This window comes from Bombina bombina, chromosome 4 (genome assembly GCF_027579735.1).
Source record: "Bombina bombina isolate aBomBom1 chromosome 4, aBomBom1.pri, whole genome shotgun sequence".
NCBI lineage: Eukaryota > Metazoa > Chordata > Amphibia > Anura > Bombinatoridae > Bombina > Bombina bombina.
In genome coordinates, this window is record NC_069502.1 from 1,122,079,096 (window position 1) to 1,122,151,184 (window position 72,089).

Genomic DNA, 72,089 nt, shown 5'->3' on the forward strand with positions numbered 1-72,089 from the left:
CCCACATACCCCTAATCTAACCCAAACCCCCCTTAAATAAACCTAACACTAAGCCCCTGAAGATCTTCCTACCTTGTCTTCACCATCCAGGTATCACCGATCCGTCCTGGCTCCAAGATCTTCATCCAACCCAAGCGGGGGTTGGCGATCCATAATCCGGTCCAGAAGAGGCTCCAAAGTCTTCCTCCTATCCGGCAAGAAGAGGACATCCGGACCGGCAAACATCTTCTCCAAGCGGCATCTTCGATCTTCTTCCATCCGGAGCGAAGCGGCAGGATCCTGAAGACATCCAGCGCGGAACATCCATCCGGACCGACGACTGAACGACGAATGACTGTTCCTTTAAGGGACGTCATCCAAGATGGCGTCCCTCGAATTCCGATTGGCTGATAGGATTCTATCAGCCAATCGGAATTAAGGTAGGAATTTTCTGATTGGCTGATGGAATCAGCCAATCAGAATCAAGTTCAATCCGATTGGCTGATCCAATCAGCCAATCAGATTGAGCTCGCATTCTATTGGCTGTTCCGATCATTATTTTTTGTACTTTAGCTAGTTTATTTAATTGTATTTATTTGTAGGAATTGTGTTTAATTAATTTATTGATAGTGTAGTGTTAGGTTAATTGTAGGTAATTGTAGGTAGTTTATTTAATTATTTTATTGATAGGGTAGTGTTAGGTTTAATTATAACTTAGGTTAGGATTTATTTTACAGGTAAATTTGTTATTATTTTAACTAGGTAACTATTAAATAGTTCTTAACTATTTAATAGCTATTGTACCTGGTTAAAATAAATACAAAGTTACCTGTAAAATAAATATTAATCCTAAAATAGCTATAATATAATTATAATTTATATTGTAGCTATATTAGGATTTATTTTACAGGTAAGTATTTAGCTTTAAATAGAAATAAGTTATTTAATAAGAGTTAATTTATTTCGTTAGATAAATATTATATTTAACTTAGGGGGGTGTTAGTGTTAGGGTTAGACTTAGCTTTAGGGGTTAATCCATTTATTAGAATAGCGGTGAGCTCCGATCGGAAGATTAGGGGTTAATAATTGAAGTTAGGTGTCGGCGATGTTAGGGAGGGCAGATTAGGGGTTAATACTATTTATGATAGGGTTAGTGAGGCGGATTAGGGGTTAATAACTTTATTATAGTAGCGCTCAGGTCCGCTCGGCAGATTAGGGGTTAATAAGTGTAGGCAGGTGTCGGCGACGTTGTGGGGGGCAGGTTAGGGGTTAATAAATATAATATAGGGGTCGGCGGTGTTAGGGGTAGCAGATTAGGGGTACATAGGGATAACGTAGGTGGCGGCGGTTTACGGAGCGGCAGATTAGGGGTTTAAAAAAATATGCAGGGGTCAGCGATAGCGGGGGCGGCAGATTAGGGGTTAATAAGTGTAAGGTTAGGGGTGTTTAGACTCGGGGTTCATGTTAGAGTGTTAGGTGCAGACATAGGAAGTGTTTCCCCATAGGAAACAATGGGGCTGCGTTAGGAGCTGAACGCTGCTTTTTTGCAGGTGTTAGGTTTTTTTTCAGCTCAAACAGCCCCATTGTTTCCTATGGGGGAATCGTGCACGAGCACGTTTTTGAGGCCGGCCGCGTCCGTAAGCAACTCTGGTATCGAGAGTTGTATTTGCGGTAAAAATGCTCTACGCTCCTTTTTTGGAGCCTAACGCAGCATTTGTTTGAACTCTCGATACCAGAGTTAAATTTATGGTGCGGCCAGAAAAAAGCCCGCGGAGCGTTAACAGCCCTTTTACCGCCGAACTCCAAATCTAGGCCTGTGTATGTTACGTCACTATATTCTACTTTTGCCGGTCTGTAGTTTGATATAAACGGCGACTCAGGCTCGCCACAAATACACTGCGGAATGTTTACATGTTCTTTGCTTTTTTTGCAAGTTATAGGGCCATAAATACAAGTAGTACTTTTCTATTTCCAAACCATTTTTTTTTTCAAAATTAGCGCTAGTTACATTAGAACACTGATATCTTTTAGGAATCCCTGAATATACATTGACATGTATATATTTTTTTTTAGTAGACATCCCAAAGTATTGATCTAGGCCCATTTTGGTATATTTCATGCCACCATTTCACTGCCAAATGCGATCAAATACGAAAAATAGTTCACTATTTCACAAATTTTTTTCACAAACTTTCGGTTTCTCACTGAAATTATTTACAAACAGCTTGTTCAATTATGGCATAAATGGTTGTAAATTTTTCTCTGGGATCCCCTTTGTTCAGAAATAGCAGACATATATGGCTTTGGTGTTGCTTTTTGGTAATTAGAAGGCCGCTAAATGCCACTGAGCACCACACGTGTATCATGCCCAGCAGTGAAGGGGTTAATTAGGAAGCATGTAGGGAGCTTTTTGTGGTAATTTTAGCTTTAGTTTAGTGTAGTAGACAACCCCAAGTATTGATCTAGGCCCATTTTGGTATATTTCATGCCACCTTTTTACCACCAAATGCGATAAAATAAAAAAAAACGTAAAATTGTTCAAAATTTTAGGTTTCTCACTGAAATCATTTACAAACAGCTTGTGCAATTATGGCACAAATGGTTGTAAATGCTTCTCTGGGATCTCCTTTGTTCAGAAATAGCAGACATATATGGCTTTGGCGTTGCTTTTTGGTACTTAAAAGGCCGCTAAATGCCGCTGCGCATCACACGTGTATTATGGCTAGCAGTGAAGGGGTTAATTAGGTAGCTTGTAGGGAGCTTGCAGGGTTAATTTTAGCTTTAGTGTAGAGCTCAGCCTCCCACCTGAAACATCAGACCCCCTGATCCCTCCCAAACAGCTCTCTTCCCTCCCCCACCCCACAATTGTCCCCGCCATCTTAAGTACTGGCAGCAACTCTGCCAGTACTAAAATAAAAGGTATATTTAGGCTTTTTTTTTAAGCATATATACATATGCTGCTGTGTAGGACCCCCCTTAGCCCCCAACCTGACTGATCCCCCACCAAACAGCTCTCTAACCCTCCCCCTCTGCCTTAATGGGCGCCATCTTGGGTACTGGCAGCTGTCTGCCAGTACCCAGTTTAGTATAAAATAGTTGCTTTTTTTATTTTTTCCCCTTTTCTGTAGTGTAGCTCCCCCCACCAAAGACCAACCCCCCACCCCCTCCAGGATAGCTTCAATTTATTTTATTTTTAACTTATAACACCCCTTTCCCCACTTTTATAACAATATATTTTCTGTAGTGTAGCGGTTACCACCCGCTCCCGCCTCATGCATGCGCCCGCCTGCCGCCTCCATCGGCCCCGCCCCTGATCCCGCCCCCCTCTACATTACCCGGCCCATCGATGGCCGCCCACCTGCCTCCCAAGTCGGCTCCAACCCACCACCGATACAGGCCATCGATGTCCGGTACAGAGAGGGCCACAGAGTGGCTCTCTCTGCATCGGTTGTCCAAGGGGTGTTATTGTAGGATGCCTAGATATCGAGGCATCACTGCAATAACCGGAAAGCGGCTGGAATCGAGCAGGAACGCTTCCAGCAGCTTTAAACCCCTAATGTCGTACAGGGTACGTCGCTGGTCTTTTAAGAACAGGTTGTGTGTGATGTACCCTGTACGACTTGCGTCGTTAAGGGGTTAAACATAAACAAAGTTAAAGTATTAGCTAAAGCTTCTACTACAAGCCAGCAGCAGTAAGAAAAAATATATATGCATATTTTTAATGGGCTTGTAAAAACAACAAAAGCTAAGCTTTCTTACTTATAGGGGTATATTTATTAAAGTGCAGATGGACATGATACAATGTAGCGTATCATGTCCACCGCACATCGATAAACGTCAACAGCATATGTTGTCAGGATTTATCATTGCACCAGCAGTTCTTGTGAACTGCTGGTGCAATGCTGCCCCCTGCATATTTGCGGCCAATCCGCCGCTAGCAGGGGGTGTCAATCAACCCGATCATATTCGATCAGGTTGATTTCTGTCCACCACCTCAGAGCAGGCGGACAAGTTATGGAGCAGTGGTCTTTAGTGAAAGTGAAAAGCTTGATAAATTGACTACCATATTGACTGACACAGGAATCAATCAACTGGCAAGGGCATTGCTGGAATAGTGAAAAACTAACATTTTGAAAACTTTCCTATCTGCAAAAAAAAGTCTTGACTGAAAAGCCTTTGGGTTTCATATCCCTTTAAGAAGATGAACACATGGAAAATCATATTTATGCAATATTAATATTTAATAAAGTGTTATTTTATATTCCAATGTTCTTCACATAGGGTAAAATGTGCTAAAGATCTATAAATAGATATTTATATACAGGTGGCCCTCGTTTTACAACGGTTCAATTTACACCGTTTCAGAATAACAACCTTTTTTTCCAGTCATGTGACTGCTATTGAAAAGCATTGAGAAGCAGTGCATTTATTAAAATAGCCAGTAGGTGGATCTGTCCGCTTGTTTTTCAGCAAAGCCAAGCAAACTGAAATTAATCAGTTTAACCAGACATGAGCTATCGAGCAGATTTCAAAGGAACAAGATCTTCCTGTCTATAAATCAGTCCAGATTGGAATGCATAGAAAGAACTGTTTGCAGAAAAATGCAAGTGAAGTCTGTGTTGTGTGATTATTTTATTAGGTTTATAATGCTGTTTATTAAATGATTTTGTTCATTTAACTTAGTTTAATTATATATTCTGTGTTGTGTGATTATTTTATTAGGTTTATAATGCTGTTTAGCATTTAAAGTCTTCATTTCAAAGCTTTAAAAATAATATATTAGGTGTTAATTATGACAATTTTGAGAGGGGCCTGGAACCAAACTACCTCACTTTCCATTGACTTACATTATAAACTGGGTTTCAATTTACAACAGTTTCGATTTACAACCATTCCTTCTGGAACCTAACCCCGGCGTAAACTGAAGGCTACCTGTATATATATATATATATATATGTATACACACAGTATATATATATCTGTATATATCTATACCTCCATTGACTTCTATGGGGGAATATGTTAATGTGATTGCGATATTCGAAGTTCGGGTTTTTGCACACACCGGGTTAGCGCTTGTGTGAAAACTTTTTACTTACCTCTTGCAATACGAGCGCTAAAAGATGCGCTCAAAAACGTTACTTCTAGGGGAGTAATCACGTGAGCGGGAGCATTAAATACCGCTCTACTTGTAATTTGGCCCTAAATTTATTTGATAAGCATAGTAAGGAGGTAATTCCGCCTCCCTCTTGCCGCCATGTTAAAATCTAGCTTTCACTACATTCCAGTGCGTTTGTACATGTGTAGTAACTCTCCTTCAGATACTTGTAGTGTAGCCTAGGTTCCATAATGGCAGCACCCACGCTTAAAGTAAAACTCATGAAATGTGATATTTAGTGTCCCTTTAAGTGTAGTTCTTTTCAAACCATTTATCTATAGTCTTAGAAGTAGAAATCCAGTTTGTGTGCTTATAATTTGTAATGGAAGAACTCATCTTTACTTGAAAGGAGCATCTCCTAACTCAAGATGACAGCAGCTGCTATGTCACATTAAACAGACATGTACACACTACATCTTGACATAATTCAAGAGGTTATTGCTATTGCCTTTCAGAAACTGAACTTTGGTCTGTGCGATTGCGTTCTACTTAAGGGGACACGTTTAAAAAGAAAAAGTATTTGTTATGCATTTTAACTGAAAATAAAATACATTCTGAATAATTATAAAAGCGTATTGAACTGAAAAGTGCTTTCGTTTGTGCTTTGTTGCTACTTTCTTATAGTAACTAAAACATTTGATCAATTGAGAATTATTTTCCTTTTTGTTTTTCGTGTACCAATATAATGCCAGAATTTTTTAATTGCCCTGCTTAAAGGTACACCACACAGCATGCCCGGTCGCGCTAGACCAGAGCGGGAGCGAACTACATTTAGTCCAATAGCCAGCAAGCCCGCAAAGTGCTATGGATATCCAAGACTCGCTCAGTAGATCCTGGAGCGGAGTCCAACTTTAGACAAAATCTGCAAATACTTTTCATTTTTGAAGTTACCGCTAAAATAATGTTATATAATTCCGCACTGTGTGCAGAATTATATAACATTATTCTGAACGTTTACTGTCCCTTTAAGCAGGTAACTTCACCCTGGGCAGCAACTACAAATGTATTTGTCAATATAATTATGGTGATTAGTACAATGAGGGTGGTGCTGTTATGATTAAGATTAAACTGTATAGGGGTAGGTAGGATTTTAATAGGGGTTCCAGAGAATTTAGTGTTTATACTCTGGCCTTGATATTCAAAACATCGGCAGACCGTCAAGAAACTGCCTGCTTGGGTTCACCAGCCTCGCGGTCTGTCAATATATTAAAAAAAGGAGTCTGACCTGCGAAGTGCCAATAAGTGGCAATGAGTGTCCTGTAGGATATAATAGGGATGGCGAATTCTGCAAAACTCCATTGAAATTGCCAATCGTCGGGAATATTAGCGGAGGGCTGTATTTGAAGTGTTCCTACACAGCATAGTCAGTGCATTCGCTGAAACAAAAAGAGGTTTCTGTTTAGGAACTTTTCAAATAATACATACTTAACCTAACTGCAACTAAACCTACACTACCTGCCTTACACTGAAAAATCACAACACTGAAAAGGGGGCAAAACAAATATGGCTGAAACCCTACATTTAATGTGCAGGGTTGTCCTTGGAATACATCACACTACTGACAATGCATCCCAATTAAAATACTTACTCACCTGGAAAGCCCAGCTAGCTCTCACAGAATGCCTACATCTATGTCATGTCTTCGCCATACCTGACTAATAAAGTAAAAAAAAACAAAAAAAACCTTCCTATTAAAACTATAGGAGCTATGTTGTAACATTTATATACAATGCTTACATTATTTGCATTTTCTTGTACAATGCATATTAATAATTAAAACCTAGATTACGAGTTTTATGTTACGATTTTAACGCTAAAAAAAGGCTAATTTCAGCGTAAAAACAGTAACGCATCCATTACGAGATGTGTCAGTATAGCTATACGGCAAGCATTTTAGCCTGTAACGCAACGTCAATCCCACACTCCAAAAAATGAAGTTTTTGTGTGGGATTTCCATAGCAACGATATTACAAGTTGTGCAGTGAGGCGTTACAGCCTATACCGACACAAGCCATTCCACCATCTGAAAGCAGTAGTTATGAGTTTTGCGCCACAAAAAGTTTCACAAAACTCATAACTAAAGTGTTACAAAGTACACTAACACCCATAAACTACCTATTAACCCCTAAACCGCCACCCTCCCGCAACGCAAACACTATTTAAAAAGTATTAACCCCTAATCTGCCACCCACCCACATCTCCGCCACTATAATAAAGTTATTAACCCCTATTCCACCGCTCCCCGACACAGCCACCACTAACTAAACCTATTAACCCCTGAACCGCTAGCCCCCCATTTCGCCACTACTAAATAAACCTATTAACCCCTAAACCTCCAGCCCCCCCACATCGCCACTAATAAACCTATTAACCCCTAAACCTATCACCCCCTAACTTTAAATTAAAATTACAATATCCCTATCTTAAAATAAATACAAACTTACCTGTGAAATAAAAAAAACAAGGTTTAAACTAACAATTAACCTCACATAATTATTATACTAAACTATTATACTAAAACTAAAATAACTACCAATTAAAAAAACTAAATTACACATTAAATAATATAATGTAAAGTTAGGGGGTTGTTGGGTTTAGGGGTTAATAGTTTAATTTTGTTTATTGCAATGTGGGGGCTGGCGGTTTAGGGGTTAAGGGGTTAATAGGTTTATTTAGTGGCGGTGATGTGGGAGGCCAGAGGTTTTGGGGTTAATACATTTATTATAGTGGCGGCATTGTGGAGAGCGGCGGAATAGGGGTTAATAACTTTTATTAGTGGCAGTGATGTCGGCGAGTAGCAGAATAGGGGTTAATAACTGTTATTAGTGGTGGCGATGTTGGGAGCAGCAGATTAGGGGTTAATAACTTTATTTAGGTGTCGGCGATGTCAGGGGCGGCGGATTATGGGTGTTTAGATTTAGGGTTTATGTTAGGGTGTTAAAACGTAACTTTCTTTCCCCATAGACATCAATGGAGTTGCGTTACAGCAAACGCAATTCCGCACTTCAGGCGTTAGTTGGGGAAGCACGAGCACGCCAAAGCAGCCCTTAGATTTTGTGCGGTATGGAGCTTAACGCAACCAAATCGCACGCAGAAGGAGGCTTTTCAGAAACTTGTAATGGCAACGCTATGGAGGGTGAAATAACGCAACTTTTGTTGCATTCGTTTCTCACCCTCTATAGCGCAAAACTCGTATTATAGGCATTTGTATTGTATAGTTTTTAAACATCGTTTTTTGCGTGCCTTTTTTATTTTTTAAACATAAATATATCATTTACAATATATAATTATGATATAAAAGACAGTACTTTTTGATAACATAAGTATATGTTTAAAATAATAGAGAAAAAAAACACTAAAAAAAGCAGTTTAAATTCTATACAATTATAAAAATAATATGCATTATACAGGAAAATGCATATCCTTTAAACATTGAATATAAATGTAAGGCTACTCTAAACTATTAATACCTTACCTGCCCTCACCCCCAGCGCAACCTAACCCTGCTACACTATTAGCCCCTAATCTGCCATAACCTATTACGTTAACCAAACCTTAACATATTAATCCTTAAATGGCCAATATCCCACTGAAAGAAACCCCCTAACCTATTAACCCCTAAACTGACAATACCAAACTGCAAGAAACCCCCAAACCTATTAACGCCTAAGCAGTCAATACTCCCCAGTCTTCCATTCGTCCCCCTCACAAATACGTACTAGGTTATATATTGATTCTTGTTTGTGATGTTATTTAGAGCACATTAATTGACAGGGAGAGAGCCCACAATCTTTTTTTCCCAAGAAGATTCCCACTCCAGCAGTTGAGGGGGAGGGCCTGATGACCCCCTTGGTCAGGTTTTCCAAAATGTACTGCTTCAGGTGTTATAGCTCGGTGTCGGCGAGAGGGAAGATCTACCCATATGGTATAAGTGGTTCAGGGGGAAGTTCAATCGGACAGTCATACAAGTGCCTTGGTGATAATTTGTCTGTGCTTGTCTTACTGAAAACATCTTGGAAGTTGCTATATTTGCTGGGAAGTGTAACAGGAAGAATGGTAGTAATGGACAGGGAGTGTACAGAACCAGGGCGAAGGCCGGTGGTGTGGCAGAATGAGGAGGTAAAGATGAGGGTGCCTTTGGTCCAGTCAATGATGGGATTGTGAGTATGGCACTAAGGGAGTCCCATAATGAAAGGGAACATAGTTGATGGACCGATATCTAAACAGAGCAACTCTATGTGAAGAATCCTAATGCGGACATAATCAGGATTTGTCTCATGGCTCATAGGTCCTGTCTTTATGGGATTGCCGTCCACAACATATAACAGTATAGGATGGGGTTTCTTCCTGATAGGGATGTGGAGTGTAGAGGCCAGTTTTTGGTCCACTGGTGCCGGAATCAACAAGCTTCTCATTTTCCCACTTTAGAGTTAAAGAAAAAGGACAGGTATAAGTAAACAGACAGAACTGAATTGTTTCACAGTATGTGTGAAGGGGTCTCCTTACCGGGCGTGGAGCTAGGGCGGACAGGCTAGGATCGGAGGAGGTGATTGGGTGCCCCACAGTACAGGCAGAGACCCTGGGATTGACGTCTCTTCTTCTCTTCATCAGATGAACCAGACCTATCTGCATCAGTTCCTCAGGTGTAGGACTTGGAACATAGGAAAGCAGATGTTCTTGAAGGTTCTGGGTGTCAGACTAGTATCAGAGTTTGTTGCTTTTCCATTTTCCTTTCTTGGAAGTATCAATCAAGCTGAGTGACCAACAGGACCAGCTCCTCCAAAGAGGTGGAAAAAACCAACATGACCTAACTCATCCTTCAGGACCTCAGAGAGGCCTAGGCAGAACTGGTCAATAAGGCCTGTCTTGTTATAACTGGTATCAGGTGCTAACTCACGGAAATCAGTAATGTACTGCTCTACCGGACGTCGTCCTTGAGGTAGGGAGCGAAGGACAAAGTGGGCTGTAGCTGGACTAACAGGGTCATCATACATACTTATCTTAACAGCTATGAAGAAATCCCAGGACTACAATTGAGGACTGCTGAAATGGAGCAACTGGTGGGGCTATTTCTGAGGTTGGCCCGTCAGGAGGGCAATTGCTGTTCTCACTTTAATGTAATCTGTGGGATAGGTATGTGGCCTCAGGTTAAAAAGCAGTTCACAGGACATAATGAACGTTCTGAAGTCAGACTTCCTCCATGTGAACTTCTCTGGTAGTGGAATAGTGGGCTCTGGAGTTGTAGAGGGCAATGACAGTTGCACTTGGAGTGGAAGTGAGGGCGGAATAGGATCTGCTTCCGCTCTTTGTTGTTCACGTTGGAAGAGAGATGTCTGGCTAACTTGTAGCTCCTGAACTGATTGTGCTAGGGCAGCCAACTGCTGGGCCAAGGCCATCAGCAACTAAGCTGTTCCAGCGGGTTCCATGGTTAGTGGCTTGGTTATTAATGTCACGACCTACCAGGGTCTGGTTGTGGAGGGGAATTCAGGTGCAGCAGAACAGAGAAAACAAGCCAGGAGAAGACTAATACAGGGCAGAGCAGAAGTCCTGGTCAGGAGGTTTGTAAGTAAGGGCAAGAACTGAGAATACAGGATAAAGATGAACATCAGGAATAAAGACAGAGCAAGAATAAACAAGCAACTGTTGGGGCGTGCACTGGGGTAATATAGGGCATGTAGGTGGGACTTCCACAAAGAACATAAATCATGCTCCTGAGAATCAGCCCCATCATGGACTCTTCACAGACCTAGCTCCACCCCTCATCCCACCTCTTTCAGTATTTGGCAGGTCATTTTGCATGGCGGTCGCCCTTTCAGACAGATGGCAATGCAGCAGCAAGGGCCCGGCCTGTGTTAGAAGCAGAGGAGGTGGTGGTTGTATGGAACGGGGCAACCTCTAGGACGCCATGGGTGCCCTTGGACAGGTAAGTTCCATGAGGCACTATGACATGTACATATAAACAAATACAGACATGCAATTACACACACACACACACACACACACACACACACACACACACACATATATATATATATATATATATATATATACTGTACATACAAACACACACTTCTGAGCCCTTCCCAGTCTAAACCCTTGACAATTTTTAACTTATTTAATGCACACATACATACACATGCATACACAGACACACACAAACACTTTTTATTTTTAAATAATCACTTCTTTTGCACGAATAATGTGAAGTTTACACCTTGAGACAATCATTTTTATTTTTCATACACAGATGTGTGATTTACTATGGATTTTGGTATTTGAACTAATTTTGTGTTGTGTCCTTTCATTCTTGAACAGATTTCAATTAGTAGTGTGGGAGACAGCACCTGTATATTTCTTTCCTGTGGCAAGGAGCAGGACTAGCCAAGTCCCAATATATAATTCAAATAAATGGATTACCAGCCTCCAGGAGATAATTTAAAAGACCTTTATTTCTTTTTCACAGGGTCCATAAAGCAATATGACAACGTTTCAAACCACACACTAGTTCTTAGTCATGACTAAGAACCAGTCTGTGGTTTGAAACGTTGTCGTATTGCTTTATGGACCCTGTGAAAAAGAAATAAAGGTCTTTTAAATTATCTCCTAGAGGCTGGTAATCCATTTATTTGAATTCTTGAACAGATGTCATCTGTTAAGCACATACTATGCATATATGACCTTTCCTGATTTTTTTTTTTTTTTTTTAAAGGTAAACCAGATCAGGACATATGGTACTCAACACTATTCCATATATCATTGATATCCAATTAATACAGTTTGATGATAAATCACATGAAAAAGATTCACTCTGGAAGATCTCTTGAATGAGTGAGTCTCGAACCTGGCTACCCCGTGGGATGTCATCACACGCATCATAAGGTTCAGGAGCCTACATATGTAAATGTGTGCCCTGCCTACTGAAGACATACTAAACAACAGCTATGAATAGAGCTTTAATCAACCTAGGCCAGTTTGTGACTTTATCAAGTGCCTTTAGGTGTTGAATTTGATAAGTGCAAAATGGTCTTGGAAAACCTTTTGAAAAGTATCAAAAAAATGGATTACGATCCCAGAGAAACTTTTGGCTCCATTTTAAAACTAGGGCTTTTATAAGCAAGCTAAAAGGTGCTATTGTGATTAAGCTAAAAAGAAAATTGACCTCAATGTAACAAGTGCTGCAGAATACTAGTGTACAAAGTACTGAAAATGTCCGATTGTGTCAACATCAAAAGGTGATTTTTGGCATCTGGTAACATGGCGATAATTATCAAACAATAGATTGTGATTCACCCTTGTATTAGGTAATATTAAGTATACATTCAGATTCTTCAAAATCAGAAATGCCAGGGGATAGATACTTTGTCCATTAAAAGGGATATGGAACCCAAAATGTTTATTTCAGGATTCACATAACAACTTTCTAATTTACTTTAGTTATTAAATTTTCTTTGTTCTCTTTGTATATGAGTACTAGATGCCAGCACTATTTCCTGCCATAAAGTGCTCTACCTAGGTATCTCTTCAACAAAGAATACCTAATTTGATAATAGGAGTAAATAGGAAACTTTTCTTAAAAAATGTATGCTCTATCTGAATCACAAATATATATATTGTTTTTATATCCCTTTAAAGCTTCTGAAGTGTATACTACAACACTGCTGTCCATCAGTATGGAGGGCGGACTAATCACAATACTTCTACTGTATTAAATAAGTACATATAGAATTTGCTGCTTTTAAAGGGTCATTAAACCCAAAATATTTATTTTATACCGTTTCAATCCAAATTATTCAACCCCCCAATTGCAAATCAGGTTTATTTCCAAAATGTACTGACTATTAGCTGTTTGCAATGAACAAATCAAACAAAAGCAATTGAAATAGCTCAAGACAATGGGTCTATTTATGAAAGGCCTGTCAGACATTGCGGATCATGTCCAACAGACCTCGCTGAATGCGGAAAGCAATACGCTCTCCGCATTCAGCATTGCACCAGCAGCTCTTGTGAACTGCTAGTGCAACACTGCCCCCTGCAGATTCACAGCCAATTGGCCGCTAGCAGGGGAGCGTCAATCAACCCCATCGTATTCGATCGGGTTGAATTGCAGCAATGTCTGTCCGCCGCCTCAGAGCAGGTGGACAGATTATGGAGCAGCGGTCTTTAGACAAGGGCCCTCAAGCACCATACGGATCTTGATAAATGAGCCCCAAAGAATGCTTCAAGTGGTCTCCCCAAATTTAACATAAAATGCAACTTTTAATTGATTCTGCAGTCTCAAAAAGATTCAACCCCCTGAATAGAATCCCTCACAACAGCACAAATATGCAAAACAGGTGTTGTCTCAAGCACATCTGATGCAACTAATCAAGAGCGCTAGAACACTTGAAATACCTAAACTGGCTAGGGGTTTGTTGAGTGTCACGTTTGACTGCATGTTAGAAATATGGCTTAGTCAAAAGAATGGTCCAAAAAGAGGAGGACAAATTCCACCAAGGCTTGGTTGCAGAAGAAGGATTCTACAGTGGCCATCACAGTCTCAGGTGGGATTTGAATATTACTGAACTGGAAGCCATTGCTCATGAGGAATGGGCTAAGATTTCTCAGGAACGCTGCCAGATGCTGGTGTGTGGCTATGCATCTCGTTTGCCGCAGGTCATAATAGCAAAAGGGTTCTCTACTAGGTACTAAAGATGCTTGCCATGAAGGGGTTGAATAATTTAGAGAGCATTCATTGTGTTGAGCTATTTCAATTGTTTTTGTTTGATTTGTTCATTGCAAACAGCTGACAAGTCTGTACATTTTGACAATAAACCTGATTTGCAATGGGGGTTGAATAATTTTGATTACAACTGTAATTCAGATAGAGCATGCGGAATCTGTTGGCGCTCTACAAATAACCGATAATAATAATAATAATAGAGCATGTCATTTTAAACAATTTTCCATTTTACTTCTGTTATCAAATTTCCATAATTCTCTTGGTATTTTTTCGTAAAGGAAGCAGCTATGCACTACTGGGAGCTAGCTAAACACATAAGATGAGCCAATGACAAGCGGTATATGTGTGCAGCTACCAAACAACAACTAGTTCCCAGTAGTGCATTTCTGCTTTTGAGTCTACCTAGGTATGACTTTCATTAAAGGATACCAAAAGAATGAAGAAATTTAGATAATAGATAAATGGTAGAAGTAAATTAGAATGCTGTTTAAAATTGCAGGCTCTATCTGAATCAGGAAAGTTGAATTTTGACTAAACTTTCCCTTTAAAAAATGTATGAAACCCAATATTTTTCTTTCATGATTCAGATAGAGTATACAAATTTTAACCACATTCCAAATCATTTCTAATATATAATTTGCATATTTTTCTTTGTATCTTTGTTGAAAAACCATACCTTGGTATGCTAAGGAGCTGAAAGCTAGTTCATGATTGGTGGCTGCAGACATATGCCTCTTGTCGTTGGCTTATTGATGTGGTCAGCTAGCTCCCAGTAGTGCATTGCTGCTCCTTCAACGAAGAATACTAAGAGAATGTAGCCAAATTGATAATAGAAAAACAATTTTAAATGTTGTTTAAAATTGTATGCTCTGAGAATTATGAAAGAAAAGTCTTGGGTTTCATGTCCCTTTAAGGTAAGAACAATATTCAATATTATTTTTAAAGGGTGTGAGAAAAATGGGATTTTAAAGTCACTTCTATGAAAATAACTGCACAATATAGTTCTAAACAAATCATTCTGGACTACCAGCAATGATTCAGCAAGGTGATAAATATATGATTTAAGTAAAATGTACAAATATGAAGGTTGCAAATCAATTTACAATTCACAGGGTCTTTCTACGATGCCAAAAGAATCTTCTTGCACCAAAGTAGAGCCAGTGCTAACAATATTATATGCCATGCATAGTTTGTTTTTATTTCCTTTCATGCTTTTTTGTTAAACTATACAATCTAACTGATAATATATTTTAAAAATACAATAGCTAAGAAGGCTAATAAAAGAAGCACTAAGAAGCAAGAAATGCAAAAAAAAAAAACCACAAGCTTTGCTGTACCTTAGCCTTGTGAACCTTTTTTTTTCTACTCCTCTTTTGTGAAATAGTATTTCTATTATACAGTGGTGTCTTGCATATAAATTACAGGTTCTCAAAGACATCTCAACCTTGACATGATTTTCCTTTTTGGAAACTTAATTCCTTTTTGCAAGCCACTTGTCCGGCACGCTCCTTCCTGAAGCACAATTATAAGAATAATAATTAACAGGATCTCATTAATTTGGGATCAAACAAACACCCCTTAATGAAGGAGAAAACAGCCAATGTGATCACTTAAAGAGAGGCGTATCCTTTTCTTACATCTCGTGGCACCTAGTCCAGTGAAACCATTAAGCACCCAGCTGGCCGTTAAAGGCCTATGTAACATTGAGTCAAGGACAGTTAATGGATTGCAGAACAAAAACAAGAGTGCTCCAAGCATGTCAGTCAAGTTTAACCTGGGGCGACAACATCAAAATGCAGGTTGGAGTTTTGACATTCCTGCAGGCTCTGTACGCCTCGCCAGTGAATTTTTAAAGTCAATATCCCCTTCTGCTTCTGAACACTTTTTGTCTGATGAGCGAAAGTAATGTATATCTGATTGAACTGTGACTAAAGTATTACTTAAAAGGCAGATTAGCAATACTGATATATATATTTTTTTTTTTTTACATTTCCCTTTCTGTGATAGTAATTAAAAAAGTTATCATAGGTTATAATGTGTTGTGTCTTTGGATTTAAGAATTAGAAGATGACATTAATACGACCGCGGAATATATTAAGATTTGATTTATTACATCTAAGATTTTATTGAGAGGAACAAAGAAATGCTAATGAGAAATGTTTCTAATGAATTTATATTCAATTTGATTGTTTAGATTATTAACATTTTTATAAATACTATAAAAAAGGCAAAATACATAAAATAGGATTCTTAAAAAGAAAACTCAAAATCAATTATGTTGGATGAATTTAACTGTTTAATATAATATAAACCACCAGACGTATCTAGTATAAGAAGAGAGAGATAAATGAAATTTTTAGGCAAAAAAAAAGATTTGTTATGTTAAATACATTAGTCTGCTAAGACCACTAATCAAAATGAAGTGTTCACTGTATATCATAGGCTGATGTGTGAAAACACTCACAGAGATTATTTTTTTTATTATTATTGTTTGTTCTTTATTGACCAAATATAATAAATGACATTACAAACAATATCATTTTACATTGTGCAAAGAGATAGAAAAAAATATTTTACCAACGGAATTTGGCCTGAATTTGTATAACTGTATATAAAATAACAACAATAATATGTTTACAAAGTATGAATATTAATCCACAAAAAAGACATCAACAGAGATTAATTTTTAGCTGTAAAAAAGTAAAAGTTAACTGAAAACTATTCCCAATGACACAAATATTCACAATGACTCTGCTTACAGGGTAAAGCTTTTGTACGCAACTCATGTGAATTTTATGATTACAAGTGTATTATTAGTTACACATTCCTGGGCTATTTGAAGACACATGGAGATTAAGATGACAAGAGTTTTGTATTATGTTAGGAGGAGAATAATAACTTATAAAATTGTCTCTCTGTAAATAAAAGAAAAATGAGGAACTACAAGTAATATTGCCAGGATTCAAGTAGCCCCCACAAATTTCCTGAAAAAAACATCAACCAAGAGTGCTAAATTTAAAAGAAAGAAAATTTAAATAGAAGGTATGATGAAAATATCAGATATATCATTTGCTGCACAACCTATGTGAGTCATCTGTGAAACAAAAACGCTATTTGGTATTGTATCAAAGATGATATTTGTAGGCAGGGGAGGATCTAGAAAATTTAGGGATGCAAAAATTTGACCACAAAACATCAAAGGTACATAGGCTCCCATTTATCAAATTGTGTTTGCTTATGCAGCTCTGGGGGCTGATCACTGCAGGCTCACATGAGCGAGTCTGCAGCCGAAAGTTAGAAAGTAGCAGTCATCAGACCACAGCTTCCTAATCAGTATGTCAGCAATTAGCTGGAGGATTAAATCACCCCAGGTACGTTCGCCCCAGGCTTATTGACAACCCCTACTTGTGAGGCATTGTGCTAGCAGGAACAGAGGGGCAACATTGCACAAGCGTTTGCGATGCTGTGAGGACAGGTTCACGTCAGAGAACATGGTCTCTCTGGAAGATGATAAATGCTGGCCATATAGTTTAGGGGACCCAATCTTCTAATGTCTATTTTTACCTAGTTTATCCTCTTCGTCTCTCCTTGACTTAAATTTTTTAACAAGTGGGTGGAGAAGCTCAAAAATTCACTGTCAAAAGAGGACATATGATATGAAGGATGCATCTACCATCAAACTATCTGGTAAATACAATATTTATATACCCATCACTGGATTCTGTTTAATTCTCTCTTTCATGGGTACATATTATGTAACACTTCATATATAATTTTTTTACTTTTTTTATGTCACTGCAGCCAGTAATCCCCTGAGCCAAATATCATCCAGCTCCAGAAAAACTCCACATTAGGTTACTCTGCTGGGGAAGATGAATGTGCACCAAAATAGAGTCAGTTGAGAAGAAAATAAGTAATGTATTATTTTATTTCACAAATGTACTTTCTGCCACCTACCTCTCATCAGATTTACCCTCATTTGTTAAACCTGATGGGCAAGACAAGCACCATCCAGTAGAAGTCTGTGTCAGAGCTGTATTTTAAATAAAACCTGAAGCTGCACCTGAAGACTCCTTTGTGATGATTTTAGTAAAAGGCTTATTTTAACTGCAATCTTGTGAGTATAACCAGTTTGTGCACCTACACTAGTGTTAGATCTTTTATTTTGGAGGTGAAAGCAACAAGGTTGACTCTGAGGACGTGGGTAGCTTGTTCCCTAGAGGTGACACAGTGCCACCACTTTCAACACTTTCTGCTTCTATACACAGTTTGGGAGAACTGGGGCTGGCAGCAAGCACCTGAAGGGAAGTGCTAACATTGCTTCATTCTTTATCCTTTCTTATGTGTCAGGCACTTACCTTAGGGAACACAAACTGAGAAGCTAGTTTTCCAGTCTCGACGTCCCATGGGGAAGAACACAGAGACCCAACTCCAGCAGCATCAGCTGCTGCTTCCCTCTAGTTGTGCACGACTGCATGCTGCCGGATCTCCTACCTGGAGGATATGGGAGAAGGAGTTCCTATAAAAGGTCACTCAGCTCATTGACTCTGAGCTGAGTTATTGTGAGCCATCCTTGTTCCTGAAACCAAGCATATATACCTTGTACCTGCGTATGCTCACCCTGGTTCCAGAAACAAAGCATACTTACCTTGTACCTGCGTATGCTCACCTTGTTCCTTAAACAAAACATACTTACCTTATACCTGTTTATGCTCACCTTGTTCCTGAAACCAAGCATACTTACCTTGTACCTGCATATGCTCACCTTGTTCCTGAAACAAAGCATACTTAACTTGTACTTGTGTATGCTCACCTTGTTCTTGAAGCTGTGTCTGCTGTACCTACCTGGTAACACATGACAGTCTCACCAACAGTACCCGCTAGGTTTCCTGTGCCTGATGAATATCCTGTGTCTGCTATACCAGTGACAGCTTTGCTCAAACTAGCTGTGCCTGCTTTACCTATCTGGTATCCTGTGGCAGTCTCACCAACAGTACCCACTGGGTATCCTGTGCCTGCTGAGAACCCTGTGTCTGCTATACCAGTGACAGCCTTCCTCAAACCAGCTGTGACAGCTGTACCTACCTGGTATCCTGTGACAGTATCACCAAAAGTACCAGCTGGGTTTCCTATGCTTGCTGAAATCCTGTGTCTGCTATACCAGTGACAGCTTTCCTCAAACCAGCTCTGCCTTTTGTACCTATCTGGTATCCTGTGACAGTCTCACCAACAATACCCGCTGGGTATTCTGTGTCTAGTGAGAACCTTGTGTCTACTATACCAGTGACAGCCTTTCTCAAATCAGCTGTGCCTTCTGTAACTACCTGGTATCCCATGACAGTCACACCAACAGTACCCACTGAGTATCCTGTGCTTGCTGAGTCTCTGGGGCTGATTTATTAAGGGCCGAATTGCCCCTGATGCTCCTGTTTCCGCGTGAGCCTTCAGGTACGCCGGAAAAAGCAGTTATGAAGCAGTGGTTTTAAGACCGCTGCTCCTTAACTGGTCTGCTGCCTCTGAGGCTGCGGACATCAATCCACCCGATTTTGTATGATCGGGTTGATTGACACCCCCTGCTAGCGCGAATCTGCAGGGGCGGCACTGCACAAGCAGTTCACTAGAACTGCTTGTGGAATGTTAAATGCCAACAGCGTATGCTGTCAGCATTCAGCAATGTCTGGAGGACATGATACGCTACAGCGTGTCATGTCCGTCAAACTTTGAAAAATCGCCCCCTCTGTGTCTGTTAAACCAATGACACTTTCCGCTAACCAGCTTTGTACCTACCTGGCATTTCATGACAGTCTCACTATCTGTACCCTCTGGGTATTTTGCACTATTTGAGCATCAGTAACCACTGGACTTTTGTTACTGCAACCTACTACCTTCTAAGGTCTTCTGAAATTGAACAGGACTCTAATGTTCAGTCTTGAGCGAATGTTCTAACTTGATGTTTCTGTGTTCTTCAATTTAAACTACCAATTTGTCCTTTTTTCTTATCATTCAGTAAAGATTTTTAAAAGACTTCTGTTGTTCAGTGTCTCTCTTTCTGAATTCTGAGCTCTACTCCCCCAACTTCCTCACAGACAGTCCATTGAATTCCTCAGAATGTATCATACACTGAAGCAAACGTAGAACTAAGTTAACAACACACATGAGCTTATGTTTTAGAAGAAATATAAAACAATTAAGGGCTAAATTACAAGAGGTGCTTTATTGTTAGTGTGAGTCAACAATATCCTGAGCGCACTAACTTTAACACGTTATTACAAGTGGAAAGTAAATGCGACCACTCAAGCACAAACTAAGGGCTAGAGAACAGTTGGTGTGCAATGCTCCATGCACTCACGTTGGGGAAAAAGTGGGCCTTTATGAGGGCACCTGTAATTCTACTCATATAACAAGTGGGAAGTAAATGTGATTGCAACATATTTGGTCAGCACTTCTTCTGAAAAGCTGGTGTTAACTACAGAGCGAACCTAAAACGTTTCACAAAACACATCAGAAATACAATACACAGTAAAAATGTATCATATACAGTATATATATATATATATATATATATATATATATATGTATATATATATATATATATATATATATATATATATATATATATATATATATATATATATATAAAACATGGAAGGGAACTGCACTCACCGGATCAGGTACACATCCTGTGACTCAGCAACATCCAGCCCTGGGTGCTAAATAGCACTCCAAAAAAGCTGTGATGTCACCAGAGCCACAGGCAGTTAACCCCAGTCTGGAATGGGTGCAAGAAACAAGGGGGATTACAAATAAAAAGTAATACAACACATAGAAACACCCAGCACTCACCAGCTAGCTCACAGCTAAGATAAAATCACAACTGGAAAGGTTAGTTACCGCATCTGGCCAAATGGGAAGGCTCAGGCACCACGTCAAGGTCCTTTCCATTGCCTGAGTCCCTAACACAGCCACACCATCATGCAAGCTCACAAAGCCAAACAAACTGAGAACAAAGAAGGGGTGCACAGGTGGATGTAATCACCCATAGAAAATAAAAAACATGGAAGGGAACTGCACTCCAAGACCGGATCAGGTACACATCCTGTGACTCAGCAACATCCAGCCCTGGGTGCTAAATAGCACTCCAAAAAAGCTGTAATGTCACCAGAGCCACAAGCAGTTAACCCCAGTCCGGAATGGGTGCAAGAAACAAGGGGGATTACAAATAAAAAGTAATACAACACATAGAAACACCCAGCACTCACCAGCTAGCTCACAGCTAAGATAAAATCACAACTGGAAACGTTAGTTACCGCATCTGGCCAAATGGGAAGGCTCAGGCACCACGTCAAGGTCCTTTCCATTGCCTGAGTCCCTAACACAGCCACACCATCATGCGAGCTCACAAAGCCAAACAAACTGAGAACAAAGAAGGGGTGCACAGGTGGATGTAATCACCCATAGAAAATAAAAAACATGGAAGGGAACTGCACTTCAAGACCGGATCAGGTACACATCCTGTGACTCAGCAACATCCAGCCCTGGGTGCTAAATAGCACTCCAAAAAAGCTGTGATGTCACCAGAGCCACAGGCAGTTAACCCCAGTCCAGAATGGGTGCAAGAAACAAGGGGGATTACAAATAAAAAGTAATAGAACACATAGAAACACCCAGCACTCACCAGCTAGCTCACAGCTAAGATAAAATCACAACTGGAAAGGTTGGCCAAATGGGAAGGCTCAGGCACCACGTCAAGGTCCTTTCCATTGCCTGAGTCCCTAACACAGCCACACCATCATGCGAACTCACATATATATATTTATTAACAACATTTAAAATTAGGGGGAGGCACAAAATATAGAAAATAACTCATTGTGTAGTTCATTAACAAATCAATTGTTTCTAATGCAGCAAAGGATTCTTGGTAAGATATGCAAATGAGGTTCACAACACACTTTTTTACTTCAAGTCTGCTTTTATGCAGACTCCCTTTACGCCAAAGCATTGCTGTTCACACAGCTTATAAGCATAGCTAGGGTTAGTGTAGTGATTCAGTACCATCCCAGGACAGCCTGTTTCATGGTGTTTGCCACTCATGAGGTGGGAGAAGGTTTGAATCACTGCTGGGTGAAGTTGATTTCTGGGCAAAATACAACATTTAAAATTAGGGGGAGGCCAAAAGTGAGTTTAAAATTCTCCACTACACACAAAATATAGAAAATGAGTGGCAAACACCACGAAACAGGATGTCCTGAGATGGTTCTAAATCACTGCACTAACCCTAGCTAAGCTTATAAGCTGTGTGAACAGCGATGCTTTGGCATAAAGGGAGTCTGCGTAAAAGCAGACTTGAAGTAAAAACGTGTGTCATTGTGAACCTCATTTGCATATCTTACCAAGAATCCTTTGCTGCATTGGAAACAATGTAATTCAGAGGTTTTCTGTGGGGAAAAACAAGCCTTCTGGCCTGTCTAGATTTGCTAATGAACTACACAATGGGGTCTATTTATGAAGCAGCGGATGCTGCTTCTGACCCTCTCCGCTTCAGTTCCGACTAAGACCGCTGCTCCTTAACTCGTCCTCCACCTCTGAGGTGGCGGACAGCAATCAGCCCGAACAAATACGATCAGGTTTATTGACACCCCCTGCTAGCGGCCAATTGGCCGCGAATCTGCAGGGGGCGGTATTGCACCAGCAGTTCACCAGAATTGCTGGTGTAATGATAAATGCCGACGCGTATGCTGTCGGCATTTATCGATGTTTGGCGGACATGATTCGCTATAGCGGATCATGTCTGTCCGCACCTACATAAATAGACCCCAATGAGTTTATATATATATATATATATATATATATATATAGTACATTTTCTTCTATGTGAAGAACATTGGAATGTAAAATATGCAGTCGGGTTAGTAAGTTAGGAAGTTCATTGATGTCTGTGGGGAGAAGTTAATGCGGTCATGGTATCTGAAGTCCTTCAACTTTAATATGCACACTAACCCGCACACAGACAAACTTTACTTTTAGAGGTGTTTACACACGAGCAGGAACTCTAAATATCGTTCTACTTGTAATCTATCTCTGATGCGTTTGATTTCCAAAATAAAATTATTAACACAGTTTAAATGCTTGGATGAGGTTCCTTAGACCTTTATTTACAATTACAAAATAGTTATTTTCTAAATAAATCTGTTAGGAAACAGACATATAGATTTGGACATGGTTCAACAAATATAAAATTGATATAATAAAATTGTTAAAGCACAAAATAACATTTACGTAGTATATATAAAAGGAACCAACTCCCAGGAGCAGTGCAGTAATGTTTTGTTGTGACAGTTTACCTTCCAGAGAAGTTCAAATGTTCAGCAGCATCCTGGTACTCAAATCGCGCTAAGTTAGTCAGAGAATATGAAAGTAATAAAATGTTAATTAAAATAAAACATAGGGGGTGGAGTTCCGGAGGAGGAGTTCAGGTGTATGGTCACGTGTCTCACCTGCTCTGTGATACCTGCCTTCAAGCTGTTGGCGAGCTACTCGCGCCTAAACCCCCGGACCAAGGGAGGCTTGAAAAGCATACTTCTATCGCTGCTGGAACTTCCATAAGTGCCACAACAAAGCACTTGTTTAAAGGTGGTGGGCGCTTGAAAGAATAAATTATTACCAGTCTGTTGATATTCTAACTCTAATTGCCTTGGAAAAAGTATTAAGGGACAATAAAGCAGAACCTGTATGCCGAGCCTGATACATACAATACACACCTATATCGCACAGGTGTATTAAGCAGCAAAACATCACCTCAACTGCAAAAGGTCCCCCTGCTATTACATTAAGAACAGCAGATAAGCTCCGTCTTACTAGTTAAGGAGCAGGAGATTGAAGAAAGCTTACATCGCCAAAAAGATCTTTCTCAACTAAACTTTCCCGTGCCTTGACCGGTTACACTGGATGGCAGACTTACCAGGTTTGACGTGCTGAGACGGGAGAGGTGGACCCTGGTGTAGCTGCCGGCTCCGGCACTCGGAGACATCCTGGGAGAGCGAGAGGTGCTTGCTGTCGCGGTCCGTGCTTACGCTGCCCTGTCCGGGTAACCCCCTCCCACTGGTGCTGCACGAGGGGCTGGACCCGTGTGGGGCTGCTGGCTGCTACAACATCTACAGCGATGTCCCCTTTTCCACTTGTGTTTACAAGGCTGCTGTAAAAGAAACCCTAAGCGGCAGGTGGCTCTGTTCTCGCTACCTGATTCCCCTTCCCACCGGTGCTGCGTGAGGGGCAGGAGTGGCAAGAATCGGAGGGCTGTTTCACCTGAGTGCACGGAGCCTATTTAGGGAAGTATTGGACGCTGTCTCTGCTGCTGGAACCCCCTCCCACTGGTGCTGCGTGAGGGGGGCAGACGTGCAGAGAAACTTAACAGTATACGCCCGACACTGGACACTTCAAGAACCGGTAATGTACTTAGTCAGTAACAGATGTACTAAAAGGTGACTCTGACCAGGGTTTTTCTTGTTGTTCTGACTGAGGATGAAATATTGTTATACTGAGTCCCAACATAAGCACGCTTAGCTGGACTCTCTCCGGTGTAACCTCTTTGACAACCTAGGTACATAAAGGCAGCCTAATGGTTTATTTGTTTTTTTTTGTTTTTTTTTTTTCTCTCTTGGTTGCTGCAACTGGAAGGAGAAAAGAAGTGTGAAGGAATAAGATACCTGGACGCTGAATAACTAGCTAAGAATTGCAAATGGGCAAAGCTATAACTTGTTTTTCTCTTTTTGTTTTTTTTTCTTGTGTTTTTTTTTTTTTTTTTTTTTTTTTTTCTCTGTCTAACAGGGATAATATATGTGCTATAAATGCTTGGTTATCTTTAGTATTATAAGTTTACCTTCATCTATGAGTAAATCTGGTTGCTGAAACTTATAGGAAAAGAAGTACTGATAGTAAAGGAAGTAGTACCCAAGGGGTTAAATAAAAATCATTGTATTCTCAAGAGACAAATGAAATAATTCTAAATTTCTCTGTATAAGATATACTAACTGATTATAAATAGGAAGGCTATTGCTAGAGTGCTGAATTAACAATTCTCTGTTTTGTTGGATATATAAAGCCTTGAACAGATTAGATCTAAGTTATATTGAAGAGTAAAGTCACACACACTCTGCAACTTTTTATGTTATACATACTCAATTCAGAGAGACAGAAATGTAATATTAAAGATTACCTTAATTGTTATTCACTAGCCATCTCACTAAGCTTTATCAGGTTTATTATACTAATAAACTAAATCAAACATGGTAAATAGAATTTAACTAATAATTTACTAGATACACTCTCTTATATCCACATTTAAAGAGGGAGGGAGGAGAGAAGAGGGGGAAGGGAGAGGGGAAGGGAAGGGAAATAGAAAAAAAAAAAAAAGAGAGAAATTCTATTTTGGGGGAAAAATTATTTAATTTTCTATCTAAGGTCACTAAGTAATACGCCGCCATAATTTAAAGCACCATAAATCACACTTTTTTTCCTTTTGCACATCCTCACTGACTACCCCCACAGCTCACAAGCAAATCCTCACTTACTCTCTCCCCCCCCCTTTTTTTTTCTTTTTCTTTTCTTTTTTTTTTTTTTTTTTTCCCTCTTCACTTATACTACACTTGAACTCACTACCCCTCACTCACACGTGGGGGATTTTATCCCCCTCCTGTTCCTTTTTCTTTTTTTTTTTTTTTTCTCACTTCTTTGTTTTTTTTTTTTTTTTTTTCCCACATTACCACTATATGGACAAATTTTTACACACGCACATCAAGACCCCTTCACCTGCTATGGGGGCAAGGAACAGAGATAAGAAAAATAAAAACATGATAGAAACACAGGTGGACATTCATTCACTTTCTCCCAATCCTTCCTATAACAAGGAAGGCCTCGACACTCAATCTCTGGTAGCCAGCATTACAGAGGCCCTTGTCCCAAGATTTGACTCTCTCAAACTCGAGATCAAACAGGATATTTCATCCCTTACGAATGAAATCCGCCAATTTTCAAATAGACTCCAAGAAGCGGAGCAAAGGGTATCAGATTTGGAGGATATTAGTGCAATTCATAGCTCCAAATTAGAAGCTGCAGATATAATGTTATCAAAAATACAATCTAAAATAGAGGACCTGGAAAACCGTTCCAGGAGGAATAATTTGAGAATAATAGGGGTCCCAGAGGGGAAACAATACGAAGACTCAGCAAAATTTATCTCTGAAACCTTAGTACAATTACTAGGAATACCTCCTTCTTACCCCCCAATAATAGTCGAGAGGGCTCATAGACTAGGACAACAGTTTGATGAGGTAAGAGGGAAGACTAGAACTAGACCAATCATAGACAAACTATTAAACTTCCAAGATAAGATGATAATATTTCAGTATTACCGGAAGAATCAACCTATTGCTTTAGGATCAAATAATATACTATTATTCCAGGATTTCTCCGCTGAAACAGCGGGGAAAAGAAAAGAGTTATCCCCCATTTGTACGAAACTCATTAAAGCAGGCTACAATGCCACTATAATCTACCCAGCGAAATTAAAGATTAGAATTAGGGATGAAGTTCATTTCTTTGAATCTGCAAAAAAAGCAGAAAAATTTGTAGAAGAATTGGGGAAACATGGCAATAGATGATTTGCTCAGTATATCTGTTGAATTTTTTTTTATTTTAGAGGAACAGTAAGACTTAGGATACAAGGCCCAAGCTCCACCGTGGGGCAATGCGGGACCCCCGAGGGAAATCCCGCAGCAGGAGGGTATAAAATTTTAGAAATCCTTTTTTCTTTTTTTTCTCTTCCTTGCTACACTGGGGAACAGCAGATCTACTTTAAAACATGGATAGTGATGTTTTCCTTTTTTTTTTTTTTTTTTTTCTTTCTTCTTCTCTCCCCTCTCTCCCCCCCCCCCCCCCCCCCCCGGCTTATGTTTTGCTGTTGTTTATAGGGTGGCTGGGAAATGGGCAGAGTTGATAAATGTAAAATAACCTCCTGGAATATTGGAGGGCTCACCTCTCCCATCAAGCGGAAATCAATTTTAGCTCATTTACAAAAAATTGGCACGACATAGCTATGTTACAAGAAACTCACTTAAATTTAGAGGAAGTATTAAAGTTGAAATATTCCTGGGTAAAGGAAGTGTTTGCCTCCACAGCTACAAAAAGGAAAAGGGGTGTGGCAATCTTATTAGGGAAAAAATTAACTTTGAAATCTTGCAGAGTGTCACAGATCCAGAAGGAAGATATATAATTTTAAAATTAAGAATAGAGGGAATATTGTATACGCTTTGCAATATATATGCTCCCAACGTATTTGATCCAGGGTTCTGGGACACCCTGCAGGCAAAAATAATCTCTGAATCGGTAGGTTATCTAATTCTAGGGGGAGATTATAATATGGCCCCTTATCACCCCTTAGACAGACTTAGACAAAAGCCTATGTTGGGGAAGAATAGGCGAGACAATCTAGAAACCAAAATGTTTAAAAGAATCTCCCACAATTTATTAGTCAGGGATATATGGAGACAGCAGAACCCAGATGTTAGAGACTTCACTTGCTTGTCACGAGCTCACAAAACTCTATCTAGAATAGATTTATTTCTCATTGATGAAAGACTATGTAAAATGAAAGTCATTGCTAAAATATTACCTATATGCTTATCAGATCACAGCCCGATCACAATAGAAATTCAATATAATGAACTCCGGTCTAGATCTTCTCGTTTCTTCTTTCCAGTATGGCTAATGAATGATTTAAAATTTAAAAACTGGATAAAATGTAAATATGAAGAATATGCTGAATTTAATAAAACATACGCTAACCGCCCAGATATTTTCTGGGAAACGGCAAAGGCAGTTCTCAGGGGAGAAATGATTTCTTACAGCGCTAAGAGAATTAAAACATTAAAATCTAGAGAAACAGAAGTGATAAAATCTGTAATCAACTCATATAATCGATATTTGCTCAATAATTCCTCAGAGAATTGGGGCAAGTATGTTAGAGCAAAAAATGAAAGAGATACATTTTTAACCTACAGAGAAACTCAGAAGGAGCTTAAACTTCAGGCAAGATTCTATCGCTATGGAAATAAAGCTGGAAAGTTACTGACTAACCTGATGAAAAAAGATAAAAGATCCCCACTAATAGATAAGCTTCTCCATAAAGAGAAAACCTATGTGGATATGAACGATATTTCTAAAATTTTCTCTGATTATTTTACAGAAATTTATTCCTCAAAGGACTCAGACAGGGCCAAAGCAGATGACTTCTGGAGTAAAATTACTCACCCTATACTGACTAGTGAAAAAATGTTGATAATAAATTCTCCAATCTCGGAAGATGAAATTTTAAAGACTATTCAGGATCTTTCATTAAATAAGGCACCCGGACCGGACGCATTACCTAATGAGTTTTATAAAATTCTTTCGCCTATGATTGCTCTACCGTTAAGTAAACTTTTTAACCATATGTTTGTTGAAGGAAATGCAGTCTCTTCTCAATTTTGCACATCTTTTACAACCTTGATTCTTAAACCCGGGAAAGATCCGACTAAAAAAGAGTCCTATAGGCCTATAGCGCTATTAAATTCTGACTATAAGATTTTGACCTCTATTATAGCCAAAAGATTACAACTGGTACTCCCGGAAATAATTCACAAAGATCAAGCAGGATTCTTACAGAAACGTAATTTAACAGCAAAAATCAGGGAAGTATTAGTTACAATAGATTATTTTAATTCCACTGAGATGGTGGGGCAGAGAAGAGAGGGGGACCTTATAGATCTAGCAATTGTCTCTATTGATGCTGAAAAAGCTTTTGATTCTATCCACCATGATCATTTGTTTTTCTCTCTTTTTAAGTTCGGATTTAAAGGGAATTTTCTTAAATTTATAAAGAACTTATATAAAAATTCATTTACGAGGTTGATTGTTAACAACATACTATCTTTAGAGATACCGATGGAGAGAGGAACGCGTCAGGGCTGCCCCCTCTCTCCTCTTCTCCTCAATATCTCAATTGAACCTTTGGCAATAAAGATAAGAGCGCAATTGGAAGGAATTAGAATAGCTAGAGTAGAGCTTAAGATAGCGCTTTATGCGGATGATATCCTGCTATATATCTCTAATACACAAAGAAACATACCTCTACTTATTTCAATCATAGAACAATTCGGATCTTTCTTGGGCTACAGGATAAATGCCTCAAAATCTGAGCTACTATGGCTCAGAAAGAAACCTAACTCCCTGACAGAAATACCATTTAAAGTTTCAGAATCATTTAGATACTTAGGGATTATGATTACTCCTGACTTAGACAAATGCTATGATCTTAATATAGCACCAGTATTTAGAGAGATGAGAGCCAGTATGAAATCATGGCAGAATCTCCCACTTTCAATCTCAGGGCGTATTGCTGCATTTAAAATGATCCTGCTTCCAAAGTTATTGTATATTTTGCAGAATACTCCAATAATTCTTAAAAGAATGGATATTGAAAAAATTAATAGTGCATTGAGAGCCTTTATATGGCAGAACAAAAAACCTAGAATTTCACTAAAAAAACTTTCATTTCCTAGGAAATATGCAGGACTTGCACTACCAGACATACAAATGTATAATCTAGCCTCTCTTGCTCGAACAGTAGTTGACTGGATTTTAAATAAAGATTATGTAACAAACAATGAACTTGAAAAAAATGTAAGTTCACCATATCTCCCGTTAGCCTTAATACATTGTAATTCTAAGACAATCCCTCAGGAAATTAAAAAATTTAAGACATTAATGTATCCTTTACTGGCTTGGAGAAAAATCTGCAGGATATTATCTATTGAAGGGGATATCTCTGATTATATGCCAATTAAAGGAAATCCAAAATTCCAAGCGGGATTGCAATCAGCACCTTTTCAGAGATGGCACACCCTAGGTCTGTGTAATATCTCGCAGATTATAGATCGGGACAGACATAATATTAAAACATTTGATAGTTTGAAAAGAGAATTTAGGCTTTTTAACAATGAATTCTTTGCATATTTACAAATACGGCATTTGGTATATAAGTTGACAGAGGATTATGGCTGGAACTGGTCCTGGGGGAAATTAGAAAACTGGCTGGTGTTAGTAAGGAATGGGCTCACGTCAATTTCACCATGTTATCAATTACTAGTATCTAATAAAGGAGAGAGTAACTTAGTAAATATCTCAGATACATGGAACTCTATGATACCCCAACACCCTATAGATGCGAATAAAATTCAGGTCTCTATTTCTAAAGTATCTCAAGTTACTCTATCCGCTACATGGAGAGAATCCCACATTAAATTATTGTACAGAACTTATTTTACCCCGCAAAAGGGGATTAGGTGCGGGAACATCAATTTTTGTGAATGTCCAAGATGTTTATTACCTTCAGCAGATATTATTCATATGATTTGGGAATGTCCCAAGATCAAAAATTTCTGGTCCAAATTAGAATATTGGATTAACCAAGTACTAAAAATTTCTCCCCTGAGGCTAGATGTAGCTTCCATAATTTTCTTATGGGAACCAGTGAAAGATCTTCGGATGCATAATAAAATAGTTAACATAATTATTCTAGCAGCTAGATATCTAATTTTCAAAAAATGGAAAGGTCGGACAAGTCCCAGCATAACTGAACTTAAGACCTGCCTAAAGAAACAATATATGCTAGAGCAGAGAGACACAAACATGGAGGCAGAAGATGATATTGTACGGTTTTTTAAAAAATGGTCAGTGTTTATTAAAATATTTCCACAGAGTGAAATAGAATATATGATCTATCCATTTAGGAATTTGGAGATAGTATTGCTTGGGATATGGTAGAACTCTCTGCACATTTTCTCAGCCACCCACCTTCACCCATCCCCACTCCCCTTTTTTTTTTTTTTTTTTTTTTTTTTTTTCTTTTTTATTATTATTAGTGGTGTAGGAAAGGAGAAGGGGGGGGGGAAAGAAGAGAAAATAAAGGGTTAAGGGAAAGGGAAAAAAAACCCCAGTGGAGTATGCAGCCTAATTTGGATGCTTTCTTGTTTTTTCTTTTGTTCAAATTGCGCCTGTTTTCCTTTTTTTTGTTTAACATGTGATAATTGGCCCTGCGTGGCGCAAGAGTTGTAATCTGGTTTCATTATATCCTCTGCTGGTTACAAATAAAATATTTAAAAAAAAAATAAAACATAGGAAGATTCCATTGTTATAACAAGAATGTGTTCTATATGTTCTATGTGCTCTACAGTGTGCAGTTCTATATGTTCCATGTACTCTACAGTCTGCAGATCTATATGCTCCATGCGCTCTACAGCCTGCAGTTCTATATGTTCCATGTGCTCTACAGCCTGCAGTTCTATATGTTCCATGAGCTCTACAGCCTGCAGTTCTATATGTTCCATGTGTCCTACATCCTGCATATGGAGTGATGCATGAATATACATACATTATCTGACATCTGTTTAACAATATCTACATATTATAATGCTTGTCACTAGACTTATCCAGCAGCGAAACATTTATTTAGGGCAAGTCTTTTGGAACGAATTGTCTGAAAAATGTTTTTTTTTTCATAATATTTATTTGCTAGTATTATTCGGTATCACTGAATAATTGGGGAATATTTACATTATTTTTGTTAAATAAATGTAGATGTTCCCTTGTTACAAGTGAAAACGTTCACCTGTAGCTATATACTTACCTCTAGTGTGCTAGAGAGCTGCGCCAATCACTAGCCTTCTTCACAGAGCCATCTGGCTGCTCTAATCGGAGGCTTAAATTAAAAAAAGGTGTAGTGAGGCGTTATTAAAGCAGTGAGAGTAATAAATCAGTGTTGTGTCTACTAAAATGAAATTGTGATTAAGCCAAATACTGACGGTGCATGGGGGATACTTCCCTATGGATTCTCTGAATCCCTATTCTAACACGGGGTGAGAGTATTAAATACAATAAGCATAAAGATAGTGCTGAAAATACTTTACTATTCCTTTAAGTGATTAAATCTTAAAACAATACAAGGAGAAATTCCGGTCTATTTTATCAGATATTTAATAACAGATTAATCTTAAAATCAACAATAAATCCTAACAAAATGCTAAAACAAAAGGGTATAAACTCAGAGACGTCTCCCCACTACCAAATCCTTACTGTTAAAAATGTTCAATGGATAACAAACATCTTATCCAGTAGAAAAGTACAATGTTTCAGTTAGTGAAAAAGCACTACAGGGCTGCAGTAACGATCATCCGCAAAATTCTGAGTGATACATTTCGCTCAAGCGTAACTCATAACTTTTAGTTTGTAATATCAGTGATATTGAGGTCAGTCGCTATAGCCATTGAAAGTAATAGGTATGCTAGAGCAATGCTGGCCACACTAAACCTTCTCTGGACTTGTAATATCAAATTGTGCCCTAATTTTACTGCTTATCATATCTCGCACCAGCATTAGTGTGCCACTTGTAATCTGAACTATGGCCAATATTTTTAAGGTTCAGGTCAAAGTTGTAAATTAAGAATAAATATAGAAATAAAGATGCTATCATAGTGAAACTTCTAAGAGAGTTAGGCCTAGATTTAGAGTTGGGCGGTAGCCGTCAAAACCAGCGTTAGAGGCTCCAAATGCTGGTTTTGGGCTACCGCCGGTATTTAGAGTCAATCATTAAAGGGTCTAACGCTCACTTTCCAGCCGCGACTTTTCCATACAGCAGATCCCCTTACGTCATTTGCATATCCTATCTTTTCAATGGGATCATTCTAACGCCGGTATTTAGAGTCGTGGCTGAAGTGAGCGTTAGAAATCTAACGACAAAACTCCAGCCGCAGAAAAAAGTCAGTAGTTAAGAGCTTTCTGGGCTAACGCCGGTTCATAAAGCTCTTAACTACTGTGCTCTAAAGTACACTAACACCCATAAACTACCTATGCACCCCTAAACCGAGGTCCCCCCACATCGCCGCCACTCGATTAAATTTTTTAACCCCTAATCTGCCGACCGTCACCTACGTTATACTTATGTACCCCTAATCTGCTGCCCCTAACACCGCCGACCCCTATATTATATTTATTAACCCCTAACCTGCCCCCCACAACGTCGCCGCCAGCTACCTACAATAATTAACCCCTAATCTGCCGACCGCAAAGCGCCGCCACCTACATTATCCTTATGTACCCCTAATCTGCTGCCCCTAACACCGCCGACCCCTATATTATATTTATTAACCCCTAATCTGCCCCCCTCAACGTCGCCTCCACCTGCCTACACTTATTAACCCCTAATCTGCCGAGCGGACCGCACCGCTACTATAATAAAGTTATTAACCCCTAATCCGCCTCACTCCCGCCTCAATAACCCTATAATAAATAGTATTAACCCCTAATCTGCCCTCCCTAACATCGCCGACACCTAACTTCAATTATTAACACCTAATCTGCCGACCGAATCTCACCGCTACTGTAATAAATGGATTAACCCCTAAAGCTAAGTCTAACCCTAACACTAACACCCCCCTAAATTAAATATAATTTAAATCTAACGAAATAAATTAACTCTTATTAAATAAATTATTCCTATTTAAAGCTAAATACTTACCTGTAAAATAAACCCTAATATAGCTACAATATAAATAATAATTATATTATAGCTATTTTAGGATTAATATTTATTTTACAGGTAACTTTGTATTTATTTTAACCAGGTACAATAGCTATTAAATAGTTAAGAACTATTTAATAGCTAAAATAGTTAAAATAATTACAAAATTACCTGTAAAATAAATCCTAACCTAAGTTACAATTAAACTTAACACTACACGATCAATAAATTAATTAAATAAAATACCTACAATTATCTACAATTAAACCTGACACTACACTATCAATAAATTAATTAAATAAAATACCTACAATTATCTACAATTAAACCTGACACTACACTATCAATAAATTAATTAAATAAAATACCTACAAATAAATACAATTAAATAAACTAACTAAAGTACAAAAAATAAAAAAGAACTAAGTTACAAAAAATAATAAAATATTTACAAACATTAGAAAAATATTACAACAATTTTAAACTAATTACACCTACTCTAAGCCCCCTAATAAAATAACAAAGCCCCCCAAAATAAAAAAATGCCCTACCCTATACTAAATTACAAAAGTTCAAAGCTCTTTTACCTTACCAGCCCTGAACAGGGCCCTTTGCGGGGCATGCCCCAAAGAATTCAGCTCTTTTGCCTGTAAAAAAAACACATACACTACACCCCCAACATTACAACCCACCACCCACATAACCCTAATCTAACCCAAACCCCCCTTAAATAAACCTAACACTAAGCCCCTGAAGATCTTCCTACCTTATCTTCACCTCGCCGGGTATCACACCGATCCGTCCTGGCTCCAAAATCTTCATCCAAGCCCAAGCGGGGGCTAGACATCCATCATCCGACGGCTGAAGAAGTCCAGAAGAGGGTCCAAAGTCTTCATCCTATCCGGGAAGAAGAGTAGATCCGGACCGGCAACCATCTTCTTCCAAGCGGCATCTTCTATCTTCATCCGATGAGGACCGGCTCCATCTTGAAGACCTCCACCGCGGACCCATCTTCTTCTTCCGACGACTTCCCAACGAATGACGGTTCCTTTAAATGACGTCATCCAAGATGGCGTCCCTCGAATTCCGATTGGCTAATAGGATTCTATCAGCCAATCGGAATTAAGGTAGGAAAATTCTGATTGGCTGATGGAATCAGCCAATCAGAATCAAGTTCAATCCGATTGGCTGATTCAATCAGCCAATCAGATTGAGCTTGCATTCTATTGGCTGTTGCTACCCTATATTATATTTATTAACCCCTAACCTGCCCCCCACAACGTCGCCGCCAGCTACCTGCAATAATTAACCCCTAATCTGCCGACCGCAAAGCGCCGCCACCTACATTATCCTTATGTACCCCTAATCTGCTGCCCCTAACACCGCCGACCCCTATATTATTTTTATTAACCCCTAATCTGCCCCCCTCAACGTCGCCTCCACCTGCCTACACTTATTAACCCCTAATCTGCCGAGCGGACCGCACCGCTACTATAATAAAGTTATTAACCCCTAATCCGCCTCACTCCCGCCTCAATAACCCTATAATAAATAGTATTAACCCCTAATCTGCCCTCCCTAACATCCCCGACACCTAACTTCAATTATTAACCCCTAATCTGCCGACTGAATCTCGCCACTACTGTAATAAATGGATTAACCCCTAAAGCTAAGTCTAACCCTAACACTAACACCCCCCTAAATTAAATATAATTTAAATCTAACAAAATAAATTAACTCTTATTAAATAAATTATTCCTATTTAAAGCTAAATATTTACCTGTAAAATAAACCCTAATATAGCTACAATATAAATAATAATTATATTATAGCTATTTTAGGATTAATGTTTATTTTACAGGTAACTTTGTATTTATTTTAACCAGGTACAATAGCTATTAAATAGTTAAGAACTATTTAATAGCTAAAATAGTTAAAATAATTACAAAATTACCTGTAAAATAAATCCTAACCTAAGTTACAATTAAACTTAACACTACACGATCAATAAATTAATTAAATAAAATACCTACAATTATCTACAATTAAACCTAACACTACACTATCAATAAATTAATTAAATAAAATACCTACAAATAAATACAATTAAATAAACTAACTAAAGTACAAAAAATAAAAAAGAACTAAGTTACAAAAAATAATAAAATATTTACAAACATTAGAAAAATATTACAACAATTTTAAACTAATTACACCTACTCTAAGCCCCCTAATAAAATAACAAAGCCCGCCAAAATAAAAAAATGCCCTACCCTATACTAAATTACTAAAGTTCAAAGCTCTTTTACCTTACCAGCCCTGAACAGGGCCCTTTGCGGGGCATGCCCCAAAGAATTCAGCTCTTTTGCCTGTAAAAAAAACACATACAATACCCCCCCAACATTACAACCCACCACCCACATACCCCTAATCTAACCCAAACCCCCCTTAAATAAACCTAACACTAAGCCCCTGAAGATCTTCCTACCTTATCTTCACCTCGCCGGGTATCACACCGATCCGTCCTGGCTCCAAAATCTTCATCCAAGCCCAAGCGGGGGCTAGACATCCATCATCCGACGGCTGAAGAAGTCCAGAAGAGGGTCCAAAGTCTTCATCCTATCCGGGAAGAAGAGTAGATCCGGACCGGCAACCATCTTCTTCCAAGCGGCATCTTCTATCTTCCACTGATGAGGACCGGCTCCATCTTGAAGACCTCCACCGCGGACCCATCTTCTTCTTCCGACGACTTCCCAACGAATGACGGTTCCTTTAAATGACGTCATCCAAGATGGCGTCCCTCGAATTCCGATTGGCTGATAGGATTCTATCAGCCAATCGGAATTAAGGTAGGAAAATTCTGATTGGCTGATGGAATCAGCCAATCAGAATCAAGTTCAATCCGATTGGCTGATTCAATCAACCAATCAGATTGAGCTCGCATTCTATTGGCTGTTCCGATCAGCGAATAGAATGTGAGCTCAATCTGATTGGCTGAGGGGCTTAGTGTTAGGTTTATTTAAGGCGGGTTTGGGTTAGATTAGGGGTATGTGGGTGGTGGGTTGTAATGTTGGGGGGGGGTATTGTATGTGTTTTTTTTACAGGCAAAAGAGCTGAATTCTTTGGGGCATGCCCCGCAAAGGGCCCTGTTCAGGGCTGGTAAGGTAAAAGAGCTTTGAACTTTTGTAATTTAGTATAGGGTAGGGCATTTTTTTATTTTGGCGGGCTTTGTTATTTTATTAGGGGGCTTAGAGTAGGTGTAATTAGTTTAAAATTGTTGTAATATTTTTCTAATGTTTGTAAATATTTTTTTATTTTTTGCAACTTAGTTCTTTTTTATTTTTTGTACTTTAGTTAGTTTATTTCATTGTATATATTTGTAGATATTGTATTTAATTAATTTATTGATAGTGTAGTGTTAGGTTTAATTGTAGATAATTGTAGGTATTTTATTTAATTAATTTATTGATCGTGTAGTGTTAGGTTTAATTGTAACTTAGGTTAGGATTTATTTTACAGGTAATTTTGTAATTATTTTAACTATTTTAGCTATTAAATAGCTCTTAACTATTTAATAGCTATTGTACCTGGTTAAAATAAATACAAAGTTACCTGTAAAATAAATATAAATCCTAAAATAGCTATACTATAATTATAATTTATATTGTAGCTATATTAGGGTTTATTTTACAGGTAAGTATTTAGCTTTAAATAGGAATAATTTATTTAATAAGAGTTAATTTATTTCGTTAGATTTAAATTATATTTAATTTAGGGGGTGTTAGTGTTAGGGTAAGAATTAGCTTTAGGGGTTAATCCATTTATTACAGTAGCGGCGAGATTCGGTCGGCAGATTAGGGGTTAATAATTAGAGTTAGGTGTCGGGGATGTTAGGGAGGGCAGATTAGGGGTTAATACTATTTATTATAGGGTTATTGAGGCGGGAGTGAGGCGGATTAGGGGTTAATAACTTTATTATAGTAGCGGTGCGGTCCGCTCGGCAGAGGGTCGGCGGTGTTAGGGGCAGCAGATTAGGGGTACATAGGGATAATCTAAGTAGCGGCGGGTTACGGAGCAGCAGATTAGGGGTTAATAATAATATGCAGGTGTCAGCGATAGCGGGGGCGGAAGATTAGGGGTTAATAAGTGTAAGGTTAGGGGTGTTTAGACTCGGGGTACATGTTAGAGTGTTAGATGCAGACGTAGGAAGTGTTTCCCCATAGAAAACAATGGGGCTGCGTTAGGAGCTGAACGCGGCTTTTTTGCAGGTGTTAGGTTTTTTTTCAGCTCAAATGGCCCCATTGTTTTCTATGGGGGAATCGTGCACGAGCACGTTTTTGAAGCTGGCCGCGTCCGTAAGCACCGCTTGTATCTAGAGTTGCAGTGGCGTTAAATTATGCTCTACGCTCCCTTTTTGGAGCCTAACGCACTGAAAACCTAGCCATTCTGTGAACTCTAAATACCAGCGGTATTTAAAAGGTGCGTGGGAAAAAAAGCACGCGTAGCTAACGCACCCCTTTGGCAGCAGAACTCTAAATCTAGGCATTAGAATCTAATAAAAACCAAGGATCATTGAAAAATCATTCCTACTAGCTTTATTTTTACATTTTTTATACTGTATAATTATTGATGCACATTTCTGCTAATGAACATGGCCGCTATTGTTTTGCAGAAGATTGGAAACCCATATTTGCTAGATGTCTCCCATAAAAAAGAAAACGTTGCTGGGGAGAGTGAAGTTGGAATAGAGCAGGGGGTGCTCTTTAAAAATTTAATTCATATATTTTTCACATTGGGCCCCATTTATGAAGCTTTGGTAGAGTTATATTGTCCTGATCCAAATGAGATTATTGACAAGCCATGCTCTTGTGCAATTGGTTACCTGAGAGCTGGGATTGCGTCTGCACAAGAAATTGCTAGTGCAATGTTAACTGCAAGCAACAGATGATTTCCGCTTACTGTGATGTTATATGGACAAGGTTTCTGGATGGTACATCTTGATAAATGGAGCCCATAAAATGCAATATGCAATCTTCTCATGTACCACTATTAGGCATATGATATTAAAGTGATGGCAATTTAAGACTTTAAGAATGTTGCAATGAAAAAATACAAGCAAAATCACACAACTTTTTATTCTTAAAAAAAGTGTATATATATTTTATAATAAATTATTTACAATTCTACTTAGTATCTTCTGTTTGTCTGCATCCCCTCCCCCCCTTCATTACCTCTTTTGGCTGTACTGTTAGATATAGAGCAGTCCCACACACTCTCTACAAAGGCTTCCTAAGGGCTTTTGAAGGGTTGGGCTTCAAGAGTGTCATATGACACACACACTGATTGAATGTTCATTGGAATTGTCAACAAAAAAAATGTAATCCCAGTGGGCTGGCATAACATTGTAATAGAAGTATTACTATAGGCACGGATTTAACCCTTTTTAAGAGAGATTAAAAAAAAAGGCACACATAATTTTTTAATAGCAAAGATTATATATATGGCATTTGATTAGCTAACGTTTACCATCACTTTAATGATGAAATTATTGTTAATGGGAATACGTGTCTGAAACAAAGTGTTGTAAAATGAGGGCTACCTGTACTGTTCAATACACTGAACTGGGAAATCTTTTACATCCAATTCAGTTAATCATAAATTACCCATAGGTATCACGTTTAATGATAGATGGTATCGTTTATTTATCAATATGCTATTATATTATTGAGTTAGTATATGTATGTACCATTAACGCTAAAACTCAGCTTGCAAAATAATATTTTTCAAAAATCATAAAGCAGTTGTGATACAAAATAACTTGTATTTGAAAATAAATTAATGTGAGCCATTTTAATCATATAATGATTCTCTTTGCATAATGACATAGAGCATGCAAAACCCTCAGGTAATGTTGCAACTTAGACAAATTAGCTGTCATCAAAGACAAATGGTCTAACTCACATCATTTATTTCCTGTATAGGTGCTGGTTAGTCTATCCCAGCTGTACTGTATCAGACTGTATAAACTTTATATAAAACTATAGTACACGCACCATAGATATAAAGCACAGTTTGTTGTAACTTGTTATCCTTGATACTTAATATTTTTGGGATTACATGACAGAGATTTCATAAAAAAATAAGATATTAGATTTTCATGCTTTTTTTTTAATGAATATTGAACTCAAAATGTAATTCCCCATAAAATGGTAGACTTTGAGAGCTTAAGAAATTTGTAATGCACTTTCATTACTTATTTTGCCAACTTTACTACCAGTATTTTTCAATGCCCCTCTATGCCACTTTAAATCACCCCACAGATTTTCAATGATATTCAGGTTTGGGGACTGGGATGGCCATTCCAGAACATTGTACTTGTTCCTCTGCATAAATGCCAGAGTACATTTTGAGTAGTGTTTTGGGTTGTTGACTTGTTGAAATATCCAGACCCGGCGTAACTTCAACTTTGTGACTGATTCCTCAAAATTATTCTCAAGTATCTGCTGATATTGAGCGGAATCCATGCGACCCTCAACTTTAACAAGATTCCCAGTACCGGCACTGGCCACACAGCCACACAGCCTGATGGAACATCCACCAAATTTTACTGTGGGTAGCAAGTGTTTTTCTTTGAATGCTGTGTTCTTTTGCCGCCATGGATAACACCCCTTGTTATGACCAAATAACTCAATCTTTGTTTCATCAGTCCACAGCACCTTCTTCCAAAATGAAGCTGGCTTGTCCAAATGTGTGTTTGCATACCTCAAGCCACTCTGTTTGTGGCATGTGTGCAGAAAAGGCTTCTTCCGCATCACTCTCCTATACAGCTTCTCCTTGTGCAAAGTGCACTGAATTGTTGAACGATGCACAGTGACACCATCTGTAGCAAGATGATGCTGTAGGTCTTTGGAGGTGGTCTGTGGGCTGTTTTTGACCGTTCTCACCATCCTTTGCCTTTCCGATATTTTACTTGGCCTGCCACTTCAGCACGCGGTGGAGACAGAAATAAGCTGCTCCTGAGAAGAGAAGCAGAATGGATGTTCGGGCTCGACACTATCTACCCTAAGGGACTTAACTCTATTCCCATTTTTGGTTGTCTAATATAAGAATCATCATTAGTGCATAATATGTATATGTGGGAAGGAAGAGTGGTCATTAATGGGGACAAGATGGGGGTTCCTTTCTGTCTATGGACTGGAGGTGAATCCTTGGTCTAGGTCTTTAGTTTATACATGTGGGCTAGTGGACTGGATGGGTCTGCACGTTCACATGTTTACTTCCAAGACCAGATACTCTGAGCATATCCCCTTAATCATAATGCATTGATTTATTTTTGAAACCATAGGGCTGGAGGTATCAAGATACAAAACGTTCAATTTGAATAGTAGATAGTAATATATCTATTGAACGGATGGTAAAAACATAAAAACACAAATAATACCAGACAGGTATTGTATCAGTTAATGCACTTTCTGAACCAAAATTTGTATATAATGGGGTGACTATATATGATCACTAAGAGTGAATATGTGTGAAGGTTTTAGTATATCACTTATATATACAATTTATGTATTGCCAAATCATTTCGGATGTTAAATATGCACAGTGAAATGTGGGATACATTTGTTTACACTAATACATACCTGTGGGGTATTTGCAATTTTGTGTTTTGATGTTTTGTGAAACACGGCACTGACCAGAAATGGTACACAAGCGGAAGTTCCGGTATTCACAAAACCAGATGTGACGTAATCCAAAAAATATCCAGTGACACGATAATCCTTTACTTAACAGTGACACATGTTTTATTTAATATATGTATGTTTGAGACACATCCTTAAAGTATAGATTGCTAAGATGGTTATGATGTGTATAAAATGGGTAATTATGTAAATATGTTGGCACTTTGGAAACTGGAAGTGAATGATGATAACTTCCGGTTCATTGGTTTGTAGTAAGTAAAATTAACACCGGAAATGATGCACATTTTGGCGCTATTTTGCACAGGAAGTAGGAGGTAATGTGTGTGTTTGTAGACTATTTAAGCACAATGTTTGTGTGTAATAATTGTTCTGAAGAAGAGGAAATATATCCCTGAAATGTCAATAAATTTGACCTTATGTTTTGATGAAAATCCTGGTCCGTTGCTGTTTTTGTTGGATGCCTATATAATACAAGTTGTACAACCAGGAGGTTGACTCCAGGAGGGCGGATTCATATTTGGACTTTGTTTATATATATATGGAGCTCGATAGATATGCCCCATTGAGTCATTTGATTTACGAACAGCAAAATACATTATTAGACAAAATGGAAGAAAAGGGAATGATTGCTTAACAAAATCAATTTGTTTAGTCGTTCATGCCGTTTGACGCCAAAAAAAAGCAGGAATGGGGGAAGGAGTTTGTTTATTTGGTTAATAAGCTCCATTGTTTTTAATGATGCACTGGTGGTATGACCATTCATTTGTCCATTATACCTATCCAATCCTGCTATAATATTACTAACTAGTCCTAAAGCCTGTGTACATGGGCCAAAATCCCCATCCACTTGGATCCGCTCTCCCTCCCTCCTGCCCCTTCCCTGCCGCTCTCAACAATTTTTTTCTGTAGTGCAGTTTGTCCCTCCTGCTATGCTCATGGCCCCCCAAGGTGAGAAATTTTCAGCTCTTTTTTTTGGATAATTTTTTGTTTAACTGCCCTCACTTTTTGTCTAATAACAAGTATGTATATCTTAATCTATTAAAATAAATGTTAAAATTTTAGAAATAGCTGCATCCCCAAACTCCCTTTCATAGCTCCTTACTAAATTTGGTTAATAATTACTTGGAGTGGGTAGCACCAGGAGGAGATTAGACTATCCCCATGTAATTTCTAATGAAATAAGAGAACCTGTTATCCAGGTTAAAATTAGTCAATAGGATTTCAGTAGCTCTTATCCTTATGGATGATTTGAAAATGTCAGCCAATAGGAATGCAAGGTACCACAATATAAAATGGGTACCTTACATTCAATTTTTGAGTGTGCAGCGTACGATCATATGAAGAGAACCCTCCACGGATGTCTGTGCGGCCGCCGTTCCAGCTCTGCTCTGTGCCTCCTTCCCTCCGCGCCACCGGAATGAAGATGGAAGATGGTGCCGACCTGGAAGAAGATCATCGCCACCAGGATGAAGACTCAGCACCACCGGGAAAAAGATAGATGTCCGGACTTCAAGAATGTGAGTACATTTTTTGGGGTTAGTGTTAGGTTTGTTTGTTTTTTGTGGTCTTTTTTTTTTTTTAGATTAGGGCTTTTTTATTTTATAATGGGTAGCAAAAGAGCTGATTGTCCTTTTAAGGGCAATGCCCATAAAAATGCCCCTTTAGCTTAGGTTTTTTTAGAGTTAGGTCTTTTTATTTTGAGGGGTTGGGTGAGTGGGGGGTTTTACTGTTTGGGGTTAATTTGTATTTTTTTAATTGAAAAGAGCTGTTAAACTTAGGACAATGCCCTGTTAGATTAGGGAGTGTTTTTATTTTGGTGTGGCTTTTTGTTTTTATAGGAGTATTAATAATTTTTTTAATTTCGATAATTTCATTTATTATTTTTTGTAATTGTAGATTTTTTTTTTTTTTAATTTTAGACTTTCACCAAGATTACAAGTTTTCGCTATAAAGGGTGTGAAACAAACGCAACAAAAGTTGCTTTATTTCACCCTCCATAGCGCTGCCATTTTGAGTTTTTGAAAAGCAGCCTTGTGCGTGCGATATGGTTGAGTTGAGCTCCATACCGAACAAAATACAAGTGCTGCTTTGACGTGCTCGGAGAGAGTGCTGGGGAGAGAGTATTAGAAAAAAAACCTAACACCTGCGATCTCGGAATGAAAAGCTCCGTAACACAGCCCCATAGATGTCTTTGGGATAAAAAAAGTTACACCCCTAACACAAACCCCACGTCTAATCTTCCGACACCGACATAATGTTATTAACCCCTAGGCCTCTATTTATCAAAGGTCTTGCGGACCTGATCCTAAAATAGCTACAATATAATTATAATTTATATTGTAGCTATATTAGTGTTTATTTTACAGGTAAGTATTTAGCTTTAATAGGAGTAATTTATTTAATAAGAGTTAATTTAGGGGGGTGTTAGGGTTAGGGTTAGACTTAGCTGTCGGCAATGTTAGGGAGGGCAGATTAGGGGTTAATACTATTTATTATAGGGTTATTGAGGCGGGAGTGAGGCGGATTAGGGGTTAATACATTTATTATAGTAGCGGTGAGGTCCGGTCAGCAGATTAGGGGTTAATAATTGTAGGTAGGTGGAGGCGACATTGGGGGCGGCAGATTAGGGGTTAATAAATATAATATAGGGGTCGGCGGTGTTAGGGGCAGCAGATTAGGGATACATAGGGATAACGTAGGTTGCGGCGGTGTGCGGTCGGCAGATTAGGGGTTAAAAAATTTTATTATAGTGGCGGCGATGTGGGGGGACCTCGGTTTAGGGGTACATAGGTAGTTTATGGGTGTTAGTGTACTTTAGAGCACAGTAGTTAAGAGCTTTATAAACCGGCGTTAGCCCAGAAAGCTCTTAACTCTGACTTTTTTCTGCAGCTGGAGTTTTGTCGTTAGATTTCTAACGCTCACTCTAAATACCGGCGTTAGAAAGATCCCATTGAAAAGATAGGATACGCAAATGGCGTAGGGGGATCTGCGGTATGGAAAAGTCGTAGCTGCAAAGTGAGCGTTAGACCCTTTCCTGACTGACTCTAAATACCAGCGGTAGCCCAAAACCAGCGTTAGGAGCCTCTAACGCTGGTTTTGACGGCTAACGCCAAACTCTAAATCTAGCCGTTTATGTTTATACCTAACACCCTAACATAAACCCTGAGACTAAACACCCCTAATCTTACATTTATTAACCCCTAATCTGCCGCCCCGACATCACTGAAACCAACATTATGCTTATTAACCCCTAATCTGCCGCTTCAGACATCTCCGCAACTATAATAAACATATTAACCCCTAAACCGCCGCACTCCTGCATCACAAACACTAGTTAAATATTATTAACCACCTACCTACATTTATTAACCCCTAATTTGCCACCCTCAATGTCACCGCCACTATACTAAATTTATTAACCCCTAAACCTAAGTCTAACCCTAACCCTAACCCCCCTAACTTAAATATAATTAAAATAAATCTAAATAAAACCTACTATCATTACCTAAATAATTCCTATTTAAAACTAAATACTTACCTATAAAATAAACCCTAAGGTAGCTACAATATAACTAATAGTTACATTGTAGCTAGCTTAGGGTTTATTTTTATTTCACAGGCAAGGGTGTATTTATTTTAACTAGGTAGTATAGTTACTAAATAGTTATTAACTATTTACTAACTACCTAGCTAAAATAAATACAAATGTACCTGTAAAATAAAACCTAACCTGTCTTACACCAACACCTAACCTTACACTACAATTAAATAAATTAAATACAATTAACTAAATTACAAAAGAAACACTAAATTACACAAAATAAAAAAATAAATTATCAGATATTTAAACTAATTACACCTAATCTAATAGCCCTATCAAAATAAAAAAATCCCTCCCCCAAAAAACCTAGCCTAAACTAAACTACCAATAGCCCTTAAAAGGGCCTTTTGCGGGGCATTGCCCCAAATAAATCAGCTCTTTTACCTGTAAAAAAAAATACAAACAACCCCCCAACAGTAAAACCCACCACCCACACAACCAACCCCCCAAATAAAATCCTAACTAAAAAAACTTAAGCTCCCCATTACCCTGAAAAGGGCATTTGGATGGGCATTTCCCTTTTTCAAGTGCCAAAATGCCCCGCAAAAGGTCCTTTTAAAGGCTATTGGCAGTTTAGTTTAGGCTAGGGTTTTTTTTATTTTGGGGTGGCTTTTTTATTTTGATAGGGCTGTTAGATTATGTGTAATTAGTTTAAATATCTGATAATTTATTTTTCATTTTGTGTAATTTAGTGGGGTTTTTTTTGTAATTTAGTTAATTGTATTTAATTAATTTAATTTATTTAATTGTAGTGTAAGGTTAGGTGTTAGTGTAAGATAGGTTAGGTTTTATTTTACAGGTAAATTTGTATTTATTTTAACTAGGTAGCTAGTAAATAGTTAATAACTATTTACTAACTAGTCTACCTAGTTAAAATAAATACAAACTTGCCTGTAAAATAAAACCTAACCTATCTTACACTAACACCTAACCTTACACTACAATTAAATAAATTAAATTAATTAAATACAATTAACTAAATTACAAAAAAAACCCCACTAAATTACACAAAATGAAAAATAAATTATCAGATATTTAAACTAATTACACATAATCTAACAGCCCTATCAAAATAAAAAAGCCACCCCAAAATAAAAAAAACCCTAGCCTAAATTTTAGCTATCTTAGGGTTTATTTTACAGGTATTTAGTTTTAAATAGGAATTATTCAGTTAACGATAGGAATTTTTAATTAGATTTATTTTAATAATATTAAAGTTAGTGGGTGTTAGGGTTAGACTAAGGGTTAGGTTTAGGGGTTAATAACTTTAGTATAGTGGCGGCGACGTTGGGGGCGGCAGATTAGGGGTTAATAACTGTAATGTAGGTTGTGGAGATGTTAGGGACAGCAGATTAGGGGTTAATAATATTTAACTATTGTTTGCGTGGCGGGGGTGAGGTGGTTTAGGGTTTAATATGATTATTATAGTGGTGGCGATGTCCGGAGCGGAAGATTAGGGGTTAATATTTTTATTTTAGTGTTTGTGAAGCGGGAGGGTCTTGGTTTAGGGGTTAATAGGTAGTTTATGGGTGTTAGAGTACTTTTTTAGCACTTTAGTTATGAGTTTCATGCTACAGCTTTGTAGCGTAAAACCCATAACTACTGACTTTCAGTTTATGGTATGGATCTTGACGGTATTGGCTGTACCGCTCACTTTTTGGCCTCCCAGGCAGACTCGTAATACCGGCGCTATGGAAGTCCCATTGAAACAGGACCTTTTGAAAGCTGCGGTAATTACATTGCATTACGGCCAAAAAAGTGTGCGGTGCAGAAATACCTGCAAGACTCGTAATACCAGTGGTAGTGAAAAAAAGAGCCTTAACGCTGCTTTTTCACTCATACCGCAAAACTTGTAATCTAGCCAAAAATTATCAAAAACAATAAAAATTATTCCTATTCTAATACCCTGTTTAAAAAAAAACCACTCCAAAATAAAAAAAACCCTAATCTATAATAAACTACCAAGGTACAGTATACAAACCCTCACTCCCAAAATAAAAAAAGTAAAACCTAATCTACCCATTGCCTTGAAAAGGGCATTTGTATGGACATCGCCCTTAAAAGGGCATTCAGCTCTTTTGCTGCCCATTAAAAATAAAAAAATGGCTGTTCTAAAAAAAAAAAAAAAACACCCCAAAAAGAAAAAAAAAAAACATTACACAAAATAACAAATGAATTATCCAAAATAATAAACATTATTCCTATTCTAATACCCCAGTTAAAAAAAACAAAAAAAAAAAACACCCCAAAATAAAACCCTAATCTATAATAAACTACCAATAGCCCTTAAAAGGGCCTTTTGTAGGGCATTGCCCTAAATAAATCATCTCTGTTTCTACAAAATAAAAACAAACACCCCTAATATTACAAACCCCAACCACTGAAACCCACAAAATAAAAAAAAGCTAACTAAAAAACCTAATCTACCCATTGCCCTGAAAAGGGCATTTGTATGGCCATTGCCCTTAAAAGGGAATTCTGCTCTTTTAAGAGAAGCCCACCCCTAAACAAAAAAAACCCACCCAAAAAAATCTTAAAAACCCCCCACTAACCCCTCTTTAGGAGCTCAAAGATGCTGAAGTCCGGCTTGAACGATCTTCATCCTAGCGGCTCCATCTTCATCCAAGCAGATCCATCTTTATCCATCGTGGGACCGGCATCGTCTTCATCCCTGCGGAGACAGAACGGTTGATACACGGAGGCAGAGGTCCAGATGAAGGTCCAAGGCGAAGGTCCAAGGCAGAGGTCCAAGGAGGAGGTCAAGCCAATAGGAATGAGAGTGTCAGGGTTTTACCCTGTTGTGTTTGCCATGTGCTTCATGCAGCCATTTTACTCACCTCTCTTCCTGACTTAGTGCATTGTGCTGCTCACTTCCTGCACTTCCTTTTATGGCCAGACTGGTGTGCATCATCCATGTGAGACAGGATGCAGTCTCAGAATTGTGATGTCATCATTTATTATTTAAAGGGCCTCTGCTCAGTATGCTTTGCTTTTGCGTTGTCTGAGACCTGTTTGTGAGAGTTCCTGTGTATTACTTGGCTGCATGACGTCCTTCCTGGTTCCTGATCCCTGGCTTGTTCCTGACTCTGCAGTTCTCCTTGTTCCTGATTCCGGCTCGTCTGACTATTCACTTTGGCTCCTTACTCGGCTCTTCTAACTACCAGCTCTAGTTTTGACTTCTGGCTTGTTATTTGACTTGTGGACATTTTATAATTTTTTGCTATTAATAAAGGTGTGATTATTTTTTCACTTCTTGTCTCAGTCTGATTCCTGGCACCCTGACATTACGCAAAGGACGTGAATCCTGATGGTGCTAATAATCCACCTTTACCTGCCATCATTTCCAGGATGGATGTACAGGATCACCGCTTGGATCAATTTGCACTAGCCCTGCAAACCCTGCTGACTTGCACTGCACATTTGGACCAAAGTGTCCCGCATGTTATGGCTGCTCCTGTTTCTGCTGCTGCACCTTTGCCTACCAGGAGCATGTCCGGTTCGGCACATCTACCTCAGCGATATGGAGGCGATCCTATTCAGTGCAGAGGGTTTTTGAACCAGGTGGGCATTTACTTTGAGATGTTACCTCAGGTGTTTCCCTCTGACAGAGCTAAGGTGGGATTTCTCATCTTGTTACTCTCTGACACAGCTCTTGCCTGGGCTCCCTCGTGGGAGACTAATAAACCTGTGATTTCAAATTACCCTGAATTTGTGGCCTCCTTTCGAAGGGTATTTGATGTTCCGGCTCGCTCCTCCTCTGCTGCTAAATGACTCATGTCCATTCAGCAAGGTACAAGATCTGTTGCTCAGTATGCTATTGAGTTCCGTACGCTTGCCGCAGAGGTAGGTTGGAACAATGAAGCCCTTGTTGCCGCCTTCTTTCATGGGCTCTCTGATGCGATTAAAGTCGAAGTTGCTGCCAGAGATTTACCAGAGGATCTCGAGGCATTGGTGTCTTTTTTGATCCTAATTGACATCAGACTCAGAGAGAGGCCCTCTTTCAAGGAACGCTTGCGGAAGCCTCCTGTTCCGTTGTCTCCTATGTGTACGTTCCCACCCATGCCTCCCTCTCCTCCCATGCCTCCTGGTCCTGAGTCACCATGTACCGCTGAGCCGATGCAGTTGGGATTCACGCATCTCTCCGCAGCGGAGAGGGCCTTTAGGAGGAGGGAGGGGCTCTGCCTCTATTGTGGGTTACAGGGCCAGCTTTTGAAGTCTTGTCCTACACGGCCAGGAAACGCTCACACCTAAGGTCCTGTCGGGGGCAGACCTTGGGTGGTTTATCCTTGTCCCCAGAACCTCTTAAGGAGAAACCTTTGACCACGGTTGTCCTTTCCTGGATGGACTCCTCCACAGTCACTCAGGCTCTTGTTGACTCCGGTGCTGCTGGCTATTTCATTGACAGTGCTTTTGTATCAAAGCACTCCATTCCTGTTTTGCCTCGCTCCGTTCCGCTTGCTATTGAGGCCATTGATGGCAGGCCCCTTCAGCCTGAACTCATTACTCACAAAACTGCTCCGTTATCCATGGCTGTTGGGGCTCTCCATTATGAAATCCTCCAGTTCCAGGTGATAAACTCTCCGCATTTTCCAGTTGTTCTGGGTTATCCCTGGCTCCAAAAGCACAATCCCAGTCTCGACTGGTGCAGGTCCGAAATTTTGTTGTGGTCCCCGTAATGTATTTCCACTTGTCTTCGGAAACCAGTTTAAGTCTTGTGCACTTTTTCAGTATCTCAATTTGGTATCTCAATTGCCAGAGGAGTACCGAGAGTTCCGAGACATGTTTGACAAGGTGCGTGCCGGTACGTTGCCTCCTCACCGGTCTTACGATTGTGCCATAGACCTGCAACCCGGAGCCATTCCTCCTCGGGGCCGGGTGTACCCTCTGTCTGTTTCAGAGAATTGTGCTATGGAGGAGTATGTTGCTGATGCTCTGTCACGGGGGATCATCCGCAAATCCTGCTCTCCTGCAGGGGCTAGCTTCTTCTTTGTGAAGAAAAAGGGTGGCGAGTTAAGACCATGTATCGATTATAGGGGTCTTAATCGTCTTACCATTAAGAATGCTTACCATATTCCGCTCATTACGGAACTCTTTGACCGCCTCAAGGGAGCTACGGTCTTTACTAAACTCGATTTGAGAGGAGCGTACAATCTCGTTAGGATTAAGGAGGGTCACGAATGGAAAACAGCATTTAACACCAGGAGCGGGCATTATGAGTATCTTGTAATGCCCTTTGTCCTATGTAATGCTCCTGCTGTTTTTCAGGAATTTATTAATGATTTCCTACGAGATATGTTGCAACAGTGTGTTGTGGTGTACTTAGACGACATCCTCATACACTCACCCACACTTGAGGCTCATCGTTCTGATGTTACACGGGTTCTTCAGAGACTATGTGAGAATGGCCTGTTTTGTAAACTTGAGAAATGTTAGTTCCATCAGACTCAAGTAACCTTCCTAGGTTATGTTATCTCCATTGCAGGGTTCTCCATGGATCCTGACAAGTTATCTGCAGTTCTGCAGTGGCCTCGCCCAGTTGGTCTTCGGTCTATTCAACGTTTTTTGGGGTTTGCCAATTACTATAGAAAGTTTATTAAAAACTTTTCTTCCTTGGTCAAACATATCCCTTTTGCACACTTACCACTATCCTAAAGCCACAGGTCACCCAGGCAAGAACCAAATGATTTGGTCTGTCACTCGACAATTCTGGTGGCCAGGTCTTTGTTCTGATGTTGCTGCATATGTTGCCTCCTGCTCAGTTTGTGCACAGAATAAGACTCCTCGACATCTTCCTGTGGGTCTTCTTCAACCTATTGTTAATGGTGAGCGTCCTTGGACACATCTTTCCATGTACTTCATTGTCGAGCTCCCTGTTTCCAATGGCAATACTGTTATCCTTATGGTGGTTGACCATTTTTCTAAAATGCCACATTGCATTCCCTTGATGAAGCTGCCTACTGCTCAGGAGCTTGCTTCAATTTTTGCCCGGGAGGTCTTCCTTTTATATGGGTTACCAAAGGAGATAGTGTCGGAAAGGGGTAGCCAGTTTGTCTCCAGATTTTGGCATTCCTTTTGTGCTCAAATGGGGATCCAGCTTTCCTTCTCCTCAGCATATCACCCTCAATCCAATGGGGCTGCGGAACGGTCTAATCAAGCTCTGGAACAGTTCCTCAATTGCTATGTCTCTGATCACCACAATAATTGCTCTGAACTGTTACCTTGGGCAGAGTTTGCTCGTAATAGTGCTATTAGTGCTTCCTCCAAGTTATCCCCGTTCATGGCGAATTATGGGTTTCAACCATCCTTGTTGCCCAATTCATTCATGTCTCAGGGTATTCCGGCTTTGGAGGAGCATCTCCGGCAACTCCGTTCCACGTGGGTGCAGATTCAGGATTGCCTTCATCGTTCTATGCAGCATCAAAAGTTCCAGGCTGATTGTAGGCGTCTGCCTGCACCTTCCTACCAGGTTGCTGAGAGAGTTTGGCTGTCCTCCCGCAACTTGAACCTTCATGTGCCTTCCAATAAATTGGCTCCCCGTTATGTTGGTCCTTTTCGAATACTCCGACGGGTTAATCCTGTGGCCTACGCTCTTGACCTTCCTCCTGCTATGCGCATCTCCAGTTTTTCATGTCTCCCTCTTGAAACCATTAGTTTGTAATCGGTTTACCACTGTGTTGCCTCATCCCTGTCCTATCTTTGTTGACAACCATGAGGAGTATGAGGTCAGCAGCATTATTGACTCTCGTATGTCCAGGGGCCGTGTACAGTATTTGGTTCACTGGAGGGGCTACGGTCTGGAGGAGCGTTCTTGGGTTCCCTCCTCTAATGTTCATGCACCCGCCCTCCGCCGTGCCTTCCATGCCCGTTTCCCCAATAAGCCTTTTGTCCTCCCGCGGGGGAGGGGTCATTGAGGGGAGGGTCTCTTCCTGACTTGGTGCATTGTGGGGGATGCTGCTCACTTCCTGCACTTCCTTTTATGGCCAGACTGTTGAGCATCATCCATGTGAATCAAATGAAAGGATAATCTCCAGCTGTAGTGAGCAAAGTGACTTTGCTCAGTACAGCTGGAGATTATCCTTTCATTTGATTTACTTGGGTTTGGTAAGCCCCTCCGTGCTTTTGTGAGTAGTGGGTGCTGTATCCATTTCTGCTTGTTTTAACATCATCCATGTGAGACAGGATGCAGTCTCAGAATTGTGATGTCATCATTTATTATTTAAAGGGCCTCTGTTCAGTATGCTTTGCCTTTGCGTTGTCTGAGACCTGTTTGTGAGAGTTCCTGTGTATTACCTGGCTGCCTGACGTCCTTCTTGGTTCCTGATCCCTGGCTTGTTCCTGACTCTGCTGTTCTCCTTGTTCCTGATTCCGGCTTGTCTGACTATTCACTTTGGCTCCTTACTCGGCTCGTCTGACTACCAGCTCTGGTTTTGACTCCTGGCTTGTTATTTGACATGTGGACATTTTATAATTTTTTGCTATTAATAAAGGTGTGATTATTTTTGCACTTCTCGTCGCAGTCTGATTCCTGGCACCCTGACAGAGAGCTGCTTAAATGCTATTGGCTGATTTTAACAGCCAATAGGATTTTAGCAGCCCTAATTCCTATTGGCTGATTTAAATCTTTCAGCCAATAGGAATGCAATGGTACCCCCAGTATAAATAGGGGTACCTTGCATTTGAATCCTCAGTGTGTGGCTGACGATCGCATGAAGAGGACCTCCAAGTCGGATGAATGGACATCCGCATGGACCTCCGCCTTGGACCTCTGCACATCGACCGATCCGCCTCCGCAGGGATGAAGAAGATGCCGGTCCCGCGATGGATGAAGATGGATATGCCTGGATGAAGATGGAGCCACTGGGATGAAGATCATTCAAGCCGGACTTCAGCAACTGTGAGTACCTAAAGAGGGGTTAGTGTTAGGTTTCTTTAAGGTTTTTTTGGGTGTTTTTTTTTTAGATTAGGGTCTTTTCTTCTCTTAAAAGAGCTGAATTCTCCTTTAAGGACAAGAAAAAGAGGCAATGGGTAGATTAGTTTTTTTTTGTTAAGATGTTTTTATTTAGTAGAAAATGAGCGTATTTCTTTAGGGCAATGCCTTGCAAAAGGGCTATTGGTAGTTTATTATAGATTAGGGTTCTTTTATTTTGGGTGGTTTTTTTTTAAAATGGGGTATTAGAATAGGAATGATTTTTATTATTTTGGATAATTCATTTCTTATTTTGTGTAATGTTTTTTTTTCTTTTTGGGTTTTTTTTTTTTAGAATAGCCATTTTTTTACTTTTAATGGGCAGCAAAAGAGCTGCATGCCATTTTAAGGGCAATGCCCATACAAATGCCCTTTGCAGGGCAATGGGTAGATAGGTTTTACTTTATTTTTATTTTGTGGGTTTAGGAGTGGGGTTTGCGTACTGTTAGGGGGTGTTTGTTTTTCTTTTGTAAGGGCCCTTGGTAGTTTATTATAGATTAGGGTTTTTTATTTTGTGGTGTATTTTTTAAAAAAAAAAACAGGGTATTAGAATAGGAATAATTTTTATTGTTTTGGATAATTTCGTTTGTTATTTTTTGTAATCGTAGGTTTTTTGTTTTTTTTTGTAATTTTAGTGTTTATTTTAATTTTTTTGTAATGTTAGGTTTTAGTGTAAGGCAGCATAGGTTTTATTTCACAGGTAAGTTTGTATTTATTTTAACTAGGTAGTTAGTAAATAGTTAAGAACTATTTACTAAGTAGTCTACCTAGTTGAAATAAATACAAACTTACCTGTTAAATAAAAATAAAACATAAGCTAGCTACAATATAACTATTAGTTATATTGTAGCTAGCTTAGGTTTTATTTCACAGGTAAGTATGTATTTAGTTTATAATAGTTATTATTTAGTTAATAATTGTAACTTTAATTTAGCTTTATTTTAATTATGTTAAACTTAGGGGTTTTAGGTTAAGGGTTATAGTTACGGTTATGGTTAGGTTTAGGGTTACGGATAGTGTTATGGGTTAATATATTTTAATTTAGGTTGTTGTGATGTGGGGGCTGGTGGTTTAGGGGTTAATAGGTTTATTTAGTTGCAGTGATGTCGGGGAGCGGTGGAATAGGGGTTATTATATTTATTGTAGTGCGGGCAATGTTGGGGTGCGGGGGAATAGGGGTTAATAATTTTTATTAGTGGCAGCAATGTAGGGAGTGGCAGATTAGGGGTTAATAACTTTAACATAGTATTTGGGATGTAGGAGGGCAGTTAATAGTTTGTTTATGGGTGTTAGTGTACTTTGTAACAGTTTAGTTATGAGTTTTATGTAATAGTTTTGTTGCGTAAAACTCATAACAACTGCTCTCAGATGGCGGTACGGAACTTGTTGTTATAGGGTGTAACGCAAGCTTTTTAGCCTTACTGCAAAACTTAATGGCAGCGTTATGGGAATCCAATGAAAAAAACCAATGAAAAAACGTAATTTTTTTGTGTGCGGGACTGACGTTGCGTTACAGGCTAAAAGGCTTGCGGTACAGTTATACCGACAAGACTATTTTTTTCCGCTTTAAAACACGAACGCAAAACTTATAATCTAGGCATTTGTTATTTTTTTTAATGTTAGGGGTTTTTTTTTCGTAGTGTTAGGATTTTTAAATTTTGTAATTTAGGTTTATAATTTTTGGGTTTTTTTTTTTTTTTTTCAATTTTTTTTTTTTTTTATTGAGAACCAAAAGTACATACAGTCAATAAACAAAAAGGAAAAAAAAATATTTTCCACAAAGACATCAAAGTAAATACATAGGTTTGACAAATGGCATCTAGACACATTACTGAGTGATAAACATCCAAGTATACTATTAACAAAATGTATGTTTCTAGATATTTGCTAAGAAACATCCTCAGGTTTCATAGGGATCTCAAATAGTGGACCATAAATCTAGCATCTGTGATAAAAAGGTTGTAAGTGACAAATATAACCACATATCTCAAGTGTCAGGATGGTCTCTAGTTCATCTTGATTATTCAGTGGTGTTGTGTGGGGGGGATAGGCCGAAGGGAAAAGGGCAGAGGAGTCATCTCATGGGAGGTGGTGGGGAAGTCCAGGTAAGAAAGGGGGGTAGGGTAAGAGGAAACAGAGAAGAGAGAGTGATAGTGGCAAGGGAATTGTAGGGAATAGGAGGGAGGGGAGGGAAAAAAAAAAAAAGGAGTTGTAGCAACTTGTGCGCAGTGTCCCCGGACCCAGTTGTCTGGGGGAAAGAACAGTAGTATGAGGGAGCATTCGGGTCTACTGGATCTGAATCCAGTCTTCCCATATTGCCCAGTAGTCTTCAATCCGTTCTAGCGAACCATATGCAAATTTCTCCATGTTAGCCAAGTATTGTATTACCTCGCAAACATCCGAGATTGTGGGTGGAGCGACCTGCTTCAATGCTCTAGCAATACAGAGCTTAGTGGCTGCCATCACATAGATCACCAATTGCTTTCTACATTTAGGGAGGGCTTTATCCAGGATATGGAAGAGGGCCAAGCTCGGCGTCAATTGTATAGTCAGATTCATAGAGTGCAAGAGCATCTCAACATCCCTCCAGAGATCTCGGATTTTTGGGCACGACCACCACACATGGGAGTTGGAGCCTTCCCCTCCTCATAGTCTCCAACACTCTGGGGATACACTAGGAAACATTTTCGACAATTTGGTAGGCACTCTGTACCATTGTAGCAGAAGTTTCATGTAGCTTTCAAAAATCGTTATGCAATGAATCGTTTTTTTTGTCAGTTGGATCGCATCCTTCAGCTCCATGTCTGATATGTTTAAGGCTAACTCCCTACACCACATTTTGATTTCCAGGAGTGGAGCAAGCTAAGTATCCTACAGCATTCGACGTAAAGCCATAGGGGAGAACCCCTTAGTAAGTCGAGTACTTGGTGGACTGTCATAAGCTTACCATTGGAAAACAAATGCTCCACCAGTTCCAAATTATGTTGCATCCAGAATTCGACATGGATACTTGGGAGGTCCCATAGAAGACCCCTCATCTGATGGATCGGCAAGGGGTGTGGGGCAATCTCAGTGTGATGTCTGAGCTCGTGCCACATTTTAATGTTTTGCTGTACTATGGGGTTAGTAACCCTATCAACTAGTTGCTTGTGTCTGTGAACCCACAGAACAGTTGGAAGATCCAAACCTACAGGTAGATGTAATTCCTCAAGTTTGAACCATTTCGGTTTCTCTCTAGAAGGGCCCCAGGCCGTGATCTGCGATAGTCTGGCAGCTTCATAATAAAGAAATATGTTTGGAAAAGCCACTCCACCCCCGAGAACTCTCTCTGCATGGTTTTGTAGCCAATCCGAGGTGTCTTTTTCCCCCAGACATATTTAGAAAAGAGCCGGTGGATTTGCTGTAAGGTGCCATGCGGAATATTCAACGGGATACATCGAAATAGGTACAGCACCTTAGGGAGTAGCAACATTTTCACCGTAGCTATACGTCCCATCCAAGAGATTTCCTTAAAATCCCATCTGTGTGTTAAAGACTGTAGTTCAGTAATTAGAGCATCGAAGTTTAAAGATAAAATGCCATCCAGGTCCGCACTCAAATGGATACCTAGGTGTTTGATAGACGTTGTGGACCAGTGGAAATCATATGTTTCCCGTAGGTTCAAGAGCTGCTCGCCGGGTATATTGATACTATATGCCTCTGTTTTCGACATGTTTATCTTGTAGTAGCTCAAAAGACTAAACTGTTCTAGGGTGGTGAAGACTGCCGGAACTGAGCGTAAAGGGTTCGTGAGAAAGAGAGTGACATCATCTGCATATAACGCAATTTTTTCCTGACAGGGGCCCACCGGTACTCCCTCAATAGCAGGTGACGTACAAATCGCCTCCGCCAATGGTTGCATGACTAGGGCAAATAGCAAGGGGGACAGTGGGCAGCCCTGCCTGGTTCCATTGGAGATGTCAAAGGAGGGAGAGCAAAAGCCCAGCCCTCTCACCCTAGCACTTGGACTGGAGTATAAGACTCTGATCATGGTTATAGCTTCGGGTGGGAAACCGAACGTCTCCAATACCCTCCACATATACTCCCATCTGACCCTGTCAAGCGCCTTTTCGGCATCTAGTGACAGGGCCAGAAGGAGGGTTTCCTGTCTCTTTGCCTCGGAGAAGATATATATCAAACGTCTCGTATTGTCCGGGCCCTGCCGACCGTTAACAAAGCCAACTTGGTCTGTATCGATCAGCGACGGTAGCAAGGGGGACAGCCTGTCCGCGAGAATTTTAGAGTAGAATTTTGTGTCCATGTTAATGAGCGAGATTGGGCGGAAATTGCTGCATTGGGATGGGTCCCTCCGACCCAATTTCATTGTAAGCGTGACACAGTATGGGTTTAAGTTGTGCCTGTAACTTTTTATAGAGTTGCCCCGGAAACCCGTCCGGGCCCGGGGCTTTATCATTTTTTAGCTGCTTAAGTGCCAGTCCAATCTCTATCTCAGTGATAGGTTCAACTAGCTTATCTTTATCTTCTTCCGAGAGTGTAGGCAAATTTAATTTCTCCAAAAAGGAGGAGATGGCCTGAGGAGGTACCACTTTAGGCCTCTCGTGAGAGTCAATGTTATAGAGGCGCTCGTAGAAGTCTGCGAAGGCCTTCCCTATGTCGTCAGGGGCATGTACTTTTTGTCCCCCGAGGACAAGGTATGGTATCCGGGAGCATGCCAGTCTCTGTTTCAATTTATTCGCTAGCATCGAGCCCGCTTTATTGCTTTTGGAGTACATAACCATTTTGAATCTCGAGAGGGCTCGTTTAAATTTTTCCACTTACAGGCTTTTAATTTGTGATTTTAAATTCAGAATCTCAGCGGATAAGCTAGCTGTGGGAGCCAATTTATTTTGCCGTTCTCTCGTCCTCAGGTCACAGGTTAGTTTGCCTAGTGGGGCCCCCCACTTTTTTTTAATACTAGATGTCTTTGCGATACAGAATACCCTGATATAGGCCTTTAAGGCTGCCCACCTAATTTGATGCGAGGTCTGATTAGGTCTGTTAGTCTCCAAAAATTCCTCTATCTTGTCTACCAATTCTGGGACAAAGGATGCATTTTCCCACAAGAACTTCGGAAGTTTCCATGATCGCCTGATCAATGCGGATCTCTCCATGTCAATTGACATTACGACAGCATCATGGTCTGACCATGGGCAACTGCATATGCTAGAATTTGTGATGTTGTTCATAGACCAGGAGTCAACAAAGAAGTAGTCTAACCTCGAGTACGACCGGTGAGGGGGCGAGAAGTACGTATAGTCTCTTGATTCTGGGTGGCATGCCCTCCACACATCGTAAAGCGCGGACTGGTATATGAGGTTTTGAAATTTAGGGGCCGTGGATTTAGAGTAGCTATCCAAAACTTTATCGTTCGGAATTTTTTTGTCTGTGTAGGGGTCCCAGACTAAATTAAAGTCACCTTCTAATATCAGCGTGCCTTGTTTCAGGCCATCTATAAAATGCAACATTGTGCGCAGAAAAGTTATCTGACCCTGATTAGGGGCATATAAGTTTACAAGAGTATAGAGGTGTGAATTGAGTCTGCAAATCACTAATAGAAACCTCCCTTCTGGGTCCGTTTCCATATGTAATTGTTGAAATGCCACCGCTGCACTGATACAGATTGAAACACCTCTGCTCTTCTCATGGTAAGTCGAGTTGAGGACCACCGGATAGTGTTTAGATTTCAGAACTGGGGTATTAGTTGAAGCACAGTGTGTCTCCTGTAAAAAGGATACATCACATCGAAGCTTCCTTAAGTACGATTGCACCATGCTTCGCTTCGCTGGCGAGTTAAGTTCCTTCGTGTTGAGGGAGACAAAGTGCGATTGAATCTGTGTTCTTTTGCTTACTTTCGGTAAGCTATGGTGTTACCCTTGGGGGGGGGGGGGTGGAGAGATACAGTCTTAACGACCATACAAACTGGTGTCCAAAAGGAAAAGAAAAAAGGGGGGGTGAGGTCCGGACCGAGGCAAAGTTCGTAGGTAGGGGGGAGAGGGGTGTTATCAAATAGGATTTTCTTTTATTCCTATATCTTTTCCCTCTCTTTCTCTCTTTCTTTTCTATATCCCTAATTCGTTACTGTGATTATAGATAGGAGAGAAAGCAAAGTCATACCAGACCACGTAGTAAGACGTCACATGTCTCGAATAGACAGGCCCTATTTTATATGTCTCCCTCAAGACGTATCTATGTGGGTTAGTGTTGCCAAGTAAGTCATGAGGAGAGGTGGTATGTGGACTTCGGGTGGGGTCTGTCTGTACCTGGTTAGAAGTGTACATGTCAGTGAAAGAGAGAATGAATATTAGACAAGCTAGCATAATGTCTTAATGATCTTATTAACATTATCTGGTCACAACAACATTTTTCAGACATAAGTACGAGATAAGTTAATATGGTGTTGGGATGATCCCTAAGACATAACTGTTTATAACAAGAACTTTTCAAACATAAATTGGCATACAATGTTTTCTTTGCTGTCTGGATCAGACATTTCTGCTCTAGTCAAACACCTTACTTATTGATATCCTCCTATGGTTTAACTAATCTATACTTAAAAGTGCAAAAACAGATATATCAAGATAATAATTAACTGATATAAATAGCATAAAACAAAAAGAGGTTAGTAGGGCCCTTTGTCAATGCATAACAGTTTCGTATTTTAAAACCTAGACTAGAAAAGGCTTTCACAGCATGTCTAAGAGTTCTCATTTTCCCGCAGGGCAGGGTGAGGTGTCTCTCAAAGTATCACTAATGTGTGATGGCTCTCAACCTCGATTCTAGGCTAGGGCTAAGAGGTGAAGAACTAAATATCTTCTCTTGATATATCAGGCATCAAATATAGCTTGGTGAATCATCTAAAGTCAATTGTATGTAAGTGTAGCCTAACTAATAGCGTATTGATCTTTTCTTATTGCTAGGGTCAGGCTCACTATGTCTACAATGAAGAGATATTTTGGATATGTGACTATGATTCTGCTAGTGTCATGTTCATTTGTTCCTGACTTTTTAGTGGATCTCTTCCTCCCGCGCTTGCCAGGAGGAAAAGGTGTCTGGTGGGTGCGAAAGCAAGACCTGGTGCGTTGTGGCCCACATATTAAACCTTGATGTGCCAATTACCTAGGTTCCCTAACATTAAACTTAAGCACTGCTAGTTTAACGGGTTTCGTGTTTGACTGCCTTTGTATCTCTGTCAGCATCTAGTAAGTGTGCCTACAGGGCATAAGCATGTCTACAGGGCTTAGTGGGTTGAGATCCGATACAACTAGGTATAAGTATCTGGGAGGGTGGAGTACGCCAATTCAGGTCTTGACATTTGGCAGGAACCCTAAAACGTAGTAAGGCATGTCTTATCATCTGTTTAACTATGCTAATTTGTTGGGTGTTACATACTTCAATTCTACAGGAACACATAATATAAAGTGATCATGGGCTTTCTAAAGAAGACTCAACAATACTTGCAACCAGCATCAAAAATGATAAATGATAACCATAAACATTGCAAAAGAAACATAGAACTCAAGCATTTTTGCTGTTAGCAACAAGTCAGGATCATGATAACTGGGGTAAAGAGTCTCTTATCGTATGTCCATGGCCCTGTAACATGTCCTTGCATAGGCCTACTAAGTAAGGCTCACCAGTGCTTGCACCAATCGGCAGAGATGATAAAAGATAATTATAAACATTGCAAAGGAAATATATAACTCAAGCATTTTCACAGTTAGTACCAAGTCAGGATTGTGATAACCAGGACAGAGAGTCTCTTATAATATGTCCATGGCCCTGCAACATTTCCTTGAGTGGGGCTAAACGTCTCTAGTCCTGAAACAAAACATTTCTTTCTTCTCACAATTATACAACTAGGGAATAAACAAAACACCCCCCCTACAGAGCATGATAACAAGGAACATTCAGTAATGAAAAATATACTTATCAATCTTCATCATCTGAGGGATCTTCAGCTCGATCTGATGACATCCGTTGTGATGTTAAGTTCTGTCTTTTAGATGGGGCATTTCTCTGAGCAAGAGGCCTCCATTCAAATGCTGTAGGTCTTAGAATGGAGGAGGAGGTGGTGCCTTGTTCCGCTCCCTTAGGAATAGGGGAGCTATTCTCTCTGCTTTGGCTGGTATTTTTGATCCATCCTTTGAGGAGAAGTTGACCCTTGTCTGGGGTATCAGCCGTGTAAAATCGACCATCTTTTTGAATCAGCAGCTTAGTGGGGTATCCCCACCTGTACTTAATTCCCATCTGCCTCAATGATTTTGTGACCTCACGGAAGGTGCCTCTCTTTTGCACCGTGTATTGAGACAGGTCTGGGAATATTTATATAGATTCAAATCTGCTAGGCAAAGTGGGATGCTGAAACATGGCTCTAAGGATTTGTTCTTTATATGTGAAATAGTGGAATCTGGCGATCACATTTCTTGGTTTCTCCGCTGAGACATTCCTCCCTCTGGGGAGCCTGTGTGCTCTGTCTCATTAGGGTCTCATTAGGGAATCCTGGAGGATGAAGTATTTCACAAAGCTCAATAAGGTACCTGCCAAGTTCAGATGGAGTAACTTCTTTGGGAACACCTCTAAATCTCAAATTGTTCCTACGGGAACGATCTTCCATGTCAGCCATCTTAGCTTCAACCGTGTCTAGCATGTCAACTAGCACCTGCGAGTGATTAGCCAAGTTCCCCTGCTCTACCATTAGGTCTTCCTATTTTTTTTCCAGAATGTCAATACGTTCACTGATGACGCCAATATCTCTCCTGATATCTGCCGTAGAACTCCTGATAGCTTTGGTAAGGGATTCCTGAAGGGAGTTCATCCTCTGAGTAAGGGTAGTGACAATATCCAAAGCCACAGAGCCAGGGATGCTGTTTTCTATCCCTGCAGCTTCCGCCATATCAGGACTACTCTCCAACAGTTGTTGTAAGGTGTTGAGTTCGGCCGCAGGTCTCCCAGCAGCAGGCTTAGCTTTAAAATGATCCGCCACTGACTTTCTATATTCTGAAGGGTTAGCGGTTTTTCTCCTGGAGCCCTGTGGCATGATAGAGATAGTGGGGATTTAGCAGGGGAACAACAATGTAAAGTAATACAGTTAGGCAGAGATCCCTCAATAAGGTATATAGGACCAATTTCTTAGATCACATTCCTTTAATTTATCATCTTATGCCTTGGCCCCGTGGACCCCCACCCTTTAGTGCATGTTGTGAGCCATGTGGACCAGCAAAAGTAGGATTATAGCCAGAGCTTGGAGTGATGAGTTAATAAGTGATGATCCAGAGTAGGGTCTTCTTCAATTTTGAATGACGTCAGGGTGGGTAAATGGAAGTTTACAGGGTAGAACCTCTCAGTTATACTGTCCCCCCCTGGGGATATGCCTCCTATTGGCCAAGTCGGTAAAGGGTCAGGGGGTATGACCCACAGGTACTCTGCACCTGCGGGAAAGGGAGGAGGGGACTAGCTAGGGACACCGATAATCAAATTGGAAAGCAGGGCAAAACTTTTATTGTAGCAAAAATCACCCTCTGCTGTGAGAGGATTGTCTATCTGAAAGTTCTGCAAGTTTATACAAAGAGCACCCTTTACTGAAAGTGATCCTATCTGGTGTAATGTCCAAGCAGGTCCTGTTTAACTTTAGCAATTAAAGCACAAATGACATCCATTCATTTTAAAGGAGAAAAAAAAATAAAAACGTAAGCTGTCGCAGCAGCAAGAAATTATGTAGTAACAGTCAAATTAGGAGTGATCAGGTAGATTGTAAATGCATATAGATTATGCCCTTATAAGTAGGAAGGAAAGACAAGTCCCTCAAGGAGCTCTGTGTTTTTGAGAGCCCTTGTAATGTAAGTTAGTGCTCATGGAGTGCTTAAAGGGCCAGTCAACACAGTAGATTTGCATAATCAACAAATGCAAGATAACAAGACAATGCAATATCACTTAGTCTGAACTTCAAATGAGTAGTAGATTTTTATTCTGACCATTTTAAAAGTTATGTCTTTTTCCACTCCCCCTGTACCATGTGACAGCCATCAGCCAATCATGAATGCATACACGTACCATGTGACAGCCATCAGCCATTCACAAATGCATACACACTTATTCTTGCACATGCTCAGTAAGAGCTGGTGACTCAAAAAGTTTAAATATAAAAAGACTGTGCACATTTAGTTAATGGAAGTAAATTGGAAAGTTGTTTAAGATGACATGCTCTATCTGAATGATGAAAGTTTAATTTTGATTGAGTGTCCCTTTAATTAGAACACAGGGTCTTAAAATTGCTTAGCCCAGCAGTATTTGGAGGTAAGGGGTTATACCAGAATTCAAACTGAACTTTATCTTTCTTTTTTTTTTGCTGTTTTCCCTTTTCTCCTCTCCCCTTCTTTAATTTTTAGAAGTTGCAGCCTCTGTTTTAATTAACTTCCCCACCTCGTGGGTCTATTATCTAGCTTATGGTATCTCCCCAAAGTGTCTATAATGAGTAGTGGCCTCTGGTGCCCCAGCCTCTGTGATACTCCTCAGTCTTATGCTGTCACAGACTCCTTACTGGTGCGTACCACTTTCTGCCAGTCACTAACGTCTGCCGGGATGGTTTCTGCTGGGTCTGCTCACACTCCGGAGCGGAGCCCCGACCCTCCGGAGCGTGGGGATGTGTGCCGTCACTCTGTGTTTGTAGTCTGTTTGGGGAGCAAGTGTTCCGTCAAAGTACCGGGATTGACTGTGGGCCTGTCTATGGCGTCTACCTCCTGCAAGAGCTAAGATGGCGTCTTTTGGCGCCAGAAGTGGCACGGGTGCCGGCTTCTGTAAAGTCCCAGGCAAGAGCTCCTTCTTTCCAGGCCCCCTCTTCTCTACTCTCCCCTCCAACCTCCTTGTTAATTTAGGCTCACCTCTGTTACGGTCCTTCAGTAATATACAAGGATCGAGGAGCAAGCAGGCTAATACGACTGGGCCTCGAGCAGGATCTTGAGGTGCGACTGACTCCTTTTCAGTACCGGGTCTATTAAAGTCGTGATCCCCGGTTCTGCTGTGGTGCTGGTATATGCTCTGGAGCGGATCCCGGACCCTCCGGAGCACAGTAGGTGGTAAGTCTAGAGTGAGGTCAGATGAATACCAAGTTGCCGGGCCGATGTCCCACTGGTTAGCTTTCAAAGTCTATGGTATGTGGCACCGGAGAAATCTGTAAAATATAGCAGCCTTATAAGAGTATCAAGGTAGCTAAATTATGTGGAATAAGTGAGTGTTTAAACTTTTTAAACTTATTAAGTAGAGTCTGTGGAAGGAGCTCTCTGTCTGCACGTCCTCTCAGCTCAGTGACTAGCTCCGCCCCCCGGTATTTTTTTTTTAAAAAAAATAGTTATCACCTAGATTATGAGTTTTGCGTTCCTGTTTTAACAGTGAAAAAATTTCCATTTCAGTGTTAAAAGAGCAACACAGCCATTTCGAGTCTTGTCGATATAGCTGTACCGCAAGCCCTTTAGCCTGTAACGCAACGTCAGTCCCACACTCAAAAAACGTTTTTGCATGGGATTTCCATAGCGCTGCCATTACAAGTTTTGCGGTAAGGCTAAAAAGCTTGCTTTACAACCTATACCGACATGATCCGTTTTGCAATCTGAGACCAGTAGTTATAAGTTTTACGCAACAAAACTGCTACACAAAACTCATAACTAAAGTGTTACAAAGTACACTAACACCCATCAACTGCCTATTAACCCCTAAACCAAGGCCCTCCCGCATCGCAAACACTATTTTAATTTGCCGCTCCCAACATAGCTAAAATAGTTTGAGAGCTACTGATATTCTGTTGGCTATTCAAATCAGACAATAGAATTTCAGGAGCTCTCATCCTATTGGTTAATTTGAACAGCCCATAAGATTTCAGTAGATCTCATCCTATTGGCCGATTTGAATTTCCAAAATGAAATCTGCCAATAGGAATGCAAGGGACACCATTTTGAAAAGGCTCCCTTGCATTGAAGATTCAGTATACAGCTGCGACCGTATGAAGAGGATGCTCCACGCCAGATGTCTTCAGGATGGAGCCGCTCCGCGCTGCCAGGATGAAGAAAGAAGATGCTGCCTGGATGAATATAGAAGGCGCCGCCTGGATGGATGAAGACCTCACCGCCTTAATGAAGATTTCTCACCGCCTGGATGTCCGGACTTGTGTTAGGTTTTTTTTAAACATTTTTTGGGTAGGTTTTTTTTTTAGATTAGGGTTTTGGGCTTTTTTAAAAAAGAGTTAAATGTCCTTTTAAGGGCAATGAAAAAGAGCTGAATGCTCTTTTAAGGACAATGCCCATACAAATGCCCTTTTAAGGGCAATGGGTAGCTTAGGTTTTTTTTAAAGTTAGTTTTTTTTTATTTTGGGGGGTTGGTTGGGTGGTGGGTTTTACTGTTGGGGGGTCTTTGTATTTTTTTTTACAGGGAAAAGAGCTGATTTATTTACGGCAATGCCCTACAAAATTCCCTTTTAAGGGCTATTGGTAATTTATTGTTTGCTGGGGTTTTTTTATTTTAGTTTTTTTTTTTATAGGGCTATTAGATTAGGTATAATTGTTTTATTTTGGATAATTTCTTTGTTATTTTTCGTAAATTAGTGTTTGTTATTTTTTGTACTTTAGTATTTTTTGTAATTGTAGATTTAATTTTTTTAGTAGGGTTAGGTTTATTTAAATTTGTAATTTAATTTATTTAATTGATAGTTATTTTAATTTTAGCATAATAGTGATGTTAGTTTAATATATAGTTTAAACTTAGTTTTTTTTAATTTCACAAGTAAGTTTTTATTTATTTTAAGACAGGGATCTTGTAATTTTAATTTAAAGTTAGGGGGTTATTAGGTTTAGGGGTTAATAGTTTAATTTAGTGTTTTGCAATGTGGGGGGCTTGTGGTTTAGGGGTTAATAGGTTTATTTGGTGGCAGTAGAGTGGGAGGCCCGAGGTTTAGGGGTTAATAACTTTATTTAATGGCGGCGATGTTGAGGAGCGGCGGAATAGGGGTTAATAACTGTTATAGTGGTGGCGATATCGTGAGCGGCAGATTAGGGTTTAATAACATTATGTGTCAGGTGTCAGCGATGTCAGGTGCGGCAGATTAGGGTTATTTAGACGTGGGGTTTATGTTAGGGTGTTAGGTTTAAAATTAACTTTTTTTCCCCATCAATAGGGTTGCGTTATGGAGCTTTTCATTCCGAGATCACAGGTTTTAGGGTTTTTTCTAACACTCTCTCCCCATTGATGTCTATAGGGAAAGCGTGCACAAGAACGTCAAAGCAGCGCTTGTTTTTTGTGCGATCTGGAGCTTAACGCAACCATATCGCATGCACAAGGCGGCTTTTCAAAAACTTGTAATGGCAGCACTATGGAGGGTGAAATAACGCAACTTTTGTTGTGTTCGTTTCGCACCCTCTATAGCGCAAAACTTGTAATCTAGGTGAATGTTAGGGTTATTTATAGTTTAAGTTTAGGAATTTTTAATTTCACAGGTAAATTTTTATTTATTTTAAGGTAGTTTTATTGTAATTTAAAGTTGGGGGTGATAGTGTTTAATAGTTTAATTTAGTTTGTTGCAATGTGGGTGTTTGGTGGTTTAGGGTTTAAAAGGTTTATTTAGTGTTGCCGATGCGGGGGGCGGCAGATTAGGGGTTAATACTATAATTTAGTGTTGGTGATGTGGGTGGGTGATGGATTAGGGGTTAATAGGTTTATTTAGTGTTGATGAAGCGGGTGCGCAGCGGATTTGGGGTTAATAGGTTTATTGTAGTGTCAGGGCCGCCATCAGGGGGTGACAGGGGTGACTCCTGTCAGGGGCCCAATGGGCCAGGGGGGGCCCATGAGGCAAGAACTAAAAAAAAAAAAAATTACTACAGCAGAGTAAATTGAGCATGGGAAATGTTATTACAAGGAGTAAAGTATTAGCATTTGAGATGATTTATGCACAGTGTGAGACAGACTTGGCACTTTGTTTGTACAGTGTGTGCCTGAGTCAGACGGCAGATCACTTTCATTTGCAGAGGAGGTAGGATTTACTTAGCAAATGTTTTTTATTTCTCTGTGCATTTTTGGATTGTAACTTCAGTGTGCTAGTAGTTGTATGGTGGGGCCAGGGGTCCATAAAAACACACTTTTTAGCAGCAGTGTATTTATGATTATTTGACAATGCTGTAGAAATTATATATTTAAAACCATGCATAAATGTTTCCTCCTCAATACACAAGTGGTAGGTGCCCTTTTGGCAGATATGTATGTGTATGTATATGTATATGTATATGTAGATATATATATATATATATATATATATATATATATATACATATATATATATATATATCATTCCAGTTTACTGCCCCTTTATGCAAGGACTTTCCAGATGCAAGGAGGCATTTTATCTAAGATTTTTACATCTGCATAAAATATTATATTCTCAGACTAAGGCCTACCGCTGGTATTTGGAGTCAGTCAGGAAAGGGTCTAACGCTCACTTTGCAGCCACGACTTTTCCATACCGCAGATCCCCTTACGTCAATTGCGTATCCTATCTTTTCAATGGGATCTTTCTAACGCCGGTATTTAGAGTCGTGGCTGAAGTGAGTAACGACAAAACTCAAGCCGCAGAAAAAAGTCAGTAGTTAAGAGCTTTCTGGGCTAATGCCGGTTTATAAAGCTCTTAACTACTGTGCTCTAAAGTACACTAACACACATAAACTACCTATGTACCCCTAAACCGAGGTCCTCCCACATCGCCGCCACTATATTAAAACTTTTTAACCCCTAATCTGCCGCTCCATACACCGCGGCCACCTACGTTATCCCTATGTACCCCTAATCTGCTGCCCCTAACACCGCCGGCCCCTATATTATATTTATTAACCCCTAATATGCTGCCCCCAACGTCGCCTCCACCTACCTACAATAATTAACCCCTAATCTGCCGACCGGAGCTCACCGCTACTATAATAAATGTATTAACCCCTAATCCGCCTCACTCCCGCCTCAATAACCCTATAATAAATAGTATTAACCCCTGATCTGCTCTCCCTAACATCGCCGACACCTAACTTCAAGTATTAACCCCTAATCTGCCGACCGGAGCTCACCACTACTCTACTAAATTTTTTAACCCCTAAAGCTAAGTCTAACTCTAACACTAACACCCCCCTAAGTTAAATATAATTTTTATCTAACGAAATAAATTAACTCTTATTAAATAAATTATTCCTATTTAAAGCTAAATACTTACCTGTAAAATAAATCCTAATATAGCTACAATATAAATTATAATTATATTGTAGCTATTTTAGGATTAATATTTATTTTACAGGCAACTTTGTATTTATTTTAACCAGGTACAATTGCTATTAAATAGTTAATAACTATTTAATAGTTACCTAGTTAAAATAATTACAAAATTACCTGTAAAATATATCCTAACCTAAGTTACAATTAAACCTAACACTACACTATCAATAAATTAATTAAATAAAATACCTACAAGTATCTACAATTAAACCTAACACTACACTAGCAATAAATTAATTAAATACAATACCTACAAATAAATACAATTAAATAAACTAACTAAAGTACAAAAAATAAAAAAGAACTAAGTTACAAAAAATAAAAAAATATTTACAAACATTAGAAAAATATTACAACAATTTTAAACTAATTACACCTACTCTAAGCCCCCTAATAAAATAACAAAGCCCCCCAAAATAAAAAAATGCCCTACCCTATTCTAAAATTAAAATAGAAAAGCTCTTTTACCTTACCAGCCCTGAACAGGGCCCTTTGCGGGGCATGCCCCAAAGAATTCAGCTCTTTTGCCTGTAAAAAAAAACATACAATACCCCCCCAACATTACAACCCACCACCCACATACCCCTAATCTAACCCAAACCCCCCTTAAATAAACCTAACACTAAGCCCCTGAAGATCTCCCTACCTTGTCTTCACCTCACCAGGTTCAGCGATCGGTCCAGAAGAGGGTCCGAAGTCTTGATCCAAGCGGCGGCTGAAGAACTCCATCATCGGGCTGAAGTCTTGATCCAAGCAAGAGCTGAAGAAGTCAATCATCGTGATGAAGTCTTCTATCAAGCGGCATCTTCAATCTTCTTTCTTCCGGAGCGGAGCCATCTTCTTCCCAGCCGACGCGGATCCATCCTCTTCAACCGACGCCTACTCGCCGAATGACGGTTCCTTTAAATGATGTCATCCAAGATGGCGTCCCTCGAATTCCGATTGGCGGTGAAGATGGATGGATCCGCGCTGGAGGTCTTGAAGATCAGCCGGTCGTCATTGGATTGAAGAACATAGAAGATGCGGCTTGGATGAAGATGTTTGCCGGTCCGGATGTCCTCTTCCGCCCGCTTGGATCAAGACTTCAGCCGGAGGTTGGACGTCACTCTTCAGCCCCCGCTTGGGCTTTGATCAAGATTTTGGAGGCTTGGTTCAAGACTTCGGTGGATGGATCGGTGAACCTGGCATGGTGAAGATAAGCGTGTATATATAGCCTTGCAGCAAAGTAATGGGGCGCTAGTGATAATATAGATAGTGATATTAATCTATATACTCTTTAAAAAATGCAAATTGGTAATTGTGTATACAATACAGATAAAAAAATAAAATAAAATAAAAGAAAAATGAAATAAAATCCTCTCAAATGAGGGAAGTCCAAATATAATTACAAAATCAAGGCAAAAAATGAGTCCTTTTCAAAACCAAGTGGAAAAGCCCTGTGGTGGCTGCCTCCTCCTCGCCGACTGGTCCGGGTATAACTATGAGGAATAGAAGAAAATAGAGCGTATTTCCAGTAAAATACAAATATTTATTAAAAACAAAAGTTAAAAAACACAACAGAACAATTGCTGTGTTAGGTGGATAAAAAAGGGGTTGACAGTGACCCCAATAATGCTGTAGTTGGGGTCACTGTCAGCCCCTTTTTTATCCACCTAACACAGCAATTGTTCTGTTGTGTTTTTTAACTTTTGTTTTTAATAAATATTTGTATTTTACTGGAAATACGCCTTTGAGTGGATATCTTTACCTACCTACTGCCCTGCTGATACATAAGAGTCTCTCTACCTTTTTGGGACTTTGTGTTACCTATTGGAGCCATTTGATTACAGCATTAAGAAATCTGATCTGGGGTGAGCTGCTACACCTGCCTAAAATTTGCAGCTTGTTTCTACCAGCACATAAGTGTGCTCATGGAGTATGTGAGTAACCATCTGTACCACTGAAAATATTGTTTGTTATATTTTTAACAGTCTGCACATGTAGTGCTTTTTTCTGTGTCTCCTTTTCCATCTCCAGAATCACAGTACTACCTGAGAGGTGAGCTGCCACACCTATTTGAATCTGCAGCCTGCTACTACCAGCACATTGGTGTGCTTGTGAAGTGTGTGAGTACCCATTTGGCTCTACTACTGTTATTACTGATTTTTATATCTGTTGATCCTACACATGAGGCGCCCCTCTATTTTCTTCTATTCCTCATGGTGAAGATAAGGTAGGAAGATCTTCAGGGGCTTAGTGTTAGGTTTATTTAAGGGGGGTTTGGGTTAGATTAGGGGTATGTGGGTGGTGGGTTGTAATGTGGGGGGGGTATTGTATGTTTTTTTTTTACAGGCAAAAGAGCTGCAAATGGCCCTTTTCAGGACTGGTAAGGTAAAAGAGCTTTGAACTTTTTTAATTTAGAATAGGGTAGGGCATTTTTTTATTTTGGGGGTCTTTGTTATTTTATTAGGGGGCTTAGAGTAGGTGTAATTAGTTTAAAATTGTTGTAATATTTTTCTAATGTTTGTAAATATTTTTTTATTTTTTGTAACTTAGTTCTTTTTTATTTTTTGTACTTTAGTTAGTTTATTTAATTGTATTTATTTGTAGGTATTGTATTTAATTAATTTATTGATAGTGTAGTGTTAGGTTTAATTGTAGATAATTGTAGGTATTGTATTTAATTAATTTATTGATAGTGTAGTGTTAGGTTTAATTGTAACTTAGGTTAGGATTTATTTTACAGGTAATTTTGTAATTATTTTAACTATTTTAGCTATTAAATAGTTATTAACTATTTAAAAGCTATTGTACCTGGTTAAAATAATTACAAAGTTGCCTGTAAAATAAATATTAATCCTAAAATAGCTACAATATAATTATAATTTATATTGTAGCTATATTAGGGTTTATTTTACAGGTAAGTATTTAGCTTTAAATAGGAATAAGTTATTTAATAAGAGTTAATTTATTTCGTTAGATTTAAATTATATTTAACTTAGAGGGGTGTTAGGGTTAGACTTAGCTTTAGGGGTTAATACATTTATTATAATAGCGGTGAGATCCGGTCTGCAGATTAGGGGTTAATAATTGTAGGTAGGTGGAGGCGACGTTGAGGGCAGCAGATTAGGGGTTAATAAATATAATATAGGGGTCGGCGGTGTTAGGGGCAGCAGATTAGGGATACATAGGTATAATGTAAATTGCGTCGGTGTACGGAGCGGCAGATTAGGGGTTAATAATAATATGCAGGGGTCAGCGATAGCGGGGTCGACAGATTAGGGGTTAATAAGTATAAGGTTAGGGGTGTTTAGACTCGGGGTACATGTTAGGGTGTTAGGTGCAGACTTAGGAAGTGTTTCCCCATAGTAAACAATGGGGCTGCGTTAGGAGCTGAACGCTGCTTTTTTGCAGGTGTTAGGTTTTTTTTCAGCTCAAACGGCCACATTGTTTTCTATGGGGGAATCGTGCACAAGCACGTTTTTTAAGCTGGCCGCGTCCGTAAGCAACGCTGGTATTTAGAGTTGCAGTGGCGGTAAATCTGCTCTACGCTCCCTTTTTGGAGCCTAACGCAGCCATTCTGTGAACTCTAAATACCAGCGGTATTTAAAAGGTGCGGGCGAAAAAAAGCACGCGTAGCTAACGCACCCCTTTGGCCGCAGAACTCTAAATCTAGCCGTATGATTGCTCAGTGTTTGAAATGAGACAGGTTAACTTAAAACTGTTCAGTTTACACAACAGCTGACTTAATTTTGAAATACATACCAACAAGCCTAAATCCTGCATTTAACCAGATCTATATATAGATAACATAATTTATGCTTACCTGATAAATTTATTTCTCTTGTAGTGTATCCAGTCCACGGATCATCCATTACTTATGGGATATTAACTCTTCCCCAACAGGAAGTGCAAGAGGATTCACCCAGCAGAGCTGCTATATAGCTCCTCCCCTAACTGCCACTACCAGTCATTCGACCGAAAACATGCAGAGAAAGGAAAACCATAGGGTACAGTGGTGACTGTAGTTTAATGGAAAAATTAC